The sequence below is a fragment of the Carcharhinus amblyrhynchos genome, chromosome 35 (assembly GCF_965287045.1).
Source record: "Carcharhinus amblyrhynchos chromosome 35, sCarAmb.v2.hapA, whole genome shotgun sequence".
NCBI classification, from domain to species: domain Eukaryota; kingdom Metazoa; phylum Chordata; class Chondrichthyes; order Carcharhiniformes; family Carcharhinidae; genus Carcharhinus; species Carcharhinus amblyrhynchos.
This window is the reverse complement of record NC_137358.1, coordinates 3786888-3853703: the sequence shown is the minus strand read 5'-3', so window position 1 is coordinate 3853703 and position 66816 is coordinate 3786888. Positions and strand designations below refer to the sequence as shown.

General features: G+C 47.0%; 2 protein-coding genes across 9 annotated transcripts in view; one reads left to right on the top strand and one right to left on the bottom strand.

The window, feature by feature from the left end:
• The first annotated feature begins 6127 nt into the window (after positions 1 to 6127).
• Positions 6128 to 34473, top strand: fuz (fuzzy planar cell polarity protein). Of its 4 annotated transcripts, XM_080217544.1 has the most exons (12): positions 6162 to 6256; positions 6379 to 6443; positions 11619 to 11740; positions 15646 to 15730; positions 16850 to 16918; positions 20149 to 20253; positions 22226 to 22429; positions 24524 to 24619; positions 25991 to 26097; positions 27993 to 28072; positions 30887 to 30988; positions 34132 to 34473. In XM_080217544.1, the coding sequence occupies exons 2-12, from the start codon at positions 6435 to 6437 to the stop codon at positions 34332 to 34334; spliced, it is 1182 nt and encodes a 393-aa protein (XP_080073670.1). In that variant the 5' UTR covers positions 6162 to 6256; positions 6379 to 6434; the 3' UTR covers positions 34335 to 34473. The 4 variants fall into 4 exon arrangements, with proteins under 4 accessions (XP_080073668.1, XP_080073670.1, XP_080073669.1 ...); XM_080217542.1 differs by lacking the exon at positions 6379 to 6443 and having other exon boundaries at positions 6128 to 6256; XM_080217543.1 differs by lacking the exons at positions 6162 to 6256; positions 6379 to 6443 and adding an exon at positions 6539 to 6577.
• Positions 34474 to 48244: 13771 nt separating this feature from the next.
• ap2a1 (adaptor related protein complex 2 subunit alpha 1) overlaps positions 48245 to 66816 on the bottom strand; it is a 76419-nt gene continuing 57847 nt past the window's right edge. For 2 of the 5 annotated variants that reach the window (XM_080217675.1, XM_080217677.1), the window contains 8 exons: positions 63286 to 63363; positions 60080 to 60162; positions 58753 to 58842; positions 55933 to 56056; positions 53705 to 53821; positions 53384 to 53453; positions 51901 to 52035; positions 48245 to 50493 (listed from right to left, as the gene is read on the bottom strand). In XM_080217675.1, coding sequence (XP_080073801.1) covers positions 50416 to 50493; positions 51901 to 52035; positions 53384 to 53453; positions 53705 to 53821; positions 55933 to 56056; positions 58753 to 58842; positions 60080 to 60162; positions 63286 to 63363 — 775 coding nt within the window. In that variant the 3' untranslated portion in view covers positions 48245 to 50415. The remainder of the gene's footprint in view (positions 50494 to 51900; positions 52036 to 53383; positions 53454 to 53704; positions 53822 to 55932; positions 56057 to 58752; positions 58843 to 60079; positions 60163 to 63285; positions 63364 to 66816) is intronic. The other 3 variants (XM_080217678.1, XM_080217679.1, XM_080217676.1) reach the window with 2 other exon arrangements.

The window sequence follows — 66816 nt, the reverse complement described above, 5'->3', positions numbered from 1 at the left end:
AAAAAGAAAGAAGTATTTGGAACGAAAGTCTTAGCTGTAGCACTTTTTCCTCAAAACCAACCACGAGAGGGAAGGTCTCAAAATAGATAGCAGAAAACTTGTCTCAGTTCAGCCTGTGTATTGGACAACAGATCATCTGAGTTGCAGTGGTGACTCAGTGAGTTCTCTAATTGTCCCTCTCTGCTACAAAATCAACAGTGCAAACCCCAATCCAGAGACTGAGATCAGCAGTAGTTTTACCATAACAGCAGAAAGGTGGTTGGCACTACTGCCTCACAGCGCCAGGGACCCGGGTTCAATTCCAGACTTGGGTCACTGTCTGTGTGGAGTTTGCACATTCTCCCTGTGTCTGCATGGGTTTCCCTCCAGTACTCTGGTTTCGTCCTGCATTTTAAAGCCGTGCAGGTTAGGTGGATTGCCCCAGAAGTTTCCACCCTGCATTAGGAGATGACTGAGGTGGGCCCAGGTACCAGGGAGATGCTGAAACTGCCAAACTTCGACAGGTTGTCCAACCTGTAGCTAACACAGCCTTCAGAAGGTACGGCCTTCAGGATTTCAAGAGTCTAAAATTATTTGTACTACAATGTTCTCTCATTAAACAAAGAGAACAGCGGCTACACTTAATTAATTGCTCAGGATACCATGGTTATGAAAAGAGGTTGGATAGGCTTGGGTTGTTTTCTCTGGAGCAGAGAAGACTGAGGGGCGATCTGATCAAGGTGTACAAGATTATGAGGGGCACAGACAGAGTGGATAAGGAGCAGCGTTCCCCTTAGTTGAAGGGTCAGTCACCAGAGGACACAGGTTCAAGGTAAGGGGCGGGAGGTTTAGGGGAGATGGGAGGAAAAACTTTTTTACCCAGAAGGTGGTGACTGCCTGGACTGTGCTGCCTGAGAGGGTGGTGGAGGTGGGTTGCCCCAAATCCTCATGAGATAGCATGGTGGCACAGTGGTTAGCACTGCTGCCTTACAGCGCCAGGGACCTGGGTTCAATTCACAGCTTGGGTCACTGTCTGTGTGGAGTCTGCACGCTCTCTCCATGTCTGCGTGGGTTTCCTCCGGGTGCTCCGATTTCCTCCCGCAGTCTGAAAGATGAGCTGATTAGGTGCATTGACCCAAACAGGCGCCGGGGTGTGGTGACTAGGGGAATTTCACAGTAACTTGATTGCAATGTCAATGTAAGCCTTACTTGCGATTAATAAATTAATTTTAACTTTACTTTATCCTTTAAGAAGTATCTGGATGAGCACTTGGAATCCATCATGCAAACCAGCCTCCCATCCATTGACTCCATCTACACTTCCCACTGCCTCGGCAAAGCAACCAGCATAATTAAGGACCCCACGCACCCCAGACATTCTCTCTTCCACCTTCTCCCTTCGGGAAAAAGATACAAAACTCTGAGGTCACGACTCAAGAACCAACTTCTTCCCTGCTACTGAATGGACCCACCTTGCATTAAGTTGACCTTTCTCTAGCTATGACCGTAACTCTACATTCTGCACTCTTTTGTTTCCTTCTCTATGAACGGTATGCTTTGTCTGTATAGCGCGCAAGAAAAAGTACTTTTCACTATAAATACACGTGACAATAATAAATCAAATCAAATCAAATCACATCATGACATTCAGGGCTCTGGGCCAAGCGCTGGCAAGTGGAATTAGATGGGAGATCAGGTGTTTCTAATGTGCCGGTGCAGACTTGATGGGCCAAAGGGCCTCTTTTCTGCTGTATGATTCTAATTGCCACATTCCCAACATTGCAGCAGTGATTACTCTTCAGAAACTACATCTAATTTGGAAACTTTCTGAAAAGACCTGATGATATAAATGTAAACTTAGTTCCCTTATTTTCTAACATGTTCTTAGAAAATGACTTTCTTTCTCGTGCAGCGTTTTATTGGAATTTGAGAAATCATTACTTCTCACAATATTATTCACTGGTGGTTCTAAAAGTGGTACCCACCTTGGATACAGAGTGTTGCTGTGCTCCAGTGGCCATTCCCCTGTGCCTAACATGCTGAAACCAGACAGAATCGTCAGCCAACAGGCTAAATTCCAGACTCACAATAAGATTCAACAAGCAAAACTGAACCGAACGATTTCATCTCTGGGATTTCTTTCACTGTAACATTATGACTGGAGTAGGAGTTAGGGAGAAGGTGAAAAATCTCTTGGGGGTTTTTCAATCGGGGGTGGGGAATTATATATTTGTATTAGATGTAGCCAATTTAATCCAAGGGCGGCATAGAGACACAATGGTTAGCACTGCTGCCCCACAGCGCCAGAAACCTGGGTTCGATTCCTGGTATGCGTCTTGTCTGTGCGGAGACTGCACATTCTCCCTGTGTCTGTGTGGGTTTCCTCCGGGTGCTCCGGTTTTTTCATAGCGAGGGGGATTGAATATAAAAGTAGGGAGGTCTTGCTGCGGCTGTATAGGGCATTGGTGAGGCCGCAGCTGGAGTACTGTGTGCAGTTTTGGTCGCCGTACTTACGCAAGGATATTTTGGCCTTGGAGGGAGTGCAGAGGAGGTTTACTAGGCTGATACCGGAGTTGAGGGGGTTGAGCTATGAGGAGAGGCTGAATAAACTAGGCTTGTATTCGTTAGAGTTTAGAAGAATGAGGGGAGATCTCATTGAGACGTATAAGATGATGAATGGGATGGATAAGATAGAGGTGGAGAGACTCTTCCCGCTCAGAAAGGATAGTAGGACTAGGGGGCACAGCCTCAAGATAAAGGGGGGGCGGTTTAGAACGGAGTTGAGGAGGAACTTCTTCACTCAAAGGGTGGTGAATCTCTGGAATTCTCTGCCCGTTGAGGTGGTGGAGACTGCCTCGCTAAATATTTTTAAGACGCGGTTTGATGGGTTTTTGATAAGCGGGGGGATTAAGGGTTATGGGGAGAGGGTGGGAATGTGGAACTGAGCCACGACAGATCAGCCATGATCTTGTTGAATGGTGGGGCAGGCTCGAAGGGCTAGATGGCCTTCTCCTGCTCCTATTTCTTATGTTCTTATGTTCCTCCCACAGTCCAAAAGACGTGCAGATTAGGTGGATTGGCCGAGCTAAATTGCCTCTTAATGTCAGTGGGATTAGCAGGGTAAATGCATGGGATTATGGGAATAAGGCTTGGGTGGGATTGTAGTCGGTGCAGACTCAATGGGCCGAATAGCCCCCTTCTGCACTGTAGGATTCTGTGATTCCCAGGGGGGTTAACGTCCCTGCGTCTGAGCCAGAAGCTCTGGGTTCGAGTCCCATTCCAGGATTTGATGTCCAAGAAAGATGCATTCGTAACACTGTCAAACAGGTGTAGTAACAACTTGTAACTCCTTCCAAACACGCCAATGGCTGGCGGTAAAAGTGCAAGAGATTCCGAATCAGCCATGTGATGGAAAGAATGTTGGAACTTTGACCATCACTATTTGTAGCTCCAGCCACAGCATGATTACAAAAGAGTATGTTGCCACGACAACTTGGATTCTTTGGAACAACTGGCAGTCTGAATCTGGTTGGTTCCAAAGTGTTGGGGAGGGAGGGAAGTGGATTTGGGATCTGTCTCCTTGCCCTTCTCTTGATGGATGTCACAGCACGTTAGGCAGAGTACCAAAAAATACATTTTTGAAAACATCTCATATTCTATCACTTTTCGCCCTTAGAACTGCACTGAGAACATCACCCAACTCCCATAAAGTGGGTGGCATGGTAGCACAATGGTTAGCACTGCTGCCTCACAGGGACCTGGGTTTGATTCCTGGCTTGGGTCACTGTCTGTGTGGAGTTTGCACATTCTCCCTATGTCTGCGTGGGTTTCCTCCGGGTGCTCCGGTTTCCTCCCACTGTCCAAAGATATGTGGGGTTAGTGGATTGGCCATGCTGAATTGCCCCTTAGTGTCAGGGGACCAGTTACGGTAAATGCTTGGGGTTATGTGGATAACCCCATGCATAACCCCCAGCTATGTGTGGGATTATGGTCGGTGCTGACTCGATGGGCCGGATGGCACTGTGGGATTCTATGATCCTATGAAAGCCGGCTGTGACGATGAGAAAGATGGTATATAGTGGCACGGACTCTCACTTTTAGCCAATACTTTGCCCCAATGACTGGAGCAGACTCCAATGAACCACCATTCTGTAGTCCGACGGCCCGGGTACCTCCTGTAAATGGCTGTCCTTCATGTTGTGATTTGTCCTGTGTCAGCCTTGCTCACATTGTGGAACTCTGATACTTCAATCTGAAAGATGTGTGTTCGAGTCCTGTGCCAGAATAATAACTGGTATTTAAATGGCATCTTTTATTTTGTTAAAATCATAAAAAGTGTGTCACATAAAAATGAACAGGAATTCCATTCAGAGATAATATTTTATCATATTATTACATATCAATTAGATATCTGGCTTTATTGATTTACATATCAGTAAGTTATTTTAATCAATTGCAAATCACTGAACAAACATTGATCCCAATATTCCTGGTTTGATTTATCTTGAACATGTACTGGGATACAATGAGTTACTTTGAAACTCCCTGAGTCATCACTCTCTGGCTACACTGAGGGAGAATTTAGCATGGCCAATTCACCTAACCAGGACACCTTTCAGATTGTGGGAGGAAACTAGAGGAAACCCATGCAGACACGGGGAGAATATGCAAACTCCACACAGACAGTGACCCAAGCTGGGAATCTAATCCGGATCCCCAGCTGGTTAGATACATTGGCCGTGCTAACTTCTCCCTCAGTGTACCTGGAGTGTGATGACTCAGGGATTTTCACAGTAACTCGTTGTACCCCAGTACACGTGTTCAAAATAAATCAAAACAGCTCGAAACAGGAATATTGGGATCAATGTTCAGTGCTTTGCAATTGATTAAAATAACACTGATAATTAAATCAATAAAGCCAGTTACATTTAATTGATCTGTAATAATATGTTGAAATATTACCTCTGTATGGAATTCCTGTTCATTTTTATGTGACACACTTTTTATGATCTTTATGATTTTAACACTATAAAAGATGCTATTTAAATACCAGCTATTAATCTGGCACAGGACTTGAACACACATCTTTCAGATTGAAGTATCAGAGTTCCATAACATGAGCAAGGCTGACATGGGACAAATCAAGACATGAAGAACAGCCACCTATAGGAGGTACCTGGGGCCCACAGCACCACAAGAATGGTGGTTCATTGGAGTCTGCTCCAGTCATTGGAGCAAAGTATTGGCTAAAAGTGAGAGTCCGTGCCACTATATACCATCTTTCTCATCGTAGAGCTGGCTGATGATCTTCACTGGTGCATCGACATTCTGCACTTGGTTGAGGTCATTCGGCTACATTTCAGCTTCATTTGAAGCAATTTTTTAAAGCGCCATCTCGGCCTTTTGGCTAAGATGCAAATGAGATCAAGCCTTGGAGGAGGAGCTACACCTACTCCAATCAGCTTGGATCATGGAGGTCAAGCCCAAGACAGGTGGTTAGAGCCCTGTCTTGTCAGCTTGGATCAGGAATGTCCCAACTTGTTGGGACTCTGAATTGGCTTTAATTTGACTTGATTGGAATGAAGAAAAAGAAATGTTTCTCATCGTCACAGCAGGTTTTTCATAGAATCATAGAATCCTACAATGCAGAAGGAGGCCATCTGGCCCATCAAGTCTGCACCAACCACTGTGCCACTCATCAAATTCAGTAGCTAATTTAGGATAAACCTTTAATATCAGAACTCTCAGGAACATTAAGCAGTGATTTAATCAAGATTTATTTTGTTTTATCTGTGATTTGAAGTTTATTGCTGCACTCTGATCAATGTTAGTGCCCTTCCATTCATTTGATGCTGGACTGATGGGGAATCCCCATTGGGATTGCAGGAGGAGAATGTAGCAATATTCGTACAGCTGCGCACGCGCGGGTTGTCTCTTTATGGAACGGCGGTGCATGCGCGGGCTGGTTGTTAGGGCGCCGTGACGTATGTGTGGGCTGGTTGTTAGGGCGCGGTGACGCATGCTCAGTTTGGTGGTTGGGGGTGCGCAAACACATGCGCAGGTGGTTGTGGGTGTTGCGGCCACGCATGCACGGGCGGTTGTTAGGAGCGGTTGCTAGGCGACGCGTGGTATCCCGGCATGCCTTGGGAAAGAGAAGGGTGGCGGAAAGTGGGGGAAACATTGGCTGAACAAGATGGTGGCCAATGTGCAGCTACTCTGCTTGGCAACCAGCAGTGGGGTCCCTCTATACTGCAGAAGCAAGGGGGAAAGCAGGCAGGTAATATCACTCAGGCTTCACTCTTTATAATGCATTGTCTTCTCTTTTGTTTAATAAAAAATAAAATCTCTCTTGTTTGCAGTTTAAATAAAATCATGAAATATTGTGTTTTTTGCATTCAGGAAAATTAAGAGCCAGTGCAGTTTCTTTAGCAGTGCAGAGGTTACTGCCATGAAGAATGGTGGAGGTGCGGCAAGACATTCTTCACGGTGTCATCACCGTACCCTCACAGCGCCAGGGACCTGGGTTCAATTCCAGTCTCAGACGACTGATTATGTGGAGTTTGCATGTTCTGCCTGTGGCTGCATGGGTTTCCTTCAGGTGTTCTGGTTTCCTCCCATACTCCGAAAGATGTGCTGGTTAGATGCATTGGCCGTGGGAAATATGTGGACTTATGGGGAGGCCTGGGTAAGATGTTCTGTTGGAGAGTTGGTACAGACTGGATGGGCTGAATGGCTTCCTTCTGCACTGTGAGGATTCTCTGATCTTTTATAATTAGACACATGGAATACAACTGCCAGTCGAGGTGATGCCCTCCTGTGCCTCTGCATATGCCACTTTTGGCCAAACTTGATGTCCATCTGGTATTGGTGGTCATTTTAATGAATAAAATGTGCTACAAAGCAAAAGCCCACTGTTTTTTTCATTCTCAAGATGTGAGCCATCATAAAATTCCTATAGTGCAGAAGCAGGCCATTCAGCCCATTGAGTCTGCACAACTCTCCAGCAGAGCATTTTATCCAGTCCCTCTTCTCCACTCTATCCCCATTACCCCAAGCACCTACCATGGCCAATCCACCAAGTCTACATATCTTTGGACACTAAAGGACAATTCACCATGGCCAATCCACCTGACCTACACAGCTTGGAACACTAAAGGGTAATTTACCGTGGCCAATCCACCTGACCCTTTCTTTGATATGTGTGGGAGGAAACCCACACAGACACAGGGAGAACATGCAAACTCTACACAGATAGTTGCCCGAGGCTGGATTCGAAACCATGTCCCTAGTGTTGTGAGGCAGCAGTGCTAATCACCAGGCCACTGTGACGCTCTTACAGATAGCAAGATGGGTTTTTTTTTGCTGCCTTCCTTGAGAAGATGGTGCTGAGCTGCCAGCTTGAACTGTTGAGGCCCACAGGGCTGTTAGTGAGGGAGCTGATGGCATTTTGATCCAGCCATGATGAAGAAACGGTGAATTATAAGTCCTAGCCAGGATAGTGAGGTGGTGGCATTTCCATACACCTGCTGCACCTCTGGCTTTTAGAGGTCGCAGGTTTGTAACGTGTTGTTGAAGGCACCTTAGTTGCTGCAGTGTCTTTTGCAGATGGCAGACGCCTCAACCATGCTGCACCAGGGGTGGAATGAGTGAATGTTTGAGGTGGTTAGATTGCAGGTGAAGCACTACTCAATGCCATTCCAGAATATAACAGAAGGTAGAAACAAAAGACCGTTCAATTGAATCGCAATTTGACTTGCATCTAACTCCATCCATGCACCTTGGTTCCAGACCCTGAGTACATTTGCCAAACAAAAATCATTAACAATCTTAGTTTTGAAGCCCCAATTGAACCATCTCAATAGCATTTCTTGGGAGATTTCCACTTTCTGTTCTTTTCAGAACATGCTGGAAAATCTCAGCAGGTCTTACAGCATCTGTGGAGAGAGAGCAGAGCTAACATTTCAAGTCTGGATGACTCTTCATTAAGAGCTCGAAAGAGGATGAGGTTTATGTGAGGAACAATAATTGTTAATCTCTTCCCCAGCCTCCACCTATCTCTGGCCCCTCTATCCAGCCCCTACTGCTGCACAGCCCCCAGTAACGGTATAAATCTCATCCCATTTCCAGTTCTTTTCAGCTCTGAGGGAGGTGATGGCCTAGTGGTATTATCGCTGGTTTCTTAATCCAAAAACTCAGCTAATGTTCTGGGGGAGCCCCGTTCGAATCCTGCCACAGGAGATGGTGGAAATTGAATTCAATAAAAATCTGGAATTAAGTATCTCCTGATGACCATGAAACCCTTGTAGATTGTCAGAAAAACCCATCTGGTTCACTGATGTCCTTTGGGGAAGGAAATTTGATTTGATTTATTATTGTCACATGTATTGTTTACAATGGAAAGTACTGTTTCTTGTGTGCTCTACAGACAAAGCATACCGTTTATAGAGAAGAAAAGGAGAGAGTGCAGAATTCAGTGTTACAGTCATAGCTAGGGTGTAGAGAAAGATCAACTTAATGCTAGGTAGGTTCATTCAGATATCTGATGGTTGCAGAGAAGAATCTGTTCTTAACTCAGTTGGTGCGTGACCTCAGACTTTTGTATCTTTTTCCCAATGGAAGAAGGTGGAAGAGAGAATGTCCGGGGTGCATGGGGTCCTTAATTATGCTGGCTGCTTTTCCAAAGCAGCGGGAAGTATAGACAGTGTCATTGGATAGGAGGCTGGTTTACGTGATAGATTGGGCTACATTCACGACTTTTTGTAGTTTCTTGTGATCTTGGGCAGAGCAGGAGCCATACCAAGCTGTGATACAACCAGAAAGAATGCTTTCTATGCTGCATCTGTAAAAGTTGGTGAGAGTCGTAGCAGACATACCAAATTTTCTTATTCTTCAGAAAAAGTAGAGGTGTTGGTGGGCTTTCTTAACTATAGTGTCAGCATGGAGGGGGTTACCATGACAGGTTGTTAGTGATCTGGACACCTAAAACTTGAAGCTTTCCTGGTTTCGATGACATGTTAAGTCCAGAGCCACAGCAATGTGGTTGACTTGAAACAGTCTTGGGCAACTAGGAGCGAGCAACAAATACTGGCCAGCCAAGTCTCCTGAATGAATTAAAAAGATTGATGAAGAGGCATCCAGATTTGAAATGTTCTCTCTGCACAGATGCTGTCAGATCTGCTGAGATTCGATTCAGATTCCAGTATCTATAGTAACTCGCCTTTACAATTTTTTTACAATTTATTTTCATGATGGGCGGCACGGTAGCACAGTGGTTAGCGCTGCTGCTTCACAGCTCCAGGGTCCTGGGTTTGATTCCCGGCTCGGGTCACTGTCTGTGTGGAGTTTGCACATTCTCCTCGTGTCTGCGTGGGTTTCGTCCGGGTGCTCCGGTTTCCTCCCACAGTCCAAAGATGTGCAGGTTAGGTTGATTGGCCATGCTAAAATTGCCCCTTAGTGTCCCAGGTTGTGTAGGTTAGAGGGATTAGTGGGTAAATATGTAGGGGTATGGGAATAGGGCCTGGGTGGGATTGTGGTCGGTGCAGACTTGATGGGCTGAAGGGCCTGTTTCTGCACTGTAGGGTTCTATGTATAATCTATGTGAGTGTCGCCAGGTAGATCAGCTTTCATTGCCCGTCCCTGTATGTCCTTGAGAAGGGGCACGTAAGTTGCCTTCTTGAACCACTGCCGTCCGTGTGGTGTAGATACATCCACAGAGTTGTCAGAGATTTTTAACCCAGCAACAATGAAGGAACAGTGATATAGTTCCAAGTCAGGATGGTGTGTGGTTTGGAGGGGAAATTGCAGGTGGTGGTGTTCCTATGCATCTATTGCCCTTGTCCTTCTAGGTGGTAGGGATTGTGGGTTTGGAAGGAGCTGTCGAAGGAGCTTGGTGAGTTGCTGCAGTGCATCTTGTAGATGGTACATACTGCATCAGTGGCAGAGGGATTGAATATTTAAGGTGATTGGTGCAGTGCTGATCAAGCAGGCTGCTTGTCCTGGATGGTGTCCAGGTCCTTGAGTGTTGTTGGAGTTGCACACTTCCAGGCAAGGGAGAGTATTCCATCACACTCCTGATTTATGCCTTGTAGATGGTGAACAGGCTTTGGGGAGTCAGGAGGTGAGTTACTCGCCACAGAATAGTCAGCCTCTGACTTGCTCTTGTGTGAAGTGAGATGTGATGATGGCACAGTGATTAGCACTGCTGCCTCACAGCACCAGGGGCCCGGGTTCGATTCCAGCCTCAGATCAATGATGTTTGATTTGATTTATTATTGTCACATGTATTAGTCTACAGTGCAAAGTATTGTTTCTTGTGCACTATACAGACAAAGCATAAGGTTCGTAGAGGAGAGAGTGCAGAATATACTGTTACAGCCATAGCTAGAGTGTAGAGAAAGATCAACTTGATGCAAGGTAAGTCCAGTCAAAAGTCTGACAGCAGCAGGGAGGAAGCCGTTCTTGAGTCAGTCGGTATGTGACCTCAGACTTTTGTATCATTTTCCCGATGGAAGAAAGTGGAAGAGTGTCCAGGGTGCGTGGGGTTCTTAATTATGCTGGCTGCTTTGCCGAGGCAGTGGAAGTGTAGACAGAGTCAGTGGATGGGAGGCTGGTTTGTGTGATGGACTGGGCTACATTGACAACCTTTTGTAGATCCTTGCGGTCTTTGGCCAAGCAGGAGCCATACCAAGCTGTGATACAGGCAGAGAGAATGCTTTAAGTGGTGAATCTGTAAAATTTGGTGAGAGTCATATCTGACATGCCAAATTTCCTTAGTCTTCTGAGAAAGTAGAAGCATTGGTGGGCTTTCTTAACTATAGTGTCATCATGGGGGGCCAGGGCAGATTGTTGAAAGCTTGAAGCTTTCGACACTTTCTACTGTGTGGAGTTGCACATTTTCCTCGTGTCTGCGTGGGTTTCCTCAGGGTGCTCCAGTTTCCTCCCGCACTCCAAAGATATGCAGTCATGACTATTGATTGGCCATGGTAAATTGCCCCTAAATCAGGGGATTAGCAGAGTACAAATGTGCTATTACATGGATAGAGCCTGGTGGGATTGTGGTTGGTGCAGACTTGATAGATCAAATGACCTCCTTCTATACTGTAAGGATGCCAAGATTCTATGCACTAGTCATTCCTCATGTTGCCACTAAAATGCCAATTTCTAATTTTAAGGGTGTTTGCTTCTGGTTCTGGACTTTCCCATAAGAGGGGATTGTTTGTCCCTCTACTAATCCCATCAATTCGTTCAGTGTGGCACAGTGGTTAGCACTACTGCCTCACAGCGCCAGGGACCCAGGTTCGATTCCCTGCTCCGGTCACTGTCTGTGTGGAGTTTGCATGTTCTTCCCATGTTTGTGTGTTTCTCCGGGTACTCCGGTTTCCGCCCACAGCCTGAAAGATGTGATGGTTTGGTGTGTTGTCCGTGCTAAATTCTCCAAGTGTACCCGAACAGGTGCCAAAGTGTGGCGAATGGGGGATTTTCACAGTAACTTCATTGCAGTGTTAATGTAATCCTACTTGTGACACTAATAAATAAACTTTAATGGTTTTAAACTTTGGCATTGGAAGCAACAGTTTGAAAGGATTGAATGACTTTTCGTGGACATTACATTGTCAGTAATATGCATTTTTATTTTGCAGCTCCCGTTCTCTGTGATTGGCTCTCTGAATGGAGTCCATATGTTTGGGAGTAATCAGAATGTTCTCCTGACCAGCACTCACACTGACAACACAAAGGTCTGTTGGAGAGTTTTCCAGGAGAGGTGAGGTCCAACAAAAGTCCAGGAGTCATCCCAAGCATCTCCGTGATGCAGGACTCTGTGCTCCAGGGGCTGTCCCCAGGAACGCAAATATCAACTTGGTGAAAGGTGCTCCTTTTGGTCTGCCCGAAACCTGTTAATCACACGGTGGCACAGTGGTTAGCACTGCTGCCTTACAGCGCTAGGGACCCGGGTTCGATTCTCGGCTTGGGACACTGTCTGTGTGGAGTCTGCACATTCTCTCCTTGTCTGCGAGGGTTTCCGCCGGGTGATCCAGTTTTCAGAGTCCGAAGATGCGCAGGCTATGTTGATTGGCTATGCTATATTGACCCTAATTTTGTGGGGATTAGCCCAGGATAGGGCCTGGGTAGGATTGTTGTTGGTGCAGGCACAATGGGCTGAATTGCCTCCTTCATTTCACCAGATTCTCTACCTCTTTCCTGTATTCCGTCTTGTCTTGTTTGAGATTCAACCCACTATGGTGGTGTCATCAGCAAATTGTATTCTGGTTTCCTCCCACAGTCCGAAAGACATGCTGGTTGGGTGTTACGGTCATAGCTTAGGGTGTAGAGAAAGAGCAACTTAATGTGAGATAGGTCCATTCAAAATTCTGATGGCAGCAGGGAACAAAGTATTCTTGAGTTGGTTGGTACGTGACATCAGACTTCTGTATCTTTTTCCTGACAGAAGAAGGTGGAAGAGAGAATGTCCAGGGTGCGTGGAGTCCTTAATAATGCTGGCTGCTTTGCCAAGGCAGTGGGAAGTGTAGACAGAGTCAATGGATGGGAGGTTGGTTTGCGTGATGGATTGGGCTACATTCTCAACCTTTTGTAGTTCCTTGCGGTCTTGGGCAGAGCAGGAGCCAGACCAAGCTGCGATACAACTGGAAAGAATGCTTTCTCTGACGCACCTGTAAAAGGTGGTGGAGGCAGGATCACTGAATACTTTTAAGTCAGAGGGAGATAGATTCTTATCAGGCAAGAGAATGAAAGATTGCCGGAGGTAGATTGGAAAGTGGAATTAGAAACACAAACAGATCAGCCATGACTTTGTTGAATGGCGGAACAGGCTTGAGGGGCCGAATGGCCTACTGCTCCTATTTCGTATAATGTGGGAGGTACAGTTTCCTCATTCCCACTTTAACATTTACAGTCCCGAACAGCCTACTTATTATTATTGAGCAAATGCAAAGCCCCTAAGCCTAGTAGTTTCTTGCTGTCCTGCTGTGTTTGAGTGTAAGTCTGTGGACTGGACATCCTTCTGGTGGTGCAGAGTTTGCTCTCTCCGACAGGTACATAAAGGGCTGGCACTATTATCCCATCTGTGGAGGTTGGTCGAGAAGTGCTGTGGCTGGTCCTGAGCCTGTTGAGGGTGGACCACTCTTTCCTAGGAAGGTTGAAACCAAGTAGGTATTGGGTTGGGTTTGAGAGCAGATACTTGTTTGTTGTGTCCAGTGATTCCCATTTATTTGTCCAGATGGAGTTTGCGTTGAGGTTCTGCGGGGGAGAGTTTTTCCAGACTAGTCTTCCTGATGGGATTGGGATCTTGGGTGGGGCTGAATGCCTCACCATGAAGTGGCATTAATAATTTAATAATGATGCATTAACACTTTCATTCCCAAACACCCAAAAACTACAGATTGGAGCAAGGAAAAGGACATGTTTTGCCAGTACAGGACTCCTGGATTTAAAAGTCCAATGCATTCAGGAAGGGGCGGGAGAGGAAGAGAAGTACAACTACCAGAATTTCCTCTCTTCCCCCTTGTGTCACTGAAATATCCCAGTCAGAACCAACTACCAGCTGCTGTGTTTCTTTTCCCTCCCCAGATATGTTCAAGGGGTGCAGAGAACAATCCCAATGACTAATAATTGGTAAAATTTCACGCATTTATGTAGTGCCTTTAATTTTTTAAAATCATTTATGGGTGTCGTTGGCTGGGCCAGAATTTATTGCCCATCCCCAGTTGCCCTCGGAGGGCAGTTGAGAGTCAACCTCATTGCCATGACTTTCGAGTGGGCTTGTACTTGCTGGAGTTCAGAAGGAATGTGAGGGGATCTGATCAAGGTATATCAAATATTAAAAGGGGTTGATAAAGTAAAAGTAGACCAAATGTTTCCCCCTGTGGGGCAATCTCGAACAAGAGGTCACAGGTATAGATTGAGAGGCGGTAGATTCAAAACTGAGATGAAGGGGAACTACATCTCGCAGAGGGGGGGTGAATTTGTGGAACTCACTGTCCCAAAGTGCGGTGGAGTCTGAATCATTGAATGGTTTCAAGAAGGAGATGGATATATTTCTAATAAAAAAGGGATAAGGGGATATGGGGAACAGGTGGGGAGGTGGATTTGAGACCAGGGAGAGATTAGTCATGATTTGGTTGAATGGTGGAGCAGGCTCGAAGGGCTAAATTTGCCAACTTCTGCTCCTAATTCCTCTGAGTTAAATGTAGGCCAGATCAGATAAGGGCGGCAGATTTCCTTCCCTAAAGAACACTAGTGAACCAAATGGGTTTTTCCAACAATGGTTTTGTGGTCATCCATAGATTCTTAATTCCAGATTTTTTTTATTGAATTCAGATTCCACCATCTGCCATGGTGGGATTCGAACCCGGGTCCCCTGAATATTAGCTGAATTTCTGGGTGAATAGTCTAGCGATAATACCGCTAGGCCATCCCCTCCCCGTAAGTGCAGTAAAAGGTCCTGGGGGATTCCCAGAGCAATTATCGAGCAAGATGTGACACAGAAGGAGCTATGAGGGCAGATAATCAAAAACCTGGCCAAAGAAATCAGTGTCAAAGAGCATCTTGAAAGGGGCGACTGAGAGGTTGAGGGAGGAATTTCTTGAGCACACGACCTAGGCAGCTGAAAGTGAGTGCAGAACCGGAAGGTAAATGCACCATTCCTGAAAGCATTGGGCTGTGGAGACCAGACAGATGCACACACTGTTCTGGATTAGTGTTTCTCTGATCTGGGGGCAGTTGATCAAATCAAAGCTTTTTCCCAGGTGGAAGAGTCAGTTACTAGGCGGCACAGGTTTAAGGTGCGAGGGGCAAGGTTCAAAGGAGGTGTAGGAGGCAAGTTTTTTACACAGAGGGTGGTGTGTGCCTGGAACTGGCTGCCAGGAGAAGTAGTGGAAGCAGGTGTAATAGTGACTTTTAAGAGGCGTCTTGACAAATACTTGATATAGAGTTGCCGGTGTTGGACTGGGGTGGGCACAGTAAGTAGTCTCACAACACCAGGTTAAAGTCCAGCAAGTTTGTCTGGTAGCACGAACTTCCAGAGCACCGCTGCTTCATTAGGTGAATCACCTGACGAAGGGGCAACGCTCCGAAAGCTCATGCTATCAGATATACCCATTGGACTTTAACTTGACAAATACATGAATGGGGTAGGAATAGAGAGAAGGGTAGAGGGTTTTAGTTCAGATGGGGCAGCATGCTTGGTGCAGGTTTGGAGGGCTGAAGGGCCTGTTCCTGTGCTGTGACGTTCTTTGTTCAAACCTCAGCATCCCCAGAGCCAGGGAGGTTTGCTCAGAACTGCCATTGTTAACTGCTAATCAGTGACTCCCTGCTGGAACCCGGGCCTGTCGCATGAACTCGGGCCTTGATGCTGACCACAAATAGCTGGCTGACGTTCGTGGCCTGGTTATGCAAGATGAAGGTTTGGAAACTTGGATGAGGTACTTGAGGACAGATGGTTCACTGCCTTCAGGAGGGCAGCGAAGAAAAGGAACATTGGTGAGAAGTCAGAAAATCCAATTAAAGAAGTCCTGTCCATAGTTGTTTTGCACAGTGTTTGGTGTCTGTGTTCCAGAGACAGGTTAGCAGGCCGTTAGAAATAGCCGTGCTAAAGATATGCCCAAGATGTAGTCCATACTGTGCTAACAGCTTGTTTCTATGGTTATGCAGCATCACTCTCATCGCCATGACCTCTGAGGAAGATGCAAATGACCTTTACCTAAGCCGCCTGTTAGACAACGTGTTCAGTGCCATGGTGAGTCTGCAGGGCAAAGCCTTATTCAGGTTGACAGGAGTGTTTTTTTTTTGAAAGGCCACCTACGTTGGCTGTGACGAACAACAGTGGATGGGAAAAAGCCTTCTGGCCCACGCACGCGGCGGCTCCTCAGATGTCAGCTTCCCACTGGCCAGGTTTGTATCCTGGCCAACTGAAGCCAAAGCAAGCTCAGTGTGAAGAGTGGAAGAAGTGCAGGACTGGTGCTGTTACTGCTGCTCTCATCAGCCATAGCTCAGTGGGTAGCACTCTGGTTTCGGAGTCACCACGTTGGGGGTTCAAGACCCAGAGCATCAGCTATATCAGCACATAGATCCAGCAATCCCAGCAGGAGTGCTAAGAGAGCACTGCATCATCTAAGCTGCGGTTTTTCCGATAAAAGCTATTAAGATATTAAACCGAGGCCCAGTCTGCCCTCTCTCATATGTGTAAAAAAAATAACTTGGCAGCATTTGAAAATTGCTGAGACGTTCTTCCCACTGTTTTGGCTAATATTTATCCTTCAATCCATGAAACAAGTCATAAGGTCATTATCACACTTGCGTTCATGGGACCTTGTTAAGTGCAGTTGGCCCTCGCAAGGGGTACATTCGAACGTGGACACCATTTAAAGTTACTTCATTGACTGTAAATATTTTGGGATGTCCTGAGGATATGAACGGGTGGCACAGTGGTTAGCACTGCCTGCCTCCTCACAGTGCTAGGGGTCCAGGTTCAATTCTGGCCTCGGGTGACTGTATGGAATTTGCACGTTCTCTCCATGTCTGCATGGGGTTTCCTCCGGGTGCTTCGGTTCCCTCCCACAGTCCAAAGGTGTGCTGGTTAGGTTGATTGGCTATGCTAAAATTGCCCCTTAGTGTCAGCATGATTAGCAGGGTAAACACATAGATTATAGGAATAAGGCCAGGATGGGATTGTTGTCGGTATAGGCTTGACGGGCTGAATGGCCTCCTTCTGCACTGTAGGGTTTCTATAATTAGCATTGCTGCCTCACAGTGCCAGAGACCTGGGTGCAGTTCCAACCTTGGCTCATTGTGTGGAGTTTGCAGATTCTTCCTTTGTCTTGGCTAGACTTTAACCGTGTGCTCCCAATTTTGCAAGGTGCTGGTGATTGGTCTGGATGATCTGGTGAACCTCAAGAATGTGGAACGACTGAAGAGGGATCTCCGGGTGAGTGAGACTGTGGAATGGTGAGGCATGTTGTTTAGTGCCAGTCGTGGCTCAGAGTCAGAAAGCTGCAGGTTTAACACTAACCACGCAACCAGACTCCCATCCATTGACTCTGTCTACTTCCCGCCGCCTCGGGAGAAGCACAACATAATTAAGCACCCCACACACCCCAGACATTCACTCTTCCACCTTCTTCTGTCAGGAAATAGATACAAAAGTCTGAGGGCACATACCAACCGACTCAGGAACAGCTTCTTCCCTGCTGCCGTCAGACTTTTGAGTGGACCTGCCTCGATTTAAGTTGATCTTTCTCTACACCCTAGCTATGACTGTAACACCAGATTCTGCACTCTCCTCTATGAATGGTATGCTTTGTCAGCATAGTGTGCAAGGAACAATACTTTTCACTGTATGTTAATACATGTGACAATAATAAATCAAATCAAATCGCACTACAGTGTCGGATGTGCCGTCTGGATGAGATGTCAAACTAAGACCCATCTGCCCCCTCGGGTCGGTGTGAAAGATCTCGTGGCACTGTTTCAGAGAAGACATGTGAAAGACTTGCTGGTTAGACGCATTAGCCATGCTAAATTCGCCCTCAGTGTACCCAGACAGGCACCGGAATATGGCAATTAAGGGATTTTTTACAGTAACTTCATTGCAGTATAAGCTGACTTGTGACTAATAAATAAACTTTAAAAAAGAACTGGGGGATTTCTTCCTGATGTCTTGTCCAACGACTATCATAGAATCCTTACCATGTAGAAGGAGGCCATTCAGCCCATCGAGTCTGAACTGACCACAATCCCACCCAGGGGCCTATCCCCACAGCTCCATGCATTTACCCTAGCTGGTCCCCCGACATTAAGGGGCACCTTAGCATGGCCAATCCACCTAACCCACACATCGCTTGGCCAACTTTGCTGAAATATTTATCACATTGTTGCTTGTGGGACCTTGCAGTGAGTTAGCCAGGGTTCCAGCTCCTGATTGCTATCCTTTAACTTGCGAGATTCTCACAAGGTGAAGATATTCTCACAAGGTGGAAGAACCAACGGGATGAATGAGTACACTATCAAGGGCAGGAGTCTTAGTAGTATTGAAGAGCAGAAGGATCTTGGGGTCTGGGTCCACAGGACTCTTAAATCGGCCTCGCAGGTGGAGGAGGTGGTCAAGAAGGCGTATGGTGTACTGGCCTTCATTAATCGAGGGATTGAGTTTAGGAGTCGGGAGGTAATGCTGCAACTTTATAAGACCCTTGTCAGGCCTCATTTGGAGTACTGTGTGCAGTTCTGGTCGCCTCACTATAGGAAAGACGTAGAAGCTATTGAAAGGGTACAGAGGAGATTTACAAGGATGTTGCCTGGACTGGGAGGCATGCCTTATGAAGTTAGGTTGAGGGAGCTGGGACTCTTTTCCCTGGAGAGACGAAGGTTGAGAGGCGACCTGATAGAAGTATATAAAATGTTGAGAGGAATAGATAGGGTGGATTCTCAGAGGCTATTTCCCCGGGTTGAAATGGTCGCTACGAGAGGACACAGATTTAAGGTGCGGGGAGGGAAGTACAGAAGTGATGTTAGGGGTAAGTTTTTCACTCAGAGGGTGGTGAGTGAATGGAATCGGCTGCCGTCAGTGGTGGTGGAGACGAACTCGCTGGGGTCTTTTAAAAGACTTCTGGATGAGTGTATGGGGTTTAATGGGATTGGGGGTTATAGATAGGTCTATAGATTGGTAGGTGTTGATGTGAACGGCGCAACTCGTGGGCCGAAGGGCCTGTTTGTGCTGTAGTGTTCTATGTTCTATATATGGGGAAGCGATGGATTGGTGGTATTATCACTCGACTATTAATCTCTCCAAAGGGACGACCTTCAAGACACACGACACCGCGGAATCAGCGAGCAGAAACTGATAGCCAAGTTCCGCATGCATGAGGACGGCCTCAACCAGGATCTTGGGTTCATGTCACACTACATGTAACTGCCACCATTTGGCCTGGACTTGCAAAATCCTACTAACTGCCCTGGCTTGAGACAATTCACACCTCCTTAACCTGTGATTATCCCTCTCTCCACGCGCACTGTCTGTACCTGTAAAGAATTGATTTTGATTTGATTTGATTTATTATTGTCACTTATTAACATACAGTGAAAAGTATTGTTTCTTGCGCGCTATACAGACAAAGCATACCGTTCGTAGAGAAGGAAACAGGAGAGTGCAGAATGTAGTGTAACAGTCATAGCTAGAGTGGAGAGAAAGATCAACTTAGTGCGCGGTAGGTCCATTCAAATGTCTGACAGCAGCAGGGAAGAAGCTGTTCTTGAGTTGGTTGGTCCGTGGCCTCAGACTTTTGTATCTTTTTCCAGAAGGTGGAAGGGAGTATGTTTGAGGTATGTAGGGTCCTTAATTATGCTGGCTGCTTTGCTGAGGGAGCAGGAAGTGTTGACAGTCAATAGATTACCTGTAAAGACTCATTCCAACCATTCTTCACATTACAATCTGTAATTATCTTGCAATTGTGTCTGTATCTATATATGCCGTGTTTGTGAACTAACCTCCACTCACCTGATGAAGGAGCTGCATTCTGAAGGCTCGTGATTCCACATAAACCTGTTGAACTTTAACCTGGTGGTGTGAGACTTCTTACTGAGGTTCCCACAGTTCATGAGGGTGGTTGGAGATACAGCAGAGTTGTATGATTTTCATTTCCCAATGGGGCTATGGCAGTCCAATCAGATCACTGTAATGCAATTTCCAACAGACCAGTTGGATTGCCTGAAGGCAATAATGCCTAATATTTTTAATACAAGGTTCTCGTAATGTTTGGTTGTAATCTGTTGGCATCTGTGTTAATAATGCTGGTGACACAGTGGTTAGCACTGCTGCTTCACAATGCCAGGGACCCGGCTTCGATTCCCAGCTTGGGTCACTGTCTGTGTGGAGTTTGTACATTCTCCCTGTGTCTGCATGGGTATCCTTCAAGTGCTCCGGATTCCTCCCACAATCCAGAGATGTGCAGGTTAGATGGATTGGCCACGTTAAATTGCCCCTTAATGTCAGCCGGACTATGTAGGATAAATGCGTGGGGTTGTGGGAATAGGGCCTGGGTGGGATTGTGGTCGGTGCAGACTTGATGGGCCAAGTGGCTCCTTCTGCACTGTAGGGATTCTATGACTGGGTTCCTTTTTTGTTATGTGTTTGAGCTGAGCATTCGCTTGCTGTTTTCCTAGGCCTGTTACAAGCTGATTGACAGTTTCCTTGCTGCCTCGGATTGGATTGGAGACCTGACACAGTGCGTGGATTGTGTGGTGTCTCCGCATGCTGACATACTCCAGGTTAGTGGTGACAGGGTAGACTGACAGGACTGTGCTTGCTGGGACAATGGAAGACCGCTGCACTGTGACTGGTGCATCACCTCTACGGCACAGTTTCAAAAGACACCCGTAATTTAAATTTCTGAACATATTATTTGCACAGGGATTTCTCACAGGAGTAAAGTGGGTTGACACAGTAACAAGTCTCACAACACCAGGTTAAAGTCCAACAGGTTTATTTGGAAGCACAAGCTTTCGGAGTGCTGCTCCACTCACCTGATGAAGGGGCAGCGCTCCAAAAGCGTGCTACCAAACAAACCTGTTGGACTTTAACTTGGTGTTGTAAGACTACTTACTGTGCCCACCCAGGTCCAATGCCGGCATCTCCACATCAATTGGGTTGAAGTATAGAATAAGAAGGGTAGAAAGTGGAGCTTTCTTTAGATGCTGTTTAAGATTTATTGTCAGTTATCAACTCCCAGCCCAGTCACAGCAGCAGTTAACTGCAGCGTAAGGCTTCCCTTGCACTTTCTATCAAATACTCCCAGTTGAGGCAAAATAGAATCCCTACAATGCAGAAAGAGGCCAATCAGCCCATCAAGTCCACACCAACTCACTGGCAGAGCATCCCACACAGGCCCTATCTTTGTAACTCCTTGCATTTACCCTGCTAATTCCACTAATCTACACATCTTGGGGCAATTTATTGTGGCCAATCCACCCTAACCTACACATCTTTGGAACGTGAGAGGAAACCCACGCAGACGCGGGGAGAACGTGCAAACTCCACACACACACTGACCCGAGGCCGGGAATTGAACCTGGGTCTCTGGCGCTGTAACCACTGGTCACTCAAATCGTGACACCACCATCAACCAATTGTGCATTTCGTTGCTGCCTTGCAAGGTCTAGCTTTGAAAAAAATGGCTGCCTCACGTTGACTGGACCCATACATCAGTCATCCGAGGCTGGAATTGAACCCGCTGTGAGGCAGCAATGCTGACCCCTGTGCCGCTCATCTGGACTGTATAACTCCTCTCTTTATTTCTCTATCAAGCATGCCAAGATAAACTAAGGCAACTGCTAAATGAACAGTAAAAGTTTCCCTCTGCGCTGAACCCCATCGATTAATGACCTTTCATTGCATATTGAGTAGAGAAGTCCTTAACCTCCCGTTTGTTGTCTGGGTGAGATGGAAGTTAATGCTTCCTGGGACCCAGGGCTTTAGGAGGGAAAACTGGCCAGAAAACCTGAGTTCAGAACCAAGCTCATGTGGCTCCTGAGGAATTTCATCTGCTCAGTCTGGCTTGACCACCAGGTCTCCACGATGAACAATGATAAAGAGCATCCTGCACACTCGGTTTGACATTAACTTTCATAGAATCACTGAATCCCTACAGTGCATTCAGCCCATCGCATCTGGACCAACTCGCGGACAGAGCATCTTACTCGGGCTCTATTCACGCACCCTCACATATTTACCCCACTGATTCCCCTAACCTTGAGATAATATGGGGCAATTTAGCATGGTCAAGCCACCTAATCTGCTCCTCTTTAAACACTGAGGATCAATTTAACATGGCCAATCCATCTAATCTGCACATCTTTAGAGACTAAGAGGCAACTTAGCATGGTTAATTCGCCCTAACCTGCACATCTTGGGACACTAAGGGCAATTTGACATGGCCAGCCCACCTGACCTGTACACCTTGGGAAGCTAAGGAACAATTTATCATGGCCAATCCCCCTAACTTCCACACCTTTGGAGTGTGGGAGGAAGCCGGAGCACCCAGAGCAAACCCATGCAGACACGGGGAGAAGGTGCAAACTCCACACAGACAGAGGCCCAAGGCCAGAATTGAACCTGGATCCCTGGCGCTGTGAGGCAGCAGTGCTAATCGCTTTTGTAACCTAGCCTTGGCTATTAGTTCTTTCAGGCAGATGGTTTGTTGTTTGAAATGTAACGGTGGTTCTTGCTTCTTGTCTGCTCCAGGAGGCGCTGGATGTCTTTGTTGCTGCGGCGGCTGCTGAGAGTAACTTTGGGTGCCTCATGGTCATGGGCAAAGTCATCGTGGCAACAGAGAAGTGGTGGCGGCTCGCAGCTCAGGAGGTCATGTTGTTGGCATGGCTGGTGGGATCCTTGGCGCCCAGCTCATCACGCGATTACCCCATCTATCTGCCACACGGCAGCCCCACAGTGAGTAACTATCTGTCCAGCAGGTTTTTAAACTTCTTGCCTATCTTAAATCCACTTGTCATGGTGTTTGGTCACATTTCAATATTTAGCATCGTGAGTGGGTATGTCAGCATTTCCAATTAATGGAGTACAGGCTCTGGCCCCAGAGCTGTAGAGCACTTTGTAGGGCAGCATGGTGGCACATTGGTTATCAGTGCTGCCTCTCAGCGCCGGGGATCTGGGTTCAATTCTGGCCTCGGATCACTGTTTGTGTGGAGTCTGCACATTCTCCCCATGTTTGCATGGGTTTCCTCTGTGTGTTCCAGTTTCCTCCCATAGTCGGAAAGATGTGCAGGTTAGGTGGATTGGCCATGCTGTATTGCCCCTTAGTGTCAGGGGAACTAGCTAGGGTAAATGCGTGGAGCATGGGATAAGGCCTGGGTGGGAGTGTGGTTGGTGCAGACTTGATGGGCCGAATGGCTTCCTTCTGCACTGTAGGGATTCTATGAACTCAATGAACAAGTATGCTTTTTCTTTTTATGTGGGATAGATTTGGGTACTATCAATCCTGCAGAGTATGTAAAGTTTTAAAGTTTATTTATTAGTGTCACAACTAGGCTTACATTAACATTGCAGTGAAGTTACTGTGAAAATCCCCTAGTTGCCACACTCCGCCCCCTGTTCGGGTACACTGAGGGAGAATTTAGCACGGCCAGTGCACCCTAACCAGCACGTCTTTCGGACTATGGGAGGAAACCCACGCAGAGACAGGGAGAACATGCAAACTCCACACACGAAGCCTCCATACAGCCTCCCAAGCCAGGAATCGAACCTGGGTCCCTGGCATTGTGAGGCAGCAGTGCTAACCACTGTGCTGCCCATATTAGAGAGTACAGTGAGATCTAGAGTGATTGGTGGAAAGATTAGAGGAGAGATGAGGAAAGACTTTTCACCGAGAGGGCAGGAGGAGGGGGGGTGTCTGCAACTCGGTGTCTGAAAGTTTAGTCGAGAAAGAAGCCCTCCAACTCATTTAAAAGGTGTCTGAACGTATGTGCGGTAACCTGCAGGGCCAAGTGGTGTCTTCCTGTGATTCTGAAGAGAAACTGCTCCCTCCTCCACTTTACCCCAGTCCAGTCTTAATGTGATCCTTGTGGCCATGTTACACAATTATCTCTGTGAAGAGGCCTAAGCAAGCTGACTATTCAAGACCTCGAGGAAGGGACCTTGCCAAAAATTAATACATTACATTAGGACTGAGGAATCATTTGCTGGCAGCCAGAGAATAGCTGAGCTTGTTAAGGCCCCTTTGTATGGTGCCTGCTTATGCCCCTGGCTGGGATCAGCTCACTGGGTACAAATTGGGATTCTAGCCTGAGAGATTCTGCTGGTTAACATTCATTTATTCCATCGAGAAGCTTGTAATTTGCATGAGGAACATTCATTATTTGTTTCATTTCACGCGGGGGACCTGCACGCAGGCATTTAATTGGTGTTGGTTTGCAGGGACAACACTTGCGTAATGGATAACCATTTTTCGGGTTGCCTCATTAGGGACTTTACAGTGTTTCAAAATGTCACCGTCTATCACAACTCTTAAAGAAAGAGCTTGCCTGGCAAGTACATTTGCCAAGAAAACGGCAAAATACTGCTGGATGCAGGAATCTGAAACAAAACAGAAAATACTGGAAAATCTGAAGTTTTAAAGTTTATTTATTAGGCACCAGTTGGCTTACATTAACACTGCAATGAAGTTACTGTGAAATAGTCACCACACTCTAGCTCCTGTTCGGCTACACTGAAAGAGAATTTAGCACAGCCAATGCACGTCTTTCAGACTGTGGGAGGAAACCGGAGCACCAGGAGGAAACCCACGCAGACACGGGAAGAATATGCAGACTCCGCACAGTGACACAAGCCGGGAATCGAACCCGGGTCCCTGGAGCTGTGATGCAGCAGTGCTAATCTCTATCACCATGCAGTGCTGCCTAACCTGTTGAATATTTCAGTAGATTCTGTTTTGATTTTTGTTCTGTTTGACATTACCAAGCTTGTGTTTATTGAGGTATTGGGGAACTGAATCATACTGTGTCTCTCTCTCTTGGTCTCATATCACAGGTACCTCATAGGCTGTTGACCTTTGAGCTAGTCCCTGGGGTAGAGGTGTGCCTGCTGTGTGGACCAGCCCCCTCTTTACAGCAAGTTCAGACTGAGGTGAGTTAACTTTACTCGCCATCTTTATAAACTAAAGTAAAAGCTTATTTATTAATCACAAGTAAGGCCTACATTAACACTGCAATGAAGTCACTGTGAAATTCCCCTCGTCACCACACTCCGGTGCCTGTTCAGGTCAATGCACCCTGACCAGCTCATCTTTGGACTGTGGGAGGAAACCGGAGCACCCGGAGGAAACCCACGCAGACACGGGAGGAACGTGCAAACTCCGCACAGACAGTAACCCAAGCCGGGAATCGAATCCAGCTCCCTGGCGCTGTGAGGCAGCAGTGCTAACTACTGTGCCACCACACTGCCTCTTTGTACCTGTTGTTCATGTGTCCACTTGAAACTAAGTGCAGAACGAGACAGTGATGAGGTTTGGCTGCTTTGGAAAGAAGTACACTGATTCGCTCTTGAAATTGCTCTGCACATTTGATTCCAGGGCTATCGGATACTGATTAAGAGCATGAATCATTAGAATGCCCACAGTGCACAGCAGGCCATTTGGCCCATCGAATCTGCACCTTCTCTCCTAAAGATCACGTTACCCAGACGCTGTCCCCGTAACCCCACGTATTTAAGCTGCTAATTCCCCCTAACGCACACATCTTTGTATACTAAGGATTAATTTAGTGTGGCCAATTGACCTAAATTACACATTTTGGAACACAGGGACGATTTAGAATAGCCAATCCACCTAACCTGCACATCTTTGGACACTAAGGGGCAATTTTAACATGGCTAGTCTCCCTAACCTGCACATCTTTGGCATGTGGGAGGAAACCAGAGCACCTGGAGGAAACCCACGTAGACATGGGGAGAATGTGCAAACTCCAAGGCTGGAATTGAATCCGAGTCCCTGATGCTGTGAGAATTGCTGCTGTGCTGCCTGTACATTTTAAAATATTTTCCCCTCCTATCTCAGAATCTGCCCCCCTCACTCTGTCCCGTTCTCACCCCTGTGAATAATTTTCCACCCATCCTCTCTCTCTGTCTCTCTCCGTCCTTCGCAAGGCCTATCCCAATGACACATCACCTGGTGAAATTTAACTCTGCACTGTTCAAAGTTGAGGCAAACTTGAGGAATAAACTTGCGTGACCCCAACGATTATCACTTACTCAGATTTCAGCTCATCAGCACCTAAAGTGTAATTTATTCTCTCTGTTTATGCTAAACTTTTTTTTGAAAAAATTTAAAGGATTGTCAGCTATTTTGTTCAGATTGTATTTAGTGAGAGTGATTGGAGAGACACACAGTGCCCATAGGTTATAGGTTTGGGAGGGCTATATGTACATTCCACCTGTTTTTTTAATGGTGCACTTTCTGAATTAGATTTGGATTTGGATATATTTGCTTTATGCCTCCAGTTAGTTGAAAGATTCTGGAGCCCATTGCTGGAACCTTTGAAGACCTGTGTCAGGGCACATCAACACTCCTTCTTGACCAGTGTTCCCTTGCACCCGAGCATTCTTGGGTAAGTTATATACGACAGAGTGCGTACCTCCTGATTGGTCCACAGGTCACTGGAAAACATTTCAGTAATGCAGCTTGTTGGCGATTTTCAGATTCATCCCACTCAGAACTTCCAATTCCTTTTAGCTTCAATGCTGCCAGTTGTTCTCTCTCCCCCTCAAACTCTCCCCTCCCCCTTCCTCTCCCTCTCCCCTGTCCCACTCTCTCCCCCCTCTCCCCCTCCCCCCGGCACCGCCACCCCCTCGCCCTCTCTCTCTCTCCCCTGCCCCTCCCTGTCTCTCTCTCTCTCTCTCTTTCCCCCTCTCTGCTGCCTGCCCCCCCGTCACCCAGGCCTCTCTGAGATTACCAATATTACGATAATGTAATGATATGAATTTCTCTGTTACTTGTGAGTTCCGAATGTTCCAGCTCACATTCTCCTCTCACTCCTGAATCGTCAGTGTCAAAATTGGAACTTGTCACACCCTCTCCGACACATTTTTCTCCAAGTTCCGAGACCATTTTTCTCCGAGTTCCGAGACCATTTTGCTCTGCTAATGCTCACTGTGATGTACGATCTAAAAGCACGTTGGCATGGTTGCCATTTTGTTTCCTACCTTTTCCTGCTCTGTGGCCCCTCACCGAAACTTGTCAATAACTTTCCAAAGGATCAGATTCTAACCTGAATGCAGATTCCCTCAAAACCAGGATGAAAACAACCAGTTTATTATTCAGTTTACGATTCCACGTTCTGCCAATCAAACTATTCTTTAATTCAGAATGCGGCAGAAACCCATAAATTCCTGAGATATGATGTCTGCCGATGATATTTAATGGCAGATTTTCCAACAGATAATGTGTTTAAAATAAGATAGAATCCCAACATTTGGCCCATCAAACCTGCGCCAACCATAATCCCATCCAGGCCCTATCCCCATAACCCCACTATTCACCCTACTCACCCCCGTGACACTGAGGGACAATTTAGTGTGGTCAATCCACCTAACCCACACATCTTTGGAATATGGGAGGAAACCAGAGCACCCAGAGGAAACCCACGTGGACATGAGGAGGATGTGCAGACTTCAGTCAGACAGTGACCCCCAGCTGGGAGTTGAGTCTGTGTCCTTGACACTGTGAGGCAGCAGCACAACTGTTATTGTTCAAGCCACGTGGAGGAAACCAGAGCACTGGGAGGAAACCCATGCAGACGCGGGGAGAACGTGCAATACAGTCTGTCTGCACAGTCAGTCACCCAATGCCGAGTTGAACCCAGATCCCTAATGCTGTAAAGCAGCAGGTAAAACCACTTCTCCATGAAACAAGTTCCTGACCCATTATTTCAAAGAGCAGGAGTTTGTCTGCACACACACACTTCACTTACGTCCAGGCCAATATTTAGCCCTCACTCATCATCACAGAGAAACACATTGTGATCTTTATCACACTATTTTCTGGGGGATCCTTTTGCACATAAACTTGCTGCTTTGTTTCCTACATTACAACAGCGACTATACTCCAAAAGTGCTTCATTTTCTCTGTTGGATTATATCCCGGGTTGACGGGTGGTGACAGAGGGAAACTCTGTCCAGAAGGAATTTGGGGCCATTCCACAGAGTGGGAACAATGGAGAAGGGCTCACATGTTGCATTCTGTCTAATGGGAATAAGATTTCTTCCTGATGTCTGGACCCAAAATGAGAGACTGAATCCTGGTGGTAAAATGTTGTATCCCTCTCTGGAGGTGGCAGGTTTCTGTGTGTTTTTTTTAAATCTGATTTAAACGGGCTTGGGGACTGAGGTTTGCTGATTGTTTACAGATACACCGAGCCAAGCAATCAGCAAAGTCATTAGCATTAATCCACATTCAGCTCTTTCAGTTTGTCTGCTACTTTCTCGTCTCTTTGTGTTTTTCCAGTCTGCTATTAGTAAACAGAGAACAGAAGAAGAACTTGTTCACTGTTCATCCTCACAGTGTTAATCCCAGTCAACAACAAGGTAAGCACATTGTGGAGCCATGTTACTGATACCACAACATTGTCAGCATCCTCTTGGTAGCAGCTTGTGCCACTTCTCTTCCTTGTTCTCAGGGTGGCACAGTGGTTAGCACTGCTGCCTCACAGTGCCAGGAATCTGGGTTCGATTACCAGCTTGGGTCACTGTCTGCATGTTCTCCCCATGTCTGCATGGGTTTCCTCCGAGCTCCGGTTTCCTCCCACAGTGCGGGTTAGGTGGATTGGCCAGGCTAAACTCCCCCTTAGTGTCAGGGGGACGAGTATGATAAACGTACGGGGTTACGGAACTAGGGTCTACGTGGGATTGTGGTCGGTGCAGGCTCAATGACCTCCTTCTGCACTGTATGATTCGTTGTAAAGGTGAACCGACCACATCTGATGGTTTAAAGTTTATTTATTAGTGTCACAAGTAGGCCTACATTAACACTACAATGAAGTTAGTGTGAAAATCCCCTAGTCGCCACACTCCAGTGCCTGTTCGGGTACATTGAGGGAGAATTTAGCATGGCCAATGCACCTAACCAGCACATCTTTCAGACTATGGGAGCACCCGGAGGAAACCCACACAGACACATGGAGAATTTGCAAATTCCACACAGACAGCGACCGGGAATCGAACTCAGGTCCCTGGCACTGTGAGGCAGCAGTGCTAACCACTGTGCCACAGTGTCACCCAGAATCCAAGACTTTGGCTCCCCAGGAGAAGGTAGAGAGAATACCACAGCTGTACTGAGGGAGGACAACTTGGGGGTTCAGGCAGCAAGGTAATATGCGTAGATCTGGTGACTAGTGGAATGCCCCAGGGGTCGGTGCTGGGGCCTCAGCTATTTACCATTTATATAGATGATCTGGAGGAGGGAATCGAGTGTATGGTGTCAAAATTTGCTGATGACACCAAGATTGGTGGAACAGCAAATTGCGTGGAGGGTGTGGAGAGTCTGCAGAAGGATCTAGATAGGCTGGGCAAATGGGCCAGGAACTGGCAAATGGAATTTAATGTTGGCAAGTGCGAGGTGGTCCACTTTGGTAGGAATAATGGTAGGAAGGACTATTACTTACGTGGCGAAAAACTGCAGCAGGCGACGGTGCGGAGGGACCTCGGGGTCCTTGTGCATGAGTCGCAAAAACCCAGCTTGCAGGTGCAGCAGGTGGTCAGGAAGGCGAATGGGATGCTGGCCTTCATAGCGAGGGGGATTGAATATAAGAGTAGGGAGGTCTTGCCGCAGCTGGAGTACTGTGTGCAGTTTTGGTCGCCGCACTTACGCAAGGATATTTTGACCTTGGAGGGAGTGCAGAGGAGGTTTACTAGGCTGATGCCGGAGTTAAGGGGGTTGAGCTATGAGGAGAGGCTGAATAAACTAGGCTTGTACTCGTTAGAGTTTAGAAGAATGAGGGGAGATCTCATTGAGACATATAAGATGATGAATGGGATGGATAGGATAGAGGTGGAGAGACTCTTCCCGCTCAGAAAGGACAGTAGGACTAGGGGGCACAGCCTCAAGATAAAGGGGGGACGGTTTAGAACGGAGTTGAGGAGGAACTTCTTCACTCAAAGGGTGGTGAATCTCTGGAATTCTCTGCCCGTTGAAGTGGTGGAGGCTGCCTCGCTAAATATTTTTAAGACGCGGGTTGATGGGTTTTTGATAAGAGAGGGGATTAAGGGTTATGGGGAGAGGGCGGGAATGTGGAACTGAGCCACGACAGATCAGCCATGATCTTATTGAATGGCGGGGCAGGCTCGAAGGGCTAGATGGCCTACTCCTGCTCCTATTTCTTATGAATAGGAAGGATGCAGTCACAAGGTTGGGGGTTTATTTCAGGCCTCTCAACAGCCAGCGGGAGATAAAGGAGCCAGATATGCTTACAAATTTTGGAAAGATGCAAAAACAACAGGGTTGTGGTGGGTGATTTAACTTTCTCGGTATTGACTGGGGCTTGGATGGGGCAATGAGGCAACATGGGTGGATCTGAGTTATCTAGAGAATTTGGCTCCCCAGGAGGAGGTAGAGAGAAAAGGTGTGACTGACCTACTCCTGTTCCCACAGCGACCCCTGTCCCAAACTTGGCCTCCACCATCAAAAAAGACAAAGTCAGCAGATACCATGGGAACGCCTCTAAGCCCCACTCATCATCTTGAATTGGGAAACGTTGGCTATTGCTTCACTGTCGCAGACTGTCCTGAACCACTGAAGCCACACGGGATCTGCCTTTGGCAGGTCAGGGTGTACACTACACCCCTGGCCATCACCATTTTGCGCTTGGCAAGCTCGCTGTGGATCACCAGGGCCCTGATGACCTTTTCCAGGAAGATTTTTAAGACCTCGTGGACCTCCTCGGAGATTAGTTTGGAGATATGCCCGATGCCCTCATCTGGGTCTGGCTGGCTTAGTGATGCCTTGGAGGTCTTTGTGGTGCCACTTGGCTCTGTTTCTGCCCAGCCCCTTACCGCCTTTCCCTCTAACCCATCGTGATCTGCACTAAGCGATCTGGGCCAAAATCCTGCAATGCCCTCCCTAACAGCACTGTGAGTGTCCATATGCCACATGGACCGCAGTGGTTCAAGATGGCAACACACTATCACCTCAAGGGCAGCCAGTGATCAGGAATAAGTGCTGGTCTTACCCACATCATGAGAATGAATTCTAAACAATTAGAACATCTCTGAGCCCCCTGATTTCAGTCCTGGGTTGGACAGTCAGTCCCTGAGGTCTCAGCTGCGTCTCATTCTCAGTAGCTTTCCTGGGATTTGCTGGGAACGGAGCGAATTTTGACGTTTATTTCAATGGATCTGTTGCAGGAGCAGCCCTTCCGCCCGAGAGACGCAAATCAATCCTGCGACTGTTTTACACCCTGGCTGTCTCTTCATACTTTCCAGCAGATTCAGCTGAACTCAAGCCTGGTAGGTGAAAATAATTTAAAGTGCACTTGACCATTGACAGATAAACCCTTTCTTTGTGGCATGTGCCACCCACCCCACCCCTGCCCCCAACCCTTCTGCACCACCCCCCTCCCCTGCCCCCAACCCCTCTGCACCGCCTCCCCAAGCGATAGCATGGAGTTCAACAAAGATCAAGTTGCAGCAACAGTAAACCATGTTCCCCATTCCCCTCTGTTCCTCGGATCAGGAATTGAGCTCCTTCGCATAGTGGTTAGCACTGCTGCCTCACAGCGCCAAGGACCCGGGTTTGATTCCCGGTCTTGGGTTACTGTGTGTGTGTGTGGAGACTGCACGTTCTCCCCATGTCTGTGTGGGTTTCCTCCAGCTGCTCCGGTTTCCCCCCACAGTCTGCAAGACGTGCTGGTTAGGTGCATTGGCTGTGCTGAATTCTCCCTCGGGGTACCTGAACAGGTGCTGGAGTGTGGCGACTAGGGGATTTTCACAGTAACGTCTTTGCAGTGTTAATGAAAACCTGATTATGACAAATAAATAAACTTTAAGTCTTCACAGTACAGGCAGGGAATCGAAGCTGGGAGCTAATATAGAATCATAGAAGTTTACAGCATGGGAACAGGCCCTTCAGCCCAACTTGTCCATGCTGCCCAGTTTTTAGCCTTTAAGCTAGTCTCAATTGCCCACGTTTGACCCATATCCCTCTATACCCACTTACCCATGTAACTGTCTAAATGCTTTTTAAAAGACAAAATTGTACCTGCCTCTACTACTACCTCAGGCAGCTCGTTCCAGACAGTCACCATCCACTGAGCGAAAAAATTGCTCCTCTGGACACTTTTGTATCTCTCCCCTCTCATCTTAAATCTCCGTAATGTCTCCATTAAAACTTGAGTTGTCAGGGGAATAATTTTCTCCCCGTGTGAAATGCTCACAGTATGATGAAGGTACACAATATTTTATGTACTCTCACTATCCTGATTCCTCCCCATGTCCGTCGATCCCTTTAGCCCCAAGAGCTATATCTAATTTCTTCTTGAAATCTCTCAAAGTTTTGGCCTCAACTACTTTCTGTGGGAGTGAATTCCACACATTCACCGCCCTCTGGGTGAAGAAATTTCTCCTCACCTCAGTCCTAAAAGATTTACCCCTTATAAAAAAAACTTTACTCAAAACTAAAGTTTAAAGTTTTTTATTTATTAGTCATGAGAAGACTTACATTAACACTGCAATGAAGTTACTGTGAAATCCCCTAGTTGCCACACGTGGCCCCTACCATTGGGAGCATTCTTTCTGAATCTACTCTGTCTAACCCTGTTAGAATTTTATAAGTTTCTATGAGATCCCCTCTGGTGAATATAATCCTAACCGACTCAGTCTCTCCTCATATGACAGACCTGCCATCCCAGGAATCGGCCTGGTAAACCTTCTCTGCACTCCCTCTACAGCAAGGACATCCTTCCTCAGATAAAGACACCTATGTTTCACTTTCTTTGACTGTGTTTTTGGAAATGATGTCCTTCCCCTCAGTAAACCTCGGTACGTTTTCCTTTGTTAAAAACATGTGCAGGTAAAGAGGGTGATATTATTTCTGTTACGTGGGGTCTGCAGCATAGAAAGGGGACGTTTGGCTCTCCTGGGCCACATGCTGCCTCTTCCAAACCCCATCGACAACACATCCTTTTTTTCCTCCCTCATGTTAATCCCCGTCAGTGTTACTCACCTGATGAAGGGGCAGCGCTCTGAAAATTCATGATTCCAGATAAACCTGTTAACTTCACCCTGGTATTGTGAGACCTCCTAGTGTTATTTACCTCAGCCACTCTGTGTGATAGCGAGTTACCCCTTTTTGGGTAAGTAAGTTTCTCCTGAATTCCTGACTGGATTTGTTAGCATTTTTTAAAAATTTATGACCTCGTTATAAACAGGTGGAAAAAGTTTCTCAGCATCTCCCCTCAGAAAACCCTTTCATAGGATCCTGACAACGTCTACAGAGGCCATTTAGCCCATCGTGTCTGTGCCAACCACAATCCCACCCAGCCCCTATCCCCGTAACCCCACATATTTACCCTGCTAATCCCCTTGACATTAAGGTCAATTTGTCATGGCCAATCAACCTAACCCGCACATCTTTGGAACATGGGAGGAAACCCACGCAGACACAGGGAGAACGTGCAGACTCCACACAGACAGACAGTGACCCAAGCTGGGAATCGAACCTGAATCCCTGGCGCTGTGAGGCAGCAGAGCTAGCCACTGTGCCACCCGTTATCTTCAAGAACTCCATCCCTTAATTTTCTCCCTTCTTGAGAAAGGGACCATGGCCTGTTCAATCTTCCCTGCTAGGTGTATCCTCTCAGCTCTGACAAAACGTCATCCAGATTCAAAACGTTGGTTCTATTCTCTCCCTACAGATCCTGTCAGACCTGCTGACAATTTCCTGCATTTTCGATTCAAATTCCAGCAGTATTTTGCCTTTTTCCTCCTAGTTCTAGTTTTGTCATGGCAAATTAGTCTGGCGTCTCAATATTCTTATAACATGGAGACCAGAGCTCCTAACAGTAAACCACACAGTCTGACCAATACTCGAAACAAGTTTAATGTAACCTCTCTGCTTCTCAATTCCGTTTATTATTTTGTTAGTCACAAGTAGACGCACATTAATACTGCAATAAAGTTACTGTGAAAATCCCTTAATTGCCACACTCTGGTGCCTGTTTGGGTACACTGAGGGAGAATTTGGCATAGCCAGTGCACCCTAACCACAGTGGTTCAGGAAGGCAGCTCACCACCACCTGTCCAGTCTAAAGTCTCCCTCAGTGTCCCCGAATCTTTGGACTGTGGGAGGAAACCACAGCACCCAGAGAAAACCCATGCAGACATGGGGAAAACATGCAAACTCCACATAGACAGTGACGACCCAAGCTGGGTCCCTGGTGCTGTGAGGCAGCAGTGCTAACCACTGTGCTGCACTATCCTATTCTACTGGGGGATTTTCACAGTAACTTCATTAATGTAAGCTTACTTGTGACACTAAAACTTTAAAGAACTTGTAGAAGTTTTTTCAGTGATATTTTCACGACTTTGTAATTATTGTAAGTGAGTCCTTTACCCCTCACTCAGATTCTTATGGTCCATTCTTGTTGTCTCAGCATCTCTCCATGAGGAATTTCACGCCGGTTTTACCCACACCCCAGCGGAGTGCTACATTGTCGCTGATGACCACAAGTGCTATGCCATCCAGACCCCACAGTATCAGCTCTTCTTAACCTTCAGGCCAGACGCCCCCACCTTTGCCCTGCGGAACATTGCCACCAAAACCTTTAACCTACTGACAAAGGAAGTTTCTTTCTGAGTGGTAGGGCTGTGCCTCCTCCAGAAGCCAGTGTTTTGGACGAAGGTGGTACCACTTTGCCTGATGTTAACCAAACAGACTGCTGACCTTAACGGCACCATCTCTTTGTTGGGGGTGGGGAGAAAGGCGAGAGAGGGGAAGAGAGAGGCACTAGGATGGGGAGGGGGAGACGGGATGGTTGATACGCCCAGGCTCTTGAACTAGCAAAGGGAGAAACTGGCTGCCTAACTGATCAGTAATTGACAACGCCAGCTGTGGACATTTGCCTCGCAGTGACTGTGTGAAGGGGCAGTACCCGGACAGGCCCCGAGGGAGCTCCATAAGTGAGACTGACTGCACTGACCACAATCCCACCCAGGCCTTATCCCCACTACCCCACATATTTACCCTAGCTAGTCCCCCTGACACTAAGGGGCAATTTAGCATGGCCAATCCACCTAACCTGCACATCTTTCGGACTGTGGGAGGAAACCTATGCAGACAAAGGGAGAACGTGCAGACTCCACCCAGACAGTGACTCAAGTTGGGAATCGAACCCACGTACCTGGCGTTGTGAAGCAGCAGTGCTGCAAAGTGCCTTCCCCAGTTGATGCAAGGACCATCCTGGTAGTAAAAGGAATCGTTGACATGGGAGCACTCCAACTCTGGAAGACGCAGGAGGAGAGCTAACGTGACTTGCAGGTGTGTGTTTAACTGCATTTTATCCATTGACTTGATTGTCGAATCCCCACAAAGGGAAGCTGTAGCTACAGAAACCAGAATGTCAGAAGCAGTGTCTTGGTGGGCCTCACACAACAGGAGACCACTGCCCAGCCCCAGCCACCTTCAGATGGCCCCAGTCAGCAAGGTGAGCAGCAATGCTTGCTGAGGCAGAATATCTAAGTTTCCTATCATACGAGACAGCAGAGGAGCAGCTAATGATAGTGACATTTTGGACAAGGTGGAGAACTTCTGTGTAAAAGAAAAGTTTCTAAGTGGTAGGGCTGTGTGTGTGTGTGTGTGTGTGTGTCCATACCATGCATCACTGCACTTTATACTGCAGGGTTGCAGAGTCTGGAGTGACGTGAAGACTATCTGTAACCCCCACGACTTGTCTGGGCTTGCAAAATCTCACTAACTGTCCTGTCTGGAGACAATACACATCTCTTTAACCTGTGCTTAACACAGACTCCAGTCACGCTGTCTGTAGACTTGATTATCAGTAAAGACTTGCATTCCAACCATTATTTTGTGAATTGAGTTTATGACTTAATATGCCCTGTTTGTGAACAGAACTCCTACTTATCTGATGAAGGAGCAGCACTCTGAAAGCTAGTGGCTTGTGCTACCAAATAAATTTGTTGGACCTTAACCTGGTGTTGTGAGACTTCTGTGTTTACCCCAGTCCAACGCCAGAATCTCAACATCGTGCCTATCAAACATACCCAGCACAGGGTTAGCTACAGAGTAAAAGCTCCCTCTACACCATCCCCCCATCAAACACTCACAGGACAGGGACAGCAGGGGGTTAGGTACAGAGTGAAGCTCCCTTTACACTGTCCCCGTCAAATCCAACACCGGCATCTCCACATCATGATTCCCATCAAATACTCCCAGGACAGGTACAACACGGGGTTAGATACAGAGTGAAGCTCCCTCCTCACTGCTGTTTGAGGTAGTCCTTGTGCCTTATTGACTATGAGTCATAACACTAGTCACCTGCTGAAACTAATCTTGAGATCTGGCATTGAAATGAGAGTGTGGGACTGAGGACTCTGCCCTCCTGTGGTGTTGTGTACTGCAATCTGCTCTGCTGAACAGGATGGAGAAATGGCACAGAGGTCGAGGTACAAAACACAATAACCAATTCAAGGCAAGTAGCAGCCAGCTCTTAATACAATTTACAATTACCTTCCTTTAAGGTCACTGCATTAATCAATACATTCATGAGAAGTTAATAGTTTATTTTCCATGTCCTGGATTAACAGTTTGTTATTTTGCTGTTTTATGGCGCACTTGATTTACTGAGAAGGCAGCTACAGTTGCTTCTATCAAAACTAAATTAATCAGCGCAGGAAACTAGGCCCTTACTATGAATGCTTGTGTGAGGAGAGAAAACTGGTCCATATAGTGAGATAACAGTGACAGCTGGACAGCGACACGGCGAGAGGGGATGTGTCTTATCATTGCCTGGCTCTCTCACTCCTGGCGGCGCATTTTCCATAGAAAACATAAGAACATAAGAACATAAGAAATAGGAGCAGGAGTAGGCCATCTGGCCCTTCGAGCCTGCCCCGCCATTCAATAAGATCATGGCTGATCTGTCGTGGCTCAGTTCCACTTTCCCGCCCTCTCCCCATAACCCTTAATCCCCTCTCTTATCAAAAACCCATCAACCCGCTTCTTAAAAATATTTAGCGAGGCAGCCTCCACCACTTCAACGGGCAGAGAATTCCAGAGATTCACCACCCTTTGAGTGAAGAAGTTCCTCCTCAACTCCGTTCTGAACCGCCCCCCCTTTATCTTGAGGCTGTGCCCCCTAGTCCTACTGTCTTTTTTGAGCGGGAAGAGTCTTTCCACCTCTATCCTATCCATCCCATTCATCATCTTATACGTCTCAATGAGATCTCCCCTCATTCTTCTAAACTCTAACGAGTACAAGCCTAGTTTATTCAGCCTCTCCTCATAGCTCAACCCCCTCAACTCCGGTATCAGCCTAGTAAACCTCCTCTGCACTCCCTCCAAGGCCAAAATATCCTTGCGCAGGTGCGGCGCCCAAAACTGCACACAGTACTCCAGCTGCGGCCTCACCAATGCCCTATACAGCTGCAGCAAGACCTCCCTACTTTTATATTCAATCCCCCTCGCTATGAAGGCCAGCATCCCATTCGCCTTCCTGACCACCTGCTGCACCTGCAGGCTGGGTTTTTGCGACTCATGCACAAGGACCCCGAGGTCCCTCTGCACCGTCGCCTGCTGCAGTTTTTCGCCACGTAAGTAATAGTCCTTCCTACCATTCTTCCTACCAAAGTGGACCACCTCACACTTGCCAACATTAAATTCCATTTGCCATTTCCTGGCCCATTCGCCCAGCCTATCTAGATCCTTCTGCAGACTCTCCACACCCTCCACACAATTTGCCTTTCCCCCAATCTTGGTGTCATCAGCAAATTTCGACACCCTACACTCGGTTCCCTCCTCCAGATCATCTATATAAATGGTAAATAGCTGAGGCCCCAGCACCGACCCCTGGGGCACCCCACTAGTCACCAACCGCCAATCCGAATAGCACCCATTGACCCCCACTCTCTGCCTCCTATTTGACAACCAATCCTCTATCCACGCTAACACCCTACCCTACAAATGTAAAAGATGCAGCAACTTCAGTCTTTTGACACCTCTGTTTCCGGACAGTGATGATGTGGGTATGCCGGCGTTGGACTGGCGTAAACACAGTAAAAAGTCTGACAACACCAGGTTTTAGTCCAACCTATTTATTTGATAATATACTCACAAGCTTTCGAGGGGACTGCCTCTTCGTCAGGTGAATGGAGAGTGGTGAATGGAGTCAGGTGAATGAGAGTCAGGTGAATGGAGGTGAATGGTGAACTCTCCATTCACCTGACGAAGAGGCAGTCCCCTCGAAAGCTTGTGAGTATATTATCAAATAAATAGGTTGGACTAAAACCTGGTGTTGTCAGACTTTTTACTGTCCGGACAGTGAGCCAGAGGGTTATAGAGACAGTTCACCGCAGGGAAGATTAGCCACTTCCTGGAGAATTTGCCAACAGGACAATGTGGTAACAGTTGCACAGAATTACACAGAAACAGGCCGTTTGATATAACCGATTTTATACTGGTGTTTTGTGCTCTACACAAATCAGCCATGATCAAGGTGAATGGTGGAGCAGGCTTGAAGGGCCGAATGGCCTCCTCCTGCTTCTATTCTCTATGAGCCTCCTCTTGTCGCTCTTCATTAACCTGAACAGCATATCCAGATATTCCTCTCTCCATCTTCAGTTTCTCGCAACTCCTCAAACACATCTTTGCTGGTCACCTCAGCCCCGCCATGTCGTAATGAGCTACATGTTCTCACCACTCTCTGTATCATAGAAATTTGCAGCGTGAAAACAGGCCCTTCAGCCCAACTTGTTCATGCTGCCACTTTTTTTTTAAACCACTCAGCTAGTTCCAGTTGCTCACATTTGGCCCATATCCCTCTATAACCATCTCAACCCATGTAACTGTCTAAATGTTTTTCAAAAGATAAAATTGTACCCGCCTCTACTACTACCTCTGGCAGCTTGTTCCAGACACTCCTTCTGAAAAAATTGCCCCTCTGGCCACTTTTGTATCTCTCCCCTCTCACCTTAAACTGAGGAGCTGACAGTCCCCAGCAGACTCAGGCACAGGGAAGGAGAAACTCGCACTGCACACTGTCCAATATTTAATTTCAATTTAAGAGATCAGTTTGTGGTTCTGGCATTTCCGATTGGCAAAGCAATAATCTGTAGTTGCTTTCTTGAGAACACAATTGTGAGCCCACTCATATCCACCACTCACTCAAGCCTCCCATCCATTGACTCTGTCTACACTTCCCACTGCCTCAGCAGATTAGCCAGCATAATTAAGGACCCCAGACATTCTTCCACCTTCTTCCGTTGGGAAAAAGATACAAAAGTCTGAGGTCACATACCAATCAACTCAAGAACAGCCTTCTTCCCTGCTGCCATCAGACTTTACCACGGACCAACTTCGTATTAAGTTGATCTTTCGCTACGTCCTACGACTGTAATGCTACATTCTGCGCTGTCTTTTTCCTTCTCTATAAACCGTACGCTTTGTCTGTATAGCGCGCAAGAAACAATACTTTTCACTGTATACTAATAAATGTTGTGGAGATGCTGGCATTGGACTGGGGAAAACATAGTAACCTGGCATTGTGAGACTTCTTAAAGTCCAACAGGTTTATTTGGTAGCAAAATCCACTAGCTTCCGAAGCGCTGCTCTTTTGTCAGGTGAGTGGGAGTTCTTTTCACAAACAGGGCATGTAAAGACACAAACTCAATTTACAAAATAATGATTGGAATGTGAGTCTTTACAGCTAATCAAGTCTTCAAGGTATAGACAGTGTGAGTGGAGAGTGTGTTAAGCACAGGTTAAAGAGATGTGTATTGTCTCCAGACAGGACAATTACTGAGATTTTGCAAGTCCAAGCAAGTCATGGGGGTTACAGATAGTGCGACATGAACCCAAGATCCCATTTGAGGCCGTCCTCATGTGCGGAACATGGACTTGCAAAATCTCACTAACTGTCCTGTCTGGAGACAATACACACACTTTAACCTGTGCTTAACACTCTCTCCACTCACACTGTCTGTATCTTTAAGACTTGATTAGCTGTAAAGACTTGCATTCCAATTATTATTCTGTAAATTGAGTTTGTGTCTTTATATTCCCTCTTTGTGAAAAGAACTCCGACTCACCTGATGAAGGAGCAACACTTCGAAAGCTAGCGGATTTTGCTACCAAATAAACCTGTTGGACTCTAACCTGGTGTTGTGAGACTTCTTACTGTATTAATACATGTGACAATAAATCAAATCAAATCAAAATCAAACTAAACCTATGTCCTCTAGTTTGAGACTCCCACAGCTTTGGGAAAAGATATTGACTATCTAGCTGATCTACGCCCCATTTATTTTATAGATCTCTATAAGATCACCCCTAACCCTGCTACGCTCCAGGGAAAAAAAGTCCCAGTCTATCCAGCCTCTCCTTATAACTCAAACAATCAAGTCCCTGTGGCATCCTAGTAAATCTTTTCTGCACTCTTTCTAGTTTAATAATATCCTTTATATAATAGGGTGACCAGAACAGTACACATTATTCCAAGTGTGGCCTTACCAATGCCTTGTACAACTCCAACAAGACGTCCCAATTCCTGTATTCAGTGTTCTGACCAATGAAACCAAGCAAGCAGAATGACTTCTTCACTGCTCTGTGTACCTGTGACTACTTTCAAGGAGCTATGAATATGTACCCTTAGACCTCTTTGTTCTAACTTTCCCCAACGCCCTACCATTAACTGAGTAAGTCCTACCCTGGTTCGATTTACCAAATTGCATCACCTCGCATTTATCTAAATTAAACTCCATCTGCCATTCGTCAGCCCACTGGCCCAATTGATCAAGATCCCATTTCAATCCTAGATAACCTTCTTCACTGCCCACTATGCCACCAATCTTGCTGTCATCTGCAAACTTACTTAACCATGCCTTCTAAATTCTCATCCAAATCCAGTACCTCATCCAAGTAAAGGTGACAAGCTAATCACAGAATCCCTACAGTGCAGAAAGAGGCTATTCGGCCCATCGAGCCTGCACCAACTATAATCCCATCCAGCTCCTGTCTCCATAACCTAACATATTTACCCTGTTAGCCCTCCCTGACATTAAAGGGCAATTACGCATGGTCAATCTACCTAACCCATACATCTTTGGACAGACACTAAGGGGCAATTTAGCATGGCCAATCCACCTAAGCTACACATTTTTGGATGCTAAGGGGCAATTTAGCATGGCCAATCCCCCTAACCTGCACACCTTTGGACTGTGGGAGGAAACTGGAGCGCCCGGTGGAAATCCACGCAGACACAGGGAGAACGTGCAGACTCCCACAACCAGTCACCCAAGGCTGGAATCGAAACCAGGTCCCCAGAGCTAAGAGGCAGCAATGCTAACCACCATACTGCCCTACTACTGAACTATTCAAACTGTAAGAGAATCAGAACCCACACCATTCCCTGCCCACCCAAGGCTCCTAATCCCTCTCAATCAATCTTGGTATTAATACGCAGCAAAATAAATCAGCTCAGAGACAGAGGGAGTTGATCATTGTGGTTAGAGTTTATCTAAATTGTGTCGTTCATTGTACATTTGCTTCTGTTAAACATTTTCTGCCGTTTAACACTGACGGGAGATTCACATCTCGGGTGTACACACACACGTGCACACACACATACACACACAACACACGCGATATTCTAAGCCGCTCCTCTAATGAAACAGTAATTGCATAGTAACATTGTAATCCTATTTTGGATTCAGCCATACTGGTACTCAGATGTTCACTAGATCAGACACAGTTTGTTCAAGTTTTATCTCCCCCCCGCTCCACCCACCCACCCAGTGACAACTCAATTTACACAATTTGTTAAGTTTACACCCTCCCCCTGACTAATCCCCTCACCGCAGCCTTGGATTGTACCCCATGGGTGATAGTGATGTGGCCTGCCCTCCTCAATAAATTAGCAAAAGGCATGTGGCAAATAATGACTGTTTTATAAAAGATTTGTTTTAAATGCATCCTCCCCTCCTCCCCTTTTGCTCGGTTACGTTGGCCACACACCAATATCAAGAACCTCAATTTCTAAGGTAGCCCAGATTCCTGCACCGCAAATTGTCGCAGACCCTGGCACCCGATGAGACCTCTTTCACTCCCACTCTCCCCCCAACTGTGGGCGATCCTCTGTTGTGAACATGGGCTGTTGGCAGCGCTCCCCATCTCTCCGGACTATCACTGCCAACAGTGGGTTTGGGGGGGACAGGTTAATGTTGATATAGTCAGAATAGGGGTGTAGAATGTCAGACGTAAACTTATGACCCCCCCCCCCCCCCCAAAGAGATTTATGCCAATCCAGTGAAACATTCGCCCCTGGCAGAAAAGCATCACGTCACCACCATTCCCCAACCTTGCATTCCGCCCCCCCCATTGGCAGTACACCGTCACTGAGCACATCACTGAAATCGAAGCATTGCTTACCCTACAGTCCAAGAGGCTACGCTAACATCTACCACGCGCAAGGCATCGTCCATACTTTCTCCACGGTGGGACTTGTACCTGCTGCTGGAATCCAGAAGAATGTATCTCGATAACGTGATGGAGGATCAGGTTAAGACTGGGACGGGTCTCCAGGGTGTCTGACCCTTTTGAGATGAGACTGAAACATCCATGTGTTGACCTCCTCTCCCGACAACGCAAGAGAACACTCCAAAAACTGCCCACACATTGACGTGGACACAAATGGGTGCAGGGTCCAACCGGAGGCTATTCCCTTAGCTTCCTGAAAGGAGACAAGACAAAGCATGTTTGACGAATCCAGGTCTGACATGAATTCGGGAAAAGTGTTTCCACTGGCAGGAGGTTGGGTAATGCAAGGATACAGATTGATGGTAATTGGCAGAAAGACCCAGCTGAGGACCTGCAATGCCTGAAATCAGTGTGGGCACAGATTCAAGCTACTTTCAAAAGAGAGTGTCGATTGAATATTTACAAGAGAAAACAGTGATAGTGTTAATAGCAAGGGTGGGGGTGGAGAGCAGGGGAATGGGATAAGCTCTCTCCCAAAGAGATAGCACAGGTATAATGAACAAAATAGCAGCCTCCAAGGTTGATGCAGGAAGGATGTTCCTGATGGTGGGGGGAGTCCAGAACCAGGGGGTCAACAGTCTGAGGATTCAGGGTAGACCATTTAGGACGGAGATGAGGAGACATTTCTTCACCTGGTGAACCTGTGGAATTCATTACCACAGGAAGTAGCTGATGCCAAAACATCGAATGTATTCAAGAGGTGGCTGGATATAGACTTGGGGGTGAATGGGATCAAAGGTTATGAAGGGAAAGCAGGATTAGGCTATTGAGTTGGATGATCAGCCATGGTCATGATGAATGGTGGAACAGGCTCGAAGGGCCGAATAGCCTCCTCCTACTCCTAACTTCTACGTTTCTTCTGTGCTGCAAGATTTTGTAATATTCATCCAAGCTGAATTCATGCCTACTTTTGAGAACAAAACTGAATTTAGTTGCCTTTTTTTTCCTAAATGACTGTCACTTACCTCACTTAAAACAGATGCACACAAATTTGTAAATCCACTCAAATATCTCGTGGTGTAGCCTCAGGTCTCTGACGTCCCAGACGGTTTTGTGTGAAAGATATTCCCGCAATAGCAATCAGGGAACAGGCAGGGAGCACAGTGGCCATTCTGTGCCCCGCAGGAGTGGGGACAAGGTGGTAGCTTCTCTGGGATATCTCTTGGTGCTGGTCAGGATGATCTGGGGGGAGAGGATGGGGGAAGCACGTGGGTTGGGACTAACCTTCATGCTTTTCCTCACACAGTGCTGGGGAAATCTGTAAACAAGGTGTCAGTTCAACATCTCTGCTGGAAGGCAAGACAACACGTAGTCAGAAGAGAGCCTAGCTTGTGTGCTGCTCAGAGCATGATATGAAACCATATCCCTTAAAAAGGGGAGAGAATGATTCCAATAAAAGATATGGATATTTTGACAAGAGGCTGCTGAAATGCACTAACTTACAGCAGACAAACTATGTGCAAAAATGTAGCAGAAGACTTGAAGCGAAAATCAAGGGTTTCCATCTGCTTAATCTCAGAACAGGATGGATTTGATTCCATTATTCCGGGGAGGTGAACCAAAGGTAATGACTAATCTTTCCCAGGAGGCTCTGACTGGTGCTGATTACTCCAGCCTGTTGGGCTACTTTACAGCAGAACCAGGGCACACCAGACCCTCAGAAGTAGGACCGTCCACTAAGTTTGCTTAGTGCCGCCACCGAGGGCCAGCCCAGGCTGGGTTGAGATTTGCTAGCCCAGCACAGACTGGAGGCAGAAGAGGAGGAACCATCCTGCTCTCCCTGCAGCTCAGTGCCAGAGATGCTGCCTCACCGATCAACAGAGCTGGTAGGTCAGAGGTTTGACAAGATGTACAGGAACAGTCACCACCAGGATACCACTGAGACTGTCAAATGGTGGGCAGCCGAGAGAGGTTTGAAAAGTCAGTGATCCAACCGCCCGAAGTATGAATAAAACTGCCCCATGGTATGTGTCTAATTACAAATTCTAAGCTACCAACATGCACACAGGAGGGTCAGAAAGGATTCACTGAAATAGAATCCCTACAGTGCAGGAGGCGGCCCTTTGGCCCATCGAGTCTGCACCAACCACAATCCCACCCAGACCCTAGCCCCATAACCCTATTTACCCTGCTAGTCCCCCGACACTAAGGGGCAATTTAGTCCATCTAACCCGCACATCTTTGGAGTGTGGGAGGAAACAGGAGCACCCGGAGGAAACCCACGCAGACACAGGGAGAACGTGCAGACTCCATGCAGACAGTGACCCGAGACTGCAATTGAACCTGGTCCCTGGCACCGTGAGGCAGCAGTGCTAACCACTGTGCCACTTCTACAGGTTGCAAGGAATGTGAATCGGATATTATGCATAACACCCACTGAACTGTTAACTCTTATTATTCCTTTGTATTATCCAGAGCAAGTATCTCAACTTCTGAATCAAATGTAAGCCCCCCACCCCCACTGTCTGATCTTGAGGCAAATGCAATATTTTTACCAGTAGGGCTGGTTACACGGAGAAAAAGGCTGGAGGCACACAAGACAATATACTGCATTATAGATCACACTATATTATACACTTTTTGCCTTGATTGAACTATGACTAAAGTGCTACACATCACTAAGTTAATTGCTTTAATACAGATTGCATTTAAGGGGTTTAAAAAAAAGTAACATCTTCACTTAATCTATAAACCTGCTGCTTTGAGACAAGGCAAGACACTGTGACAAGATGGAACACACAGCCAGCTCTCATCCACTCATCACTTTTTGCCTCTCTCCTCAGAGTTAGATGCACCCTTCTTTCCCCACCCCCAACCTTCCCCACCTGTCGAACATCAGCTAAAAGGTTTCAAGCCTACTTGAGTGCCCGGTAACCTCAAACATTCGATGCCCAGCGATCAGAACGATTGGAAACCACGGATATGTTGGAATGGCGAAAGGCCTCAGGCTGGGTAAGGAAGGCTGACGCATTGAGCAGGTGGTCGAGAAGGCCTCGAACGTCCAGGCTGCAGCCCCGCAAACCTGACCATGTTCCTCACCGGTCGCTTTTTCCAAATGGATGGTCGGGATTAGGCGAAAGGTTCTCGCTTGGGAAAATCCTCCACTCCTCAAGGGTCTGGCTTTCGATAGAGTTTCGCTTGCGCCAGGGCCCACTCAGTATCTTCTCCTAGTGGCCCAGTGTTCCAGTAAATGCCCCCGGGTTGTTCCACACTGGAAGGCGGGCCAGATCCAGCCAACGCCTCTGCACAGTATCCAGGAGAAGGGACGCTGACCAATTGCTTCCAGCCTGAGGTCAAGGATACTGCCCCGCAGCTGCCAAGGCTCACTCATTGCAGAACAGTAATTGGACCTGGGCCCTTCATTGCCTGCAGAACTCTGGAAAGTGCCTCAAACCAACAATGTGCAGGGATTCAAAGCCCCACTTGAAATCAATATAGTTGGGTTAGAACAACTCCTTGGTCTCTTAAATGAGAAAACTCGTGCAAAAATCATGAGATGGGACACCGAGTGTGAAGAGAGGTTCAATCTATATTAATTAAGAGGTGGAGATGCTGGTGTTGGACTGAGGTGGGCACAGTAAGAAGTCTCACGACACCAGGTTAAAGTCCAACAGGTTCATTTGGAATCACAAGCTTTCGGAGCGCTGCTCCTTCATCAGGTGAGTGAAGAACTGGGTTCACAAGCACAGCACATACAGACAGATATTATCCCTCTCTCCACTCGTATTGTCCATACCTGTAAAGACTCGCATTCCAACAATTATTTGGTAGGAATGTGATCATTTCCTGATAGAAATCCACAAGATTGAGGGAAGCATGGGCAGAGTGGATAGTCAGAAGCTTTTTCCCCAGGGTGGACGAATCAATTACTAGGGGGCATAGATTTAAGGTGCGAGGGGCAAGGTTTAAAGATGTACGAGGCAGATTTTTTTCTTACACAGAGGGTGGTGGGTGCCTAGAACTTGCTTGGTGGGGCAGGGGGGGAAGGTAGTGGAAGCGGATACGGTAGTGACTTTTAAGGGCCATCTTGACAAATAAATGAATAGAATGGATTGGGGGGGATATGCTCTCCAGAAAGGCAGGGGGTTTTAGTTCAGACCTGCAGCACAGTTAGTGCAGGTTTGGAGAACCAAAGGGCCTGTTCCTGTGCTGTAATTTTCTTTGTTCTATAGTCATGCAATTGAGTCTGTGTCTATATATGCCCTGTTTGTGAACCCAACACTCACCTGATGAAGGGGGCACCGCTCCAAAAGCTCGTGATTCCAAAAAAATCTGTTGGACTTTAAACTGGTGTTGAGAGACTTCTCACTATATTAATTACCTTTCATTTTCCATAAAGCTGCAAGATTACCAAAATTAGTGGATGACGGTCCCCCACAGACAGTTAATGTAACATGAAAACTGGGGGTCAAGGATTGAAAGTCAAAGTTGCACATCTGCATGCACTTCCCATCAACCTTTTAGCTCTTCACATTTAGAATGGAAATTGCCATGTAAACACATCACGCTGTAATTATACCTCCCGGCCTGCTGGTGACGCTAGTTGCTACAGCGTGACAAACTTAAGCAGAGCTGCGAATTGGCAACAGAACGATAAAGGGACACAAAGGCCAATTTAAAAACAAGGGGGCCAGTTATATCCTGGTCACAGTTGGCTCAACTCTTAGATGCACTGAATCGAGAGTGAGCAAGGGGAAAATGGGAGGGATGACGGTGAAAGGAAAAGTTGCTTTTGAGCACTTTCCAACAAATAAAAAGTGGAGGAAGACTTCACACAATGGAGAAAAGAGAATAAAATGGGGATATATACCCACCAGGATTAAACACATGGGGGAAAGCAGACTCAAAGGACTGAATGGCCTCATCTATGTGATTCTCAGGAACAGCTTAGTCCACAACCTCCAAAATAAAGGAAGCCAAACCCTCTTCCCACCCTGCCACTTACCCCCCCAGCGAGAATCAGCCATCTTGAGCCCTAATGTGTGGTTGGCCATTTTACAAAGGTCAGGTTGCTAAGGCAAATTGTGCAACTTCTGCGTTGGGAACACGAGTTGGAAAGCAGCAGCGAGTCTCACTGCCCTTGACTAAAATCGCAGCTGGATTTGTATACCCAATCCACACTGCCATCCCTTCCCTAATGCTCTACGGATCTCAGTTTTGATCGATGATTGAGTATTCCCGGTCCTTTGGGATAGAGAATTCCCGAGGCTCTTTGCAATCCAGCAGCATGTTGAGTTACAGAAGATCAGGTGACTCCAAGTTAGGGACACTCAACTTGAACTTTGAACAGTTTTGCAAAAGAAGAGGGCGCTGGCTGCTGGAATAGTCGGCCTGGAGGGCTTTGGAATGAGGATGGTGCCCGAGCACTTTTACATCTTGGGTGACATGAGTCAATTGGGTTAGTTGCTTCAGGAATTTTGGGAAGGGAAGGGAAGGGAAGGGAAGCATGACCCTGCTACAATGGGGTGAGTTCCCTCAGTGCTCCTTCCAAAGGTTACTGTAACTTTCAATGGAAAACCCACTTATTCATGTAAACGGGGTTTCTGCGAGAGATGCAGCAACGCAGAAGAACTCAGGATGGCTGAAATTAACTATCATCGAATCCTACAGTGCAGAACCAAGCCATTCGGCCCATCGAGTCTGCACCAACCACAATCCCACCCAGGCCCTATTCCCATAGCCCTGCATATTTTCCCTGCTAATCCAGTGAAACTGGGGGTAATTTAGCGTGACCAATCCACCTAACCTGTACATTTTTGGACTGTGGGAGGAAACTCACGCAGACACGGGGAAGAAAGTGCAAGCTTCGCACAGACAGTGACCCAAGCCGGGAATCGAACCTGGGTCCCTGGCGCCGGGAGGCAGCAGCGCTAACTACTGCGCTACCGTGCCGCCCCATAATCCTTTACCTAACTTCAACCGTGTAAATAAAATCAAGAACTGTCGGACCTGCCTAATGTAATGCAGTGCATGTTGTACAGTAAAAACAAGCCGGGAACTTTATTCACATTCTTTAGTTTTCTTGTATTTTTTTTTCCTTTTCCAAGGTTACAGTTTGACTCGAGTTATTTCATTTTGAGACCACGGCAAATCCAAGTGGCCCAACTCTCTGAAAAGGTCAACCTGACACTCCCCCAGTAACGTACTCTTGGCTTTGCTCTGGTTAAATTCTCTCTATTTTACACAGCTCAGCAAAGAAACCCCCCCCCGCCATGTTATCCAGTTGCTCGGGTTAATTCTATATTCAGGCATTAGGCAGGTGGGACCCCCCTCTTGCACACAACAAGGACAGGTTACACCTAATCTGGGTGGGTACGCACAACACAAGTTTGCTCACCATTTACAAGACAACTCCCAGAGTAGTAGCAGTAGTAAGTATTACAGGGCAAAAGAAATGGGAGGCGGGGAACTAACAAGCAAGCCAACCTCAATAAGACAGAAGACACATTCATAACCGAAGGACATTTAAACGGCGGAGAGAGCTGGAGGAAGAGAGAGAGAGAGAGAGAGAGAGAAAGAGGGGGTGGTGGGGAGAGAAAAAGGAGAAAGTTAAACGTTTGAACGCGGGAGACAAAAAAGCAGAGCAGGCTGCATTTCCTCGCGGCTTGTGGTGCCAAATCCGGTTCCTCGTAAATCCAGGAAGAGTTGGGTCTGCACGGGATGGGGAAGCTGGCTCGAGAAGTGTAGACACCGAGGCACAGGCTCACGGACAGAGACTTCCCAGACTCGGAACCAAAGAAAGTGGCGCTGGCATGAAAGCAGATTCAGAGTAAGGAACAGTTCACCCCATTGCCGCGTTTTAAAACTACAACCACGCGTCATGCAGCTGGCCATCTAATGGTGCAGGAAGGAGGGGACTCGAGAGGCAAGGAGGGAGCAAACTTTGTTTCCTAAAGAACTGAGGGAAGACTCGGTGGTCTAAAGAAGGGAAGTGTTCCAGTCTTTTCGCGCTTGTAACAAAACGTTAAGCTTAAAGGTTAAATATAAAAAAATTCACCCACCCTCTTAACTTTCAGTGGTGACATTTAAACAGCTAATTTAACATCAGTGACCAGAGAGAAGATTGGTCGTACAGGTATATCTATCCAGCTTTAGATAAGGAGTTATATACAGATACATTTTACAATTACTTCATACTTTTTTTTAATATAAGGAATGACTATATCGATTAAACAGCGAGTTGGGACTTCCAAGTCTTTTGGTATTCGGGCATCACCTCATTTTGAGATCTTCAAAGGCAGTGGGACCAAAAGGGCGAGTCACCCCATGTTTACAGAGAAATTCTGGTCAACACACCCCCACCCTGCCTGCCCGCACTCACTCACTCGATTCTTGGGAAGGCAGTTTCTGCTTGTTAGAGGACAGATCTTCAGGCAATGGGTGCCCTGCAACACCCTGCCCAAGCCTACGCAGTGAGAGGCTCTGGACGATTGAGCTGTGGGAGGGGGGTCGGGGAGGAGGGGGGAAAATGTCACAGTCATGTCCGATCCCACTTTCACCAGCACAGGTATACGCCCTCTGGCGAAACAGCCGACTGAACTCTCTCCCCAAGCCTGGGTGACGGCAATGAACTGCAGCGATCACTCAAGAGCCAACTCCGGCTCGCTCTGCAGTTCGGCCTTCCTAGACTGTGCATGGCTCAACCCTACACCGTGGGGCATACGTGGACCGAACCACAAAGGGGAGGGGGGTGGGTGGGGGGTTAAATCCTACCTGCAGACATCCTGCAGAGTAAGAGAGAGAGGCCTGTAACTGCCCTGTCTGATATCCCTGTTTTAATCAGGAACATCACAATTGCTAAACACCACTCAACACAGTCGGGAAGGACCACGTGCAGCAGTTGCTTCACGGCCAGTGTTGACTTCACCACAGCCCGGCGTCGACCCCACTCGCCCTTTCCTTCATCCGCTGCCACCTCCTGATGCCTCGCGTACCAAGGAGCAGTCCAAGTCCCTCAATAGCAAAAAAAAACAACTCTACAAACAATCACGTAAACATATACTGCACTTAAAGGACGTCACATGATACTTCTTGAAGATTTCACTGGACGAGGTGCGTTGATAAATGGTCCTCCACACACACATGCGCACACGCACACACACACACTCACTCTCTCAGACTGAAACAAACACTCAGTATAGTGTAAGAGATCGATTACATGTAGGAGGCTTCAGAACTGTTGAGACAGTAATGCGCATAGTCGCTTCGACACAGCCTCCTTGCTTGTGCGTAGTGTGAGGCGATACATCTGAGGGGGAGAGACAGAGACAAACATAAGCTTTTGTCAGTTGGACACCACCCCTCCCACTAAACAAGAACAGGATAAAAGGGTGCCCACGCAGGGAAAATCCCGTTAATGCAATTGACACTAGTTTGTCCAAATAGGACACAAGCTTCAGTTATTTTTTAATTTATTCTTTCATGGGATGTAGACCTCTCTGATTGGGCCAGTAATCCCTAATTACCCTTGAACTGGGTGGCTTGCTGGGCCTTTTCAGAGGGTTGTTGTAAGAGTAAACCACATTTCTGTGGGATTGGAGTCACACGTAAAGCAGAGGAGGTGAGGACGGTAGATTTTAGTGAACTAGACGGGTTTTACAATGAACCATGATGGTCACCGTTGCTGCGACTAGCTTTCAACTTCAGATTTTATGAATCGAATTTAAGTTCCACCGGCTGCCGTGGTGGGATTTGAACCCCAGGGTATTAGCCTGGAGCTCCCAATTATTAGCAGGAGACCCAGTGTCTCCCTGCCAGAGTAAAAGTCCAGGAGGAGAAAGCAACTGTCAAGCCTGCTGAATCCCACACCCCGTCACACACACACACCTCACCCTGTTACGTCGAGGGCTGTTCCAGCCAGGAGAGTGTTTGAGCTGATGGTGCTAAAACATAGTCCCACAACACGCCACCCCCAGGGATCGGCTAACAGTCTGCGTGAGCTGCAGCTTCAAGCTGCTGATCTACAAGTTCAGCGTCATGCTGAGCGTTACAGCCAGTCTTTCTGCACCAAAACATTAAGCTTAAAGGTTAAATATATATTAAAAAAATCACCCACCCTCTTAACTTTCAGTGGTGACATTTAAACAGCTAATTTAACATCAGTGACCAGACAGAAGATTGGTCATACTGGTATATCTATCCAGCTTTAGATAAGGAGTTATATACCATTATATTTTACAATCACTTCATACTTTTTTTGTAGAATGATTGTATCATAGAATCCTGCAGTGCAGAAGGAGACCATTTGGCCCATCAAGTCTGCACTGACCAACAATCCCACCCAGGCCCTGTCCCCATAACTCCCATACTTACTCTGCTAATCCCCCTGACACTGAGTTGCAATTTAGCATGGCCAATGCACCAAACCTGCACATCTTTGGATTGTGGAAGCTAACTGGGGCACCCAGAGGAAACCCACGTAGACATGGGGAGAACATGCAGACTCCACACACAGTGACCCGAAGCTGGAACTGAACCCAGGTCCCTGGCGCTGAGAGGCAGCAGTGCTAACCTCTGTGGCACTTGACTAAACAGCTGTGGAGTTCATGTCTCAGAGCTCTTGCATGGCAAACCCGGTTAATCCACACAGCGCAAAGTCTGAATCCTGCCACGCCGTTAAGCAACGCAGGACATTAGGAGATTAAATGTCACCAACCTGTGCCTGACTGTTGGGTTCCAGCCTCAACAAACACCCGACCTGGATGGACTTTGTGTGAATGACTCCTGCACCGACAAAATTGTCGCGATTGGGGTCCACATCCTGCAGCAGAGCTGAACCGAATCCTATCAACTGCGTGGAGGAGATAAATGAATTAGTCGGAGTGTCCCTGTGGATCCCCAGCCCTTTTCAGCAGCCGTGTTCCTGGGAGAGAAGCTGCTTCACATTCCAGCATCACCTCCCCAGCTTTCTCCTGTCATGTGTTGTTGAAAGAGCCCTCTGGTCTCCCACCCATTTGGCAGTGTGTACGTGTGTAGGAGTTAAAACTCCAGCAATGGCAACTTCCCTCTGACACCTTGTCCTGAAAGATCATTCCTGGAAACACACAAAATCAGAGCAGTAGTAGGCCATTCGGCCCTGCAAGGCTGGTCTTGCCATTCATTCTCATCATTACAGATCATCAAATTCAATTCCTGAGGGGAATTTCACAGCAACTTCATTGCAGTGTTAATGCAACCCTTACTTGTGACTAATAAATAAACTTTAACAGCATCTATAGGGAGAGAATAGAGCCAACGTTTTGAGTCAGTTCTGATGAAGGGTCATCCAGGCTCAAAACATTGGCTCCATTCTCTCTCCACAGATGCTATCAGAGTTGTTGAGATTTTCCAGCACTCTCTGTTTTGGTTTTATTGGAGTGGTTTGTGGGCATTAGGCATGATGCACTTAGCCACTGGAGAAGGAAGTTTAATCTTTAAAACAGCCAAGAGAGGAAAGACTTAAGTCGGTTAGGATTAGATTCGCTGGAGTTTAGAAGAGTGAGCGGGGATCTTACAGAAACTTATAAAGTTCTAACAGGGTTAGACAGGGTAGATTCAGAAAGAATGTTCCCGATGGTGGGGGAGTCCAGAACTAGGGGTCATAGTTTGAGGATAAGGAGTAAACCTTTTAGGACTGAGGTGAGGAGAAATTTCTTCACCCAGAGGGTGGTGAATGTGTGGAATTCACTCCCACAGAAAGTAGTAGAGGCCAAAACATTGTGTGATTTTAGGAAGAAATTAGATATAGCTCTAGGGGCTAAAGGTCTTTTAAAATTTATTTATTAGTGTCACAAGTAGGCTTACATTAACACTGCAATGAAGTTACTGTGAAAATTCCCTAGTCGCCAGAGTCTGGCACCTGTTTGGGTCAATGCATCTAATCAGCACGTCTTTCAGACTGTGGGAGGAAACCGGAGCACCCGGAGGAAACCCACACAGACACAGGGAGAATGTGCAGGCTCCACATAGACAGTGACCCAAGCTGGGAATTGAATCCAGGTCCCTGGCACTGTGAGGCAGCAGTGCTACTGTGCCATTGGGCCACCAAGGGATATATGAGGGGGATGGGGTGGAGTCAGGATATTGAACTCGATGATCAGAATGAATGGCAGAGCAGGCTTCTAGTTTCTAATGCGTGCGAGAGAGGGAGAGAAGCTTACCTTAGCCTTGGTGACCTCTGTGTCCATGGGATGATTTGCTTTAAAGATCTTCTGTGCTTCCTGCTGGGGACTGAGAGAGAGAGGGAGGGGGAAGTCGAAGGGGAATAGGTGCCATAAGTAACACTGTATAAACAACACTGACAACAAGTGAAAGCTTTAACCCAGCTCACCAGAAGCGCTGCGCCGCTATTATACTGCCAGATATCCCACACCTGAAATTGTTCTCCACACCCAACCTCTCCACGGTCTGACACAGCCTCCATTACTCTGAGCTGCGTCACTGTCCAACACGCTCCCCACCATCCCAGATTCCCCACATACCTGCTCAGCTGCTTCCAACGCTGGAAAAAGTCTTCAGAAGCCATTTCTGTCGGCTGGAAGAACTTGTTGACGGTTATGGGTAGTTTCAGGGTGATATTCTGCAGGGTTCCGCCGTATCTATCCAGCAAGGGAGAAAGAAATGTCAATCCAATTGCCATTGAGAACAAGGAATGATAACTTTCAGGGAAAAATGACTCATCGTCAGTTTAAATATCCTTTCTCACTTGCGTTTAAAATCACAGGCAGTGAAAGACGGACCCCATTTTTTGGGGGAAAGAATAGGTTACAACTGCTTAAACATTATTTATTATTACCAACACATTGCAGTTATCAGTGAGAATGTTTTGCTAAACCCAAAAATAAAGTCAGACGTAAACATCGATAAAAGTGTAGGGAGTTTTCTCCTATTTCAACTCTATTTAAAGTTTAAAGTTTATCTATTAGCGTGTCAAGATTACATAGGGTGTTTGCATTAAAAGGTTAAAGTTTATTAGTCACCAGTAAGGCTTACATTAACACTGCAATGAAGTTACTGTGAAATTGTCCTAGTCACTACACTCCAGCACCTGTTGAGGTACACTGAGGGAGAATTTAGCACGGCCAATGCACCCTAACCAGCACGTCTTTCGGACCGTGGGAGGAAACGGGAGCACCCAGAGGAAACCCATGCAAACATGGGGGAGAACGTACAGACTCCACGCAGACATGGAGAAGGATATGCAAACTCCACGCAGACATGGGGGGGAATGCAAACTCCACACAGACAGTGACCCAAAGCCGCAAATCGAACAAGGGTCCATAGCACTGTGAAGCAGCAGCTCTAACCACTGTGCCACTCATTTATCATCAACACATCGCAATTAACTAACAGTGAGAATGTTTTGCTAAACTAACCCCCAAAAAGCGCCAGATGTCAGTGTTAATAAAAAGCGTAGGTAGTTTTTTCTTATCTCATTTCTCTTTAAAGTTTAAAATTTATTTATTAGCGTGACAGGATTACATAAGCCTTTAAATTAAATCCATTACCATTTACCAAATCAATCCTTTACCATTAAAGACTAATTTATTAGTCGCAAGTAAGGCTTACATTAACACTGCAATGAAGGTAGTGTGAAAATCCCCTACTCACTGAACTGCGGCGCCTGTTCGGGTACAACTGAGGGAGAATTTAGCATGGCCAATGCAACCTAACCAGCACATCCTTCAGACTGTGGAGGAAACCGGAACACATGGAGGAAACCCATGCAGACACGGGGAAAACGTGCAGACTCCACACAGACAGTGACCCAAGCCGGGAATCGAACCCGGGTCCCTGGCGCAGCAGACAGCAGTGCTAACCACTGTGTCACCCCGTTTTATGATAATATTAGGAAAGTATGATTTATGATTAAATAGCCACTTTCATTTGGGTTTAAGCTCACAGTTTGTGGAATCTGTGCCTTGCCACAGCGAAATGAGAAAATGCTGGAAAATCTCAGCAGCTCTGGTGAATGGTCATTCAGACTCAAAATGTTAGCTCTGTTTCTCTCTCCACAGACGCTGTCCGACCAGCTGAGATCTTCCAGCATTTTCTGTTTTTGTTTAAGATTCTGCAGCATTTTGCCTTTATCTTGGAATTTATGCCTCTTGCTTTTGGAACCAAGGGTAGGTTACAGTGTTAACCAACACACTGCACTTAACCGTGAAAATGCTTTCATAGAACCGTAGAATCCTTACAGTGCAGAAGGAGGCCATTCAGCCCATCCAGCCTACACTGACAATCCCTTCCCAGGCGCTATCCCCATAATCCCACATATTTACCTCGCTAATCCCTCGACACTAATGGGCAATTTAGCATGGCTAATCCACTTAAACTGCACATCATGGAATACTAAGGGACTATTTAACATGGCCAATCCAATTAACCCACACATCTTTGGAGAGGCTGCTAGACCCAAAGAAAAAAACCCAGCCAGATGGAAACATTGGTACAGTGTGGGGAGCTTTCTCCTATTTCATTTCTATCTGGTGTCAGACAAAATTTTTTTTTTTTTAAAAACCCTGCTCAGTTTCTCAGGACGGCGATTCGAGTGGAGAGAGCAGCTGCCCGCTGTTAAGAATGCGCTGCGGAGGGGTGCCAGGGCGAACAAGCAACAGCTGCACGCAGACATCAGGATGGCACAAAAGCAGAACAATGAAGAGCGGGGGACAGCACGCACAATGATTTTAGATAGTGGCAGACACAGTACCTGAACTGAATGTTGAGCAGGGGGGCTTCAGTGAAATCCGACAAGCACTCAATATTAATGACCTGCTGAACCTGTGCTCCGCCTTCTACGACTGGCTCCACTGGCTTAGCCTGAATATTCAGCTGTGGCAAGTGTTAAAGAATTTAACCGGCTCTCTGCTGAGTGGCACTCACCTCCTTTGCCTCTTCCCTGATATGCCCCCTCCCCACCGCATCCAATTCCACTGTCAATCATTGCTCCCCAGCAGCTCGACAAATGCCTATTTTTCACCACCCAATACAGACACTGCACGTCAGTTGACTACCCAACTAAAGAGTTGTGAACATAGCCCAGTCCATCACGCAAACCAGCCTCGCACCCACCAACTCCGTCTACACTTCCTGCTCCCTCAGAAAAGCAGCCAGCATAATTAAGGACCCCTGGGCATTCTCTCTTCCATCAGGAAAAAGATACAAAAGTCTGAGGTCACATACCAACCGACTCAGGAACAGCTTCTTCCCTGCTGCCATCAGACTTTTGAATGTGCCCACCTCGCATTAAGTTGATCTTTCTCTGCACCCTCGCTATGACTATAACACTACATTCTGCACTCTCTCCTTTCCTTCTCCCCAATGTACTCTATGAATGGTATGCTTTGTCTGCATACTGCAGAAGAAACAATACTGATCACTGTTCTTACATTAACACTGCAGTTAAGTTACTGTGAAAACCCCCTAATCGCCACACTGCAGTGCCTGTTCGGGTAGAATTTAGGGTGAGAGAAATCAGCATGGCCAATGCACTCTGGCCAACATGGACTGTGGGAGGAAACCCATGCAGACACAGGAGAATGTGCAAACTCCACACAGACAGTGACCCAAGCCGGGAATTGAACCCGGTTCTGCTGTGGGGCAGAAGTGCTAACCACTGTGCCACCGCCCATGTGTACCCACATTGTATCCCAATACATGACAATAATAAATCAAATCAAAATCAAACAAATATCAGCCAGTCCACATATCCTTCGTGTGAATGCACTGACACCCACACGCAGAGGATGTGCATACACAAGAACCCTTCAAAGCCTCCTCGAAAAGCTGCAACATTCCCACCAACACCTGGGAATCCCTGGCTCAAAACCGCCCAAAGTGGAGGAAAAGCACCTGGGAAGGAGCTGAACACCAAGTTTCATCACCCAGGATGAGATAAAGCCAAGAGTCTACATTGAAAGGTGTGCACGCTGGTCAAATGGACAAAGGTATTAGGCCCAACGTAAAATTGGACACTTCAGATAAATACAGCTAAACTGCTTTTACAAGCGAGGTTCGAGGAGATCAATAACTGGAATATGACGAGTTATCATGGGTCAAAAACCAACAGAGCTGTCATGAAAATTGAACAAGAGATACTGCAGGGCACCCCACCCACCCATTCCTCCAACCACCGTCTGCCCAGTTGTGACAGACCGTAGATAGCGCACTCTCTGGTCACCCGAGATCTCAGTTTTAACGAGGACAAACTCACCCTTGACCGAGGAATTGCCTCAGGGGAAGATATAACCAGAAGCCAGGATTATCATTCCAGTATCACTGAACTGAATTGCAACACCCTCACTGTCAGTTCAGTGAACCCAAAGGGGATTGGTCTGGGACGGGTTTGAGACAGAGATCTTCGCTGTGGCTCAGTGGGCAGCACTTCTGCCCGAGTCAATTGGTCAAAGGTCCAAGTCTCACTCCAGATACTTGAGCAAACATGAAACAGGAGAAGTGGGCCATTCAGCCCCTCGAGCCTGCACCTCCATTCAATAAGATCATGGGTGATCTGTTTGCCTTGAGTTCCGCATTCCCATCTAGCCCAGAGAACCTTTAGATTCCCTTGTCCAACAAGAATCGATCTACCTCCAGCTGGAAAGTATTCAGTAACCTGCCTCCACTGCCTTTTGAGTTCCAAAGTTGCAGAAAAAATTTCTCCTCACTCATCTCTGTCCTAAAGGGATGAGCCCTGATATTAAACTCAGGACTCACTCACAAGGGGAAATATCCATTCCATATCAACCTTGTTGAGACCATTCAGGATCTTAGATACTTCAATCAAATCACCCCCTCACTACAAGACTATAAGAGACAGAAGCAGAATGAGGCTACTCGAGTCTGCGCTGCCATTCAATCATGGCTGATATTTTTCTCATCCCCATTCTCCTGCCTTTTCTCCTGTCCCTCCCCATAACAAAAGGCTAGGAATCCATGCTCTGTCAGAACAGAAGCAGGAGGCTTTGATTGTGCATAGAAACATAGAAGGTAGGAGCAGGAGGCCGCCATTTGGCCCTTCGAGCCTGCTCCGCCAATCATTATGATCATGGCTGATCGTCCAACTCAATAGCCTAATTCTGTTTTCTCCCCATAATCTTTGATCCCATTCGCCTCAAGTGCTATATCCAGCCGCCTCTTGAATACATCCAATGTTTTGGCATCAACTACTTCCTGTGGTAATGAATTCCACAGGCTCACCACTCTTTGGATGAAGAAATATCTCCTCACCTCCGTCCTAAATGTTCTACCCCGAATCCTCAGGCTGTGACCGCTGGTTCTGGACTCCCCCATCATTGGGAACACTCTCCCTGCATCTACCCCGTCTAGTCCTGTTAGAATTTTATAAGTCTCGATGAGATCCCCTCTCATTCATCTAAACTCCAGCGAAAACAATCCTAATCGAGTCAATCTCTCCTCAGACATCAGTCCTGCCATCACACACAGTTTGTAAACCTGAAGCCTTCATTGTCACCCACACTGAACAGAAAAGCATATTGCCATTTAAATCCCATTCCAAGAGTTAAAAAGATATCATTTTGCAGCTCGCCAGGGCAGCTGAGGTTCAGTGTGAAGTTCAGGAATTGCACGGACGTCTTGTTCCCAAAGAAGAGGTACATTCGACCTAGACGTGGAGACACAAGACGAATAAATCAGCACTCAAGCAAACAAGGCTTTGGTAAGGCTAGCCAAAACAAACAACTTCCAGATAAAACAACACCATTCACTGGTAAATCTAATTTTCTAAATGTGCAAGCGATCCGCAGACAGCTGTCGCATGCCAAATTTGTCCCAAATTATGCGGCTGGCCTTCAGCTGTCCTAGGAAGTTTGGCCGCAGTTAGGGACAAGTAGGGGTGGCACAGTGGTTAGCACTGCTGCCTCACAGCGCCAGGGACCCAGTTCAATTCCTGGCTTGGGTCGCTGTCTATGTGGAGTCTGCACGTTCTCCCCGTGTCTGCGCAGGTTTCCTACAGATGCTCTAGTTTCCTCCCACACTCCAAAGATGTGCAGGTTAGGTGGACTGGCCATGCTAAATTGCCCCTTAGCATGAGGGGGATTAGCAGAGTAAATACATACAGACTCTTGATTAGTAAGGGGGTCTGGGGTTACGGGGAAAAGGAAGGAGAATGGGTATCTGAAAAATATCAGCCATGATTAAATGGTGGGACAAACTTGATGAGCCGAGTGGCCTAATTCGGCTCCTATGTCTTATGGTCTATAATACATGGGGTTATGGAGATAGGGCCTGGGTGGGATCGTGGTCAGTGCAGACTCGATGAGCCAAAAAAGGCCTCCTTCTGCACGGTAGGAATTAAATGAAATTTGGCTTGCCACTTTTCAATTGACATCCAACAAGTCCCATTAGAAAGTGCGCACACACACACACACACACACACACACACACACACACACACACACACACACACACAGGATAACTAAACATTAACAGTGATTTTCAAATGTGCGCAATCGCACTCACGCGTGCACACACACACTCCCACATCTGTGGATTCAGGCTGAGGACAGGATTAGATTTGGGTTGTGATGCCTTTAATGGCGAATAGCCAGCTGAGAATTCACAATCCAGTCTCTCTCATGCAGCGGAGCTGGAGGCTGGGAGTGGGTGGGTAGGTGGGGTGTCGCAACTCTCAGCAAAGAGAAATGCTGGGGGCGGGGAGAGGGGGGTGGAGTAGGGAGAAGCAGCCAACAGAAGCCTGAACTTCTAAAACGGGAAGTTTTTTTTTGTAAAAGAGCGGTAATGTCCGTACAGGTGCATCAGCAATGACTGTGAGCAGGAGGGCGCTCCCTGGAATAACAATCCCAGCTAAGGCTCTGCACTCTGAAGCGAAAGGCACTCACCCAGATTCTGTCGGTATTCTGACTTTATTCCGATCTGCAGGAGCTGGTTTTCAAACAGGACTCCGTTGTTTTTGCAAACAAACCTACAGAGGGGTGGACAGAGTACGCAGAGAGAAAAATCATCATCAGTCACACATCTACAGCCACCAGAAGGTGCAGTCCAGACCAACTCACATTTTGGTGCCAACACATTTAAAAATCAGTGTTAATGTTTCTATTCAAACTGCTCACGCTAACAGTGATAAATCTGACACCAAGGACACTCCACCGCCACAACTCAGAACACTCCCTTCAGCGGCAAGTCAAGCTGGGAATGACAGGAGCTCCTATTGTCATTGCTGGGTAACCTGCACAGTTCAAGGGGGCAGCAGCGTCCGTTCGGTTCAACTACGACAGTCCCAGTCACAGCACTGCAGAGCAGCCTCAATCCCATCCATAGCCCAAGCATTCCCTTTGGAAAGTAAACATCCAGAAAGCAAAAGGGTGGCCATCGGCCTTCTCCTATTTCTGCACTAACCTCTGAACTTTCACAGCAGGGCATCAGGCAAAGGCCTGGCTCACCGCACTGTCAACACCAATTGCCTGTCACAAATGGGGTTCACCCTGACTGTTCCAAAAGCTGACACACAGCCCACCTCTCTAGGCAAGTTCACACAGCGAGGATGGGCTTCAGCAAGAACGTACAGCCCTGATCTATTTAACCAATGGCTCAACAGGGGTAAAGGTTTCGCTGATTCAGAAACTCCTGCACCTCGCCCCTTTTTTACTGCCCCGGAGTATTCATCTTCCAGTTTCTGCTCAAGTCCCTCGAGTACTGTTGTTGGCTTTGCTTCCATAATGCACATTTTTTTACTCTCGGTCAGCGTGGAGGGGAATTTAAATGGAGTGTGCTCTTCTGTTCAACGTGGGGTGTAGTGAAGGCATTAAGGTTACAAACTGCGTGAATGCACAAAGCCTCCTGATGTTGTTCCGAGACAGCACGGATTCCTAACCTCATGTTACGGGGAGGGACTGGAGAAGCTGGGATTATTCTCCTTTAGGGCACAGAAGGTGAAGAGAAGGTTTATTAGTCACATCCCCCATATTCTAACAACCCTCTGAATTAAAAACAGTCACCATCTCTCTCTATACATCTGGTACCAATCCTGGACCAAGTCCCATGGACGCAGAGGGTGGGGTGGTTCCAGCATCAGGACAAAGGACTAAATGGCTGTCTCATGGCCAGAAATTTCTGGTTCAATGAAGCCACAGCCAGGAAACAGGCCACTCAAACATACTAGACCGCCACAGGCAGCGATTCACTAACTTGTGCAAATAATCTCTCACCTTGTTAACAGAAGTTTATAAAATTATGAGGGGCATAGGTAGGGTGAACGGTTGGAAACTTTTTCCCCCAGGGCAGAAATGGCAATTACAAGGGGGCACCAGTTCAAGATAAGTGGGGGAGGTTCAGTGGAGATGTGCGGAGGAAGTTTTTTTTTTACACAGAGGGTGGTGGGGACCTGGATTGCACTGCCAAGTGAGGTGCTTGAGGAAGACACGTTAGCCACGTTTAAGACTTATCTGGACAGGCACATGAATGGATGGGGTATAGAGGGATATAGACGGTTGGTCTAGATAGGACAGCATAATCGGTGCAGATTTGGAGGGCTGGAGGGCCTATTCCTGTGCTGTACTGTTCTTTGTTCTCAGAATTCATATAAAAAGATGAGTATTTCTACCATGTCCCTGCACTACTGCAGTGAACACAGCCCCAGCTTGTCCAAGCTGATAACCCCGTCACCTTGAGTGAATCAGCACTGCAATGGTGCCACTGTGGCACAGTGATAAGCACTGCTGCCTCACAGCACCAGAGACCTGGGCTCAATTTCTGGCTTGGGTCACTTTGTGTAGAGTTTACACGTTCTCCCCATGTCTGCACGGGTTACCTCCAGGTGCTCCCGTTTCCTCCCACAGTTGTGCTGGTTAGGTCCATCTGCCATGCTAAATTCTCCCTCAGTGTACCCCAACAGGCACCGGAGTGTGGTGACTAGGGGATTTTCACAGTAACTTCATTGTGGTGTTAATGTAAGTCTACTTGTGATACTAATAAACTAAACAAACTACTCGTCTCTATAATTGGGTATCTAAAACTAACTGTGGTCTTTGTGCAATGGGAGGAAATAAAGCCGGTATAATTCTAGGGTTTGAAAATCTTTCCAAGTCAAAACCAAAACAATTCTCATTGAAACTGACATTTTAAAGTTGGGCTTGATCTCTTTTTGTCAGACGAGAGTCGCACTATCACCGCTAACCAGCAGATGGTAGTAGTGATGCACCCTACAATCACACAATGAACAGATCAGAAGTTCTATACAGACTCTATGAGGTTGTCACTCTCCCTTCCTGGTGGCAAGAAGCTTTTAAGTTTATTTATTAATAGTGTCACAAGCAGGCTTACATTAACACTGCCCTGAAGTTACTGTGAAAATCCCCTAGTTGCCACACTCCAGCGCCTGTTTGGGTACACTGAGGGAGAATTTAGCATGGCCAATGCACCCTAACCAGCATGTCTTTCGGACTGTGGGAGGAAATTGGAGCATCTGAGGAAAACACAGGGAAATGCAGACTCTGCACAGTGACCCAAGATCGGAACTGAACCCTGGTCCTTGGCGCTGTGAGGCAACAGTGCTAACTACTGTGCCACTGTGCCGCCCAAATCAAATCAATCGCTCTCATCTTAAATACCTCCATAAAGTTATTCGTTAATGATCCACAGCGAATACAATTCTAGCCCTCAATCATATTTTAGCTTCCTGAGATGATTCTACAGCCTTTTATCCCCAAGTTATCAGACTCACTGCTTCCATTGCAAGGACAATACATCTGTCTTGAAACGTGACGCTCAGAACTGTAAAGCTGTGCTCCAAATGGCTCTCTGGGTTAAAAGGTGAGGCAGGAAGATTAAAAGTCAGTCCTGCCTTTCAGAGATGTCAAGACAAGAGACTGGATTAAAGCAAAACGTGAAGGCTCTGACTGCCAGGAGCAGAAGTTACCAAACTCTAATGACATAGACAGCAATCCCGTTGCACCGACTCTGGGTGCTGAGCTATACAAACTCTTAAAAACAAAAAACAATCCACAGGATTTATTTTCGAAAGGCATCCCGAAACTCGGCATCAGAACAAACAGGCTGAAGTGGACGTAAAGTGAAGAAACCCCCTTACTTGTTGAGGAGATCATCAGCATCGGGAACGGGCAAAGCAGCTTCCTCAGAACCAGCAGCAGGTACAGCCGTGACAGGGCTGAGGGATGGAGATAACAGAGAGAGAGAGAGAAAACGAGAGAATGGGGAGGGAGAGAGGGGGAAGAGAGGGGGAAGAGAGGGAAAGGGAAAAAAGACAGCAGGGAGGGAAAGGGGATAGAGAAAGATGGGAAAAGGGGGGAGAGAGAGGGGGCAAGGGGAGAGAAAAAAAAAGTGAGTGAGCAAAGGGGGGAGAGAAAGGGAGTGAGCGAAAAGGGAGAGAATCAGAGAGAAAGGGAGAGAATCAGAGGGAGATAGAGAGAAAGAGAAAGGGAGGGAGGGAAAAAGGGGAAGAAGACAGAGAGAGAGAGAGAGAGAGGGGGGAAGAATGGGAGAGAGGGGGAAAAACAGGGGGTGGGGGGGGATGGAGGAGGAGAGAGAGAGAGAGAGAGAGAGAAGACGAGACACAGAAAGACAGACAGAAGAGGGAATGGCGAGAACAGAGAAAAAAAATGGCAGGAAGAAGAAATGCCAAAGAATGGATGAGAGATGAGAAATGGGGGTGGAGAGAAACAGCATACAGCACAGGTCTGTTATCAATGCCATTTTGCAGAACGAAACAAGAAGCTGTTTTAAAGTGTTAATTTGAGATTGAATTGTTAATCCTGCAGGAAGGTAGTTACAGGCCCCTCAAACCCAACATGGGTAGATAACACTTAACATAACTGATGCACATTATTTACACACATGCACACACACACACACACACACAATCCTCTAGCCCAGGTCAAAATGGATGCCTGAGGAAGGGGCAACATTTTCCTTCCTCAATAGCATCGCTTTGATGACAGGTTGTGTGCTACACACCTACACAGCTAGATGCATCACGCAGCTTATTTCATGCAAGCTTACATAACAAGCATTGCTACCAAATCCAAAGTAGGTTAGAAATCTGGCCAGTGCTGTCCTAACCCCTACAAGACTACCTGGGCCTCGAGCTTTAACTAACTCTCAAGAGGACTCAGCAGGTCACAGGGAAAGGATAGCTGATTGGAGGGGGTTGAAAAGGTTTAAACAAAACAAATCAAGTAACCCTTCACTCAACACAGGCCCCACAATTCAACACTGTGTCTGATCCTCATAAGCCCACTTCCAGGGATGTAAACAAGGCTTGCAATCCTATTGCAGAAGGCTGTCCTCCAAGCTGTGACTCTGTTGTGCTTCAATATGCAATTGGCAGACACTGACTAAACTGAGATCAACTCCCCAGAATTAATCAACAGAAACCACTCCCTTAAATCGGATTCTTTGACCCACAGTTGCCGGTTTCACCAGCCTGTCTTCTTGGATCCCAACGCTAGGGCCTAGGTGGGATTGTGGTTGATGCAGACTTGATGGGCTGAATGGCCTCTTTCTGTACTGTAGCATTCTACGATAGCTATATCTGAGGCTATGGCTTTTTGCAAGATTCACTCAGTAAGGAACTTGATTGGCCTTGGCGAGTCATCAAGAACAACAACTTGCATTTGTGACATGTTTAATATTGTTTAAAAAAAAAACCCTCAAGTAGGAGAGTCAGCAAACAAAAACGCAACAGATCTATGTAAGGAGTTATTAGGGCAGAAGATCAAGTTGTATAAAGGTGAATCTTAAACAGGGTTTAGGGGGAAAAGAGATGGTGGGAAGCATGGTGGCACAGTAGTTAGCACTGCTGCCTCACAGCGCCAGGGACCCGGGTTCAATTCCAGCCTTGGGTGACTGTGTGTGTGTGGAGTTTACACATTCTCTCCATGTCTGCGTGGCTTTCCTCCCACACTCCAAAGATGTGCAGGTTAGGTGGATTGGCCATGGTTAATTGCCTAGGTTAGATGGATCAGCCACAGTAAATGTGTGGCGTTACAGGGATAGCGCGGGAAAGAGGGCCTGGGTAAGATGCTCTGTCAGAGTCAGTGCAGACTTGATGGGCTGAGCAGTCTCTTCTGCACTGGGGATTCTATTGCAACTCTGCAGCTTAAGAGTCCCGGCAGCCTGAAGGCACAATCAATGGTGGAGCAACTGAAATTAGAAAACCTACATATGGCCAGAATAGGAGTGCAGAGATCTTGGGTTGGAGGGGGTTACAAACACAGGGAGAGGCAAGGTCAGATCAGAAAAATTGGTGTTTGACAGTGTCCTCAGGAGCCAGTGGCTGTCATTAGCAGTAGAGCAATATTCAAGCAGCTTATTACATGGCTGCTTTCCGTTATAGAACGTAGGTGATAAGGAGAAGCAGCAAGCGTTTGCCTCCAACTCCAGACAGTGTAAAAGCATGATTCTCTCCCTCTCTGCACGGTGGCACAGCGGTTAGCACTGCTGCCTCATAGCACCAGGGACCCGGGTTCAATTCCAGCCTCGGATCACTGTCTATGTGGAGTTTGCACATTCTCCCCGTGTCTGCGTGGGTTTCCAATGGGAGTACTCTGGTTTCCTTCTACAGTCCAATGTGTGGGTTAGGTTGATTGGCCATACTAAATTGACCCTAGTGTCAGGGGGATTAGCAGGATAAACATTTGGGGTTGCAGTAATAGGGCCTGGGTGGGATTGCGGTGGATGCAGACTCAATGGGCTGAATGGCCCCTTTCCGCATTATAGGGATGCTATCATTCTATCTCTCTCGCTCTCTATTTTCTCAAGGTTTGGCAAGAGCAAGCTCCCCTCTAAATATGTCTCTTTTCAGTTATATATTCACTCATGCCTGCCGCAGGACAATTTTACCATTGTTAGGATTCAAGGCATGGACCCCAGATCATTGCTCTCGGTTTGTGGTTTACCAGTTCAGTGGCCTACACTAGGCCACAGGAAGAGGTCGATGCACCTTCCATCGACTTGTTGCCAAGTGTCTCATCAGCTACAATTATCCCTCATTAACAATGTACCCAAGCTGAGGATCAGAGTACATTTACCAGACTGCTCAGGGTGCCCAGTTACTCAGGCAACTGATATTGTTCAACGTCAGGAGTAACTCCATAAACCAATCACCCTCCAACAGCCATTAACCCCTCCCCATAAAGTTTATTTATTAGTCACAAGTAAGGCTTACATTAACATTACAAGGAAGCTACTGTGAAATTCCTCTAGTTCCTCCATTGCCTGTTCGGGTACACGGAGGGAGAATTTAGCACGGCCAATGCACCCTAACCAACACGTCTTTTGGACTCTGTGTGCCTGTGGGGAAGAAACCGGAGCACCCCAGGAGGAAACCCACGGAGATACAGGGAGAATGTGCAAACTCCACACAGACAGTGGCCCAAGCTGGGAATCAAACCCGGGTCCCTTGCGTTGTGAGGCAGAAGTGCTAACCATTGTGCCACTCAATGGACAGCTCAGTAACCTATACCACCAGGCCACAGGAGGAGGTCAACGCACTCTCCATCCACTTGTCGCCAAGTGTCTCATTAGCTGCAATTATCCCTCATTAACAATGAGGATAGCTAAGTGATTTTGGTCCTCCGATCCTGACCAAATTCTGCTCAAT

Coding starts and splice junctions, on each gene's coding strand:
- fuz (XM_080217542.1), top strand. CDS start 6,173: ATGGTGGCCAATGTGCAGCTACTCTGCTTGGCAACCAGCAGTGGGGTC. Junction 6,257..11,618: donor GCAAGGGGGAAAGCAGGCAG/GTAATATCACTC, acceptor TTTATTTTGCAG/CTCCCGTTCTCTGTGATTGG. Junction 11,741..15,645: donor TGGAGAGTTTTCCAGGAGAG/GTGAGGTCCAAC, acceptor ATGGTTATGCAG/CATCACTCTCATCGCCATGA.